The 67,881-nt window shown below is 42.3% G+C and overlaps 1 protein-coding gene across 2 annotated transcripts; it reads right to left on the bottom strand.

Moving 5' to 3' along the window:
* Positions 1-2,634: 2,634 nt before the first annotated feature.
* LOC145413701 (uncharacterized) lies at positions 2,635-44,565 on the bottom strand. Of its 2 annotated transcripts, XM_080283357.1 has the most exons (10): positions 44,441-44,565; positions 34,517-34,644; positions 24,391-24,447; positions 14,719-14,896; positions 13,087-13,174; positions 11,511-11,602; positions 10,404-10,544; positions 6,563-6,721; positions 4,216-4,471; positions 2,635-3,915 (listed from the first exon to the last, which is right to left on the bottom strand). In XM_080283357.1, exons 2-10 carry the CDS (start codon positions 34,641-34,643, stop codon positions 3,796-3,798), a joined length of 1,218 nt encoding a protein of 405 aa, XP_080139483.1. In that variant the 5' UTR covers position 34,644; positions 44,441-44,565; the 3' UTR covers positions 2,635-3,795. The 2 variants fall into 2 exon arrangements, with proteins under 2 accessions (XP_080139483.1, XP_080139482.1); XM_080283356.1 differs by lacking the exons at positions 10,404-10,544; positions 44,441-44,565 and adding an exon at positions 43,417-43,494.
* Positions 44,566-67,881: the final 23,316 nt, after the last annotated feature.

The following is a 67,881-nucleotide window of genomic DNA, read 5'->3' on the forward strand; positions in this document are numbered from 1 at the left end:
AAGTCATGGGCTGCACAGTTAAAAAGATAAAAATAAATAAATAAATAAATGCCCCCCCCCCTTTTTCAACTTTCTGGGTACAACACTGCTAGTCAGTCAGTTACTCATCTTCATAATAACTGGTCCAGGATTTACACACTACAAAACACCAAGACACACTCATCCTTTTATATTAACAAACAATACAGTTGTCACTGCTCAGCAAAAAAGGTATGAACATAAAGATAAAAAAACATAATATCTTTTGCATTATAAAATGTATTACGATAAGTATTATAAAAGAATGCAGCAACTGAGATTCAGTACACCTCTTATCAAGACTAGAGCAGGAAACAAGTCTCTGAGGAAAAATCACGAGCAGTGAAGAATGAGAGCAGTGGAAATGAGTTATTTGAGAGGAGCATGTGAGTTACATGGAGAGACAACCTGATAAATGAGGAAGTGCAGGAGCGTTGTGGTGTGGATGTGGATATGACAGTAAGAGTTAGGAAAAATAAACTGAGGTGATTTGGCCATGAGGGGAGGATGGAAAGCGAGAGACTAACGAGAACAATGTATGCGAGTGAGGTGGAGGGGGAGGCCGAGGATGAGAAAGCGGGATGGAGTGGAGAGGTATATGAGAGAAGGGTGTCTGAGCTGGGAACAAGGCTGTGAAGTGGCACTGGACATGGCGACATGGAGGCGATTTGTTTGTGGCCACCCCTTACGGGATTGTGGGATCTGGCAATAAATAGATAATAAATAGACAGAATTCTGATTTTTCACACGGTTTGTAAATGTTAGCTAAGCGATAACATGAGAGTAGAGCACAGACAACCATTCAGTTCCACTTTAAGGTGGTAACTTCCGGCTCATTACATGGTCAACTGAGGGATATTGAACAACAAATGACAACCTGGAACAATTCAACAGTTATCGGCTAATTGTATTTTATAATTTTTCCCTCACGCAAATGATGCAACATGATTAAGCTAATACTCTAGTGACAGACTGGAAACCCTTTTGTCAAGGTATTGTGCTCTACATATTTGCTTAAATGAGAATGGTTTATTATTTTACTTTTATTTATTTTTTTTTTCACAATCATGTTTCCTCTCTGATACAACATAAACCTGCAGACTGTAGAGGTACGAAAATTGTTCACTGTAAAATGTAATGTATTTAACAGTACCAGGTTGTGAAACAAGAAACAAACACTTGATTATGAGTAACAGACAAGTTGAACATATCGCAGCAAAGCGATTTTATGACGTCGACTGTGAGTACACATGAGTACTGTACCATAAATTGAGTACCGGTATGAGATTACGACAAATATATAGATCTGTGATAAGGAGGGCAGTAAAACGAGGGTGGTGAAGGAACAGTCTAGTGACCACGTGGTGGAGGTGTCTGGGAGTATGAGGATATATGAAAAGAAACTACTGATGTAATTTTTGTTGGAAAAAAAAAAAAAAAATTACAGCCTGCAACACTACCTTTAATGAACTGCTTGGCCGAGCTCAGCCAAAGGTCCCGATGACACCTAAAGCAATATATTTCTCTGATTTAAGAACATTCTGTGATACTAGTATAAATAATTTCTCTGATAAAGTAAAGTCTCATCTGGACTACTGAAGGAATGCTCAGTCAAGTAATGATATTTTACAGACTGAAGTTAAGTTTAGCATGGCAATCAGCAAGTTTTTCCAATTACTCCAATTACGCTCGATTAGTTCAAGGCACCTCATGTGGGGCCCTACGGAGAAGAAACACTACGTCCCGCACCCATGTTCTGAACGTGATTTCATTTTCACAGCTCACGTTACTATGCTGAACCTGGGCAACACAAAAAATAAGTATACCTCACACTGTATATCGCATGTTCTATTTCTTTAACGAAAACTGTGGTGTAAACACTCATGTGTATTATGTTGGATGATCGGATACACTTCCATGGATAAAAAGATTTTGTTCGTAATATGTGCAGTAGTTCATAGTATGTTCTTACTAACGCAATTACGGTAAGTGGAGTAGAGTATATTTACAAAAATTATATATACAGTATACTATATATATATATATATATATATATATATATATATATATATATATATATATATATATATATATATATATATATATATACTGTATATTATGGTATATACATTGTATATTCATACCGGGTATACGGGCATAGTTATATACATACTGTATATATATATATATTAATGTATATCATATATACTGTATATTACCGGTATATACATTATATATTAATACCGGGTATAGTATACATAATATATATCATAATTATATTAATATATTATACATAATATATATATATTTTATATCTATGGTGTATAATATGCACTAATATAGTATACATTTTAAATATATATATATATATATATATATATATATATATATATATATATATATATATATATATATATATATATATATATACTGTATATCATATATAATATTATATGTAATGTATATCATATATAATATTATATGTAATATATATTAATATATACTGTATATCATATATAACATTATATGTAATATATATTAATATATTAAACATATTTTTTATTATATATAATTATACATATATATATATAGTATATACAATACTGTACATTCCACTTCGTTGAAAAAAAATACACATGAGTATACTGTATTTAGTCTCTTATTCTGGGCTAAATGATGAAAACGTAAGTATGGGTGATATACAGCAGTCTTTTAGAAGGCACAGAAGACTTCAAAGCACCCACTCGTCAACTGTGTAATTGCATATTACACCCTTTTATCGTCTTGTACGCTAATAAAGCAAACTACTTCAATGCTAGAAATATAAAATTAATATAGAAGAAAAAAATCAATGTGTTGTTGTAGCTGCTGCTGTTGTGGCCCCGGGATCATCTGGATGTGAACCCAGTGGACTGCAGGAAATGTCACTTCAGCCGGCCGCTCCCAGTGTTCATCTGTTGAGGTAATGCTAAATGACTGTGACGGTAAGAAGCATGAGGTGAGTGTTGATGTGTGAAGTACGAATCACAGTGAGGGTGTAGTGGATGATGGGATGCAGAACAGGCACAATATGAATGCGTAATTTGCATAATAAATCGCTGGAGAAAAAAGATAGTTAAGTCTATCCTATGCCACTACAGGTCGTTGTCTCGTAAGCTGAGAAGTCTTTCTAATAGCTCTTCTTTGGCAGTTTACCTAGAATATTAAACCTCAGTATTACATTATATGCCGTTTAAATCTATGCAATATCGACACTGTTGCATAAATTCCATATATGAGAATAATGAAGTGTCATATGAAGTAAACTGGTAAGGAATAGGCGGTATGGAGTCTACCTAAACGTGAGAGTCCCTTGAGACACGGAGAAGTACTATCATCTTTTCTTTTGCGATATATCTGCCATACTACACATTCATTTTTTCCTGTATGCTATTTATGGCAATTTAGCATCGACTGTTGTACCTCCAGGCTCATTTGAACGTGAAACACGTGGACTATGGGCTGAAGCTGACCTTCGTTAAGTCCACCATCCTCCTTTCAGGGGAAAGGGAAAAAAGGGGACCTATGTATAAATGGGCGGCTCTGACGCCCGATTATACCAGTACTGCTATGGGAGGGGCATCCCTCTTCAGCACCAAACATCGATACAAGACAATACTATGATGCCATGTCTAGAAATAAGCCGGTAGACAGAGGTGCTAGAGAGCCTCCTTAACTGACGAGAATATGGCACCTAGAATACGGCCCAATATAAAGAGGGCGGTGGGGGCGGCGTGACTATCTGGGCGCCATGTAGTAGGGGTGGAGGCTCTGGGCACCGTAGTGGTAGAAGGGCTGGGCGGCCTGCTGGAGGTTCATGGTGCTCTGCCCGTGACCTGACCCTGCCAGCATGTGACCCTGAAACAAATACACATACAATGCCTTTACCATAAACAGTTATGTTCAGATATATAATACTATCAAATAAATGTACAACCAGGATGAAAATATGCCTATTATTACACCTTCCTTACTTCTTACCTCTCTCTCTACTGGTTAGTTTTCCTAAGCTAAGAAAGACTTGGCATATATCTCTGCCCACAGATGATTCTCTCTGATTATGATGCGTCTGTAGTACAATGATTATAAATAAGAAAGCAGAATTATCAAGTGAATAAATAGGCTTTACTAGCATATGTTCAGTATCCACTGCCATACCTGGAAAAAATCTTGACCAAGGGTTGGCCTCATAAGGCTGGTAGCCATGTTAGCTGAATCGTCTCTGAAGAATGAGGCGGACGAGGAATTTGAGGCTCCGGGGGAAGAGGTAGAGGGAGAGAATGAGGCAGCTGCTGTGGGAGGGAAGTTGCCTCTTGCCGCCTGCAGTGCCATGGCCGCCTCCATCCTGGCACCGGCACTCACAGACTCACTCATGAATTGGCTCGTGTTGCTGCCACTGCTGCTGCTCGCTTGACTGCAAATTTGAGCAAACTCTCAATTCCAGGACAATGGCAGGACGACGAACATGTTAACAAAAAGTGTGCTGTACTTTGTAGCGGCTAAATTCTCTCTCTCTCTCTGTATATGTAAAAGAGCCGCGTTGTTTGTTTGTCCTTCAATCACGCCCAAACCTAGGGCCTGAGACCCCCAGACCTATATATATTCTGAATCAGGGTGACCCAAGGATTGTTTTAAGGGGTCAAAAATCAGATCTGGGTCACTTGAGGTCACCGTTAATGTTCGCCTTTTTGGCCTGGGCAATGCTGCATGCCTCTGCAGTCCAATTTTTGGCATGGAGACTCACATGACCCCCAGTTTGGACAAAGGCCACGTGAGGTTAACCTCCGAGGTCATCTGAGGTCACTGGTCGGAGGTCATTTGAGGTCACCGGTAATACACGCTCGAACGACTGGACCCAGCAGGCCAATTTTGGACATGAAGACACACATGACCTCCAGCTCGGACATAGGCTATGCGAGGTTGACCGAGGTCATTTAAGCCCACCGGTTGGAGGTCATTTGGTCACCGGTAACACTCACTTGAACGACTGGACTCAGCAACCCAATTTTTGGCATGGAGACTAACATGACCTTCAGATCGAACATAGGCTATGTGAGGTTGGCCTCCGAGGTCATTTGAGGTCACCAGTCGGAGGTCATTTGAGGTCACTGGTAACAGTGAACAAGTGCGCACAAATACTGTGCGCTAGTCTGCGAAGGCTGAAATAGAATGTTCCTGGACCTCTTATAATCCCTCTTCAAAAGCATAAAAAGCACATGGTCCTTCTGAAGTAGAAAGAAAGATTGAACTAAAAAAAATATGATTAAAGTGTTTGCCTTTTTGGCCCGGGCAACGGCGGGTACCCCTCCTAATATATATATATATATATATATATATATATATATATATATATATATATATATATATATATATATATATGTATGTATGTATATATGTCTATATATACACTGTATAACTGCCAATCTTCTGCCTTATCAGGAGCAAAGGGACACGGAACTAGGCTACTCAATTCCAATAACTGAGGGAAAGGCGACTAGCCTCACTCATTTCTGAGTGACAATATGAGCAAAAAACTCCAGCCACACGTCGGATGTAGACTCGACCCAAAAACTATCATTACACAGGTCACCGAGGGTTTCACATTGAACGCAAATGCTTAGCACGTTTTTTCTTAAGGCCAATATTTTCTGAATGAAGTGTTTACTTAGTGTGTTGCATAAAGTTCATTCTTCATGTACTGATTCATTTATTGATTATTGGCGCATATTTTCAAACGTTTCATTTGCTGTTTCAAAATGTACGACAGAAAGCTGTAACGACAGTTTAATCGTGTGTTCAGTAAACCCCTGCGGGCCCCATCCAGCTGGAGTGCTTTGACCCATTTGACCAACAGGCGTCATTTGATTATATGGTTACCACCTATGATAGTAAATGATTTTCTGGGCTACAGTAATTCATTTGGCTCATTTGGTTTGCACTCCGTGTAGTCACCTGAAGGCAACACTACACTGTCAGTGGATGATGGGCTCTCCAACCTACCATCTATCTATCTATATATATCCATATCTATGTTTATCTACTCTCTATATCCATCTGTCTATATATCTCTCTCTACCTATCTACCTGTCTATCTATATAATGCAATCTCTTTACCGTTAATGAACAACCCTCTGCAACGAATCTAATATCAACCCCTGCAGATTTTATGGTCAATAAAACAGTCATTTTTAAACTCTTGAATTTCTACCAATCTGACGACTCTGCTTCCACCATTATAGATACACTCCTACTTCTTTAAGCAACTATCACAATACCTACGCTGTGTTCAGGATGTCACCAAAATGTGCTGAGTAATATTTTTTTCCATTTTCTGTTCTTTTTCTTTTTTGTTTTTACAGCAACTTTCACAACAAAGTCGCCACTTTATTTTTTTTTCTTTTTGTGCCCCATCCGGCAAGGGTAAACTCTAAGAATATGAATTTGGTTCTTGATAATGACGTAAATACATGTATGAAATTCTGCACTAGGAGAGGACTGGGATCACCTGAACAACTGAGCCTTGGTGGCCTCGAGGCCCGGAAAGTGAGCATGAGGGTCGCGAGGGTAGGTGGCAGGCGTGGCGGTGGTGGCTCCCTTGATGAAGCTACAGTCACTCCTACTGCTGCCTCCATCACTGCTACTGCTGCCGCTACACATCCCACTCCTGTAAATAAAATATCAACATTTCATTATACCCCAATTTTTCTACATAAACAATGAGTGAGGAGATCCAGATCATTTTCAGTTTAATTCTTGCCATAGGTTGGAACTTTTTTCTCATTCTCAGTCTGTCTGTGCACCAAGAAAGAACATCTTCAGCAGCCCTTGGGCCGTATTTTCGTGGGCTAAGGAGGCACTGCAGTAACTCTACTCTCCTTAAACAATCTATTCTTCAATCATATCTAAAGAGTTTGTTATGGGAACCTTATATTTTAATATCGAGACAGTATACATAAACTACATGCAAAAGAACATTATCATGCTGTATGCAGAAATAAAAAGGTAAGACGTGCTAAAGGGTCTCTTCAGATGATAATGCTACGGATCCTTGATTGCCACACAAACTCACAGCCTACGTTTGACAGTGATGTAAAATCTAATATCATCAGTGTAATGGACACACTTAGGTATATCATAAGCTTTAAAGGTCAGTTATAGAGATATATTCGTGCATGAAAATCTTAGAACAGCAGCAGGTATTCATCATTATAAATCATGTCCGGCAAGAGCAGGCTATACTTCAACATTACTAAAATGCACGGGGGTATGCAGCTGAAGCATGTGTCCGGTTCAGGGAAGATGGACGCCCCTGCCCTGCATAGGTCTGGGTCACTCTTGGGCAAGGTGCAACATTCGTTAGCCAGCCAAAAATGCAGTACGTGGGTGGTTACCATCATCCCGGTAGGTACTACCATGGGAGTGACATGAGATGAAGGCCCGACAGCTGACCTTGCACAACACTATCAGGTGGGGAACTCAACCATTTACCAAGTAGTCCAAGTTCACGCTAAGATTACTACTTATACATACATCATAATACTGTGTGTGTGTGTGTGTGTGTGTGTGTGTGTGAGAGAGAGAGAGAGAGAGAGAGAGAGAGAGGGGGGGGGGGAGGTTGTAATATCTACATTCCAACGTCTATTGCTTCACTGATGCTACGAAGACAATTTTATTCAGCAGAAAATGGTAGTAGCTGTGGTGGTGGTCGTCGTCGTGGTAGCTGTGATGGTGGTGATAGCAGTGATGGTGGTGGTGGTGGTGGTGGTAGCTGTGGTGGTGGTGGTAGCTGTGGTGGTGGTGGTAGCAGTGGTGGTGGTGGTAGCGGTGATGGTGGTGGTAGCGGTGATGGTGGAGGAAGCAGTGATGGTGGAGGTAGCAGCGATGGTGGTGGTGGTAGCAGCGATGGTGGTGGTGGTGGCGGTGGTGGCAGTGATGGTGGAGGTAGCAGTGATGGTGGAGGTAGCAGTGATGGTGGTGGTAGCAGCGATGGTGGTGGTAGCGGTGATGGTGGTGGTGGTGGCGGTGATGGTGGTGGTAGCGGTGATGGTGGTGGTGGTGGCGGTGATGGTGGTGGTAGCGGTGATGGTGGAGGAAGCGGTGATGGTGGTGGTAGCGGTGATGGTGGTGGTAGCGGTGATGGTGGTGGTGGTAGCTGTGGTGGTGGCAGTGATGGTGGAGGTAGCAGTGATGGTGGAGGTAGCAGTGATGGTGGTGGTAGCGGTGATGGTGGTGGTATCAGCGATGGTGGTGGTAGCGGTGATGGTGGTGGTGGTGGCGGTGATGGTGGTGGTAGCGGTGATGGTGGTGGTGGTGGCGGTGATGGTGGTGGTAGCGGTGATGGTGGTGGTGGTGGCGGTGATGGTGGTGGTAGCGGTGATGGTGGAGGAAGCGGTGATGGTGGTGGTAGCGGTGATGGTGGTGGTGGTAGCTGTGGTGGTGGTGGTAGCTGTGGTGGTGGCAGTGATGGTGGAGGTAGCAGCGATGGTGGAGGTAGCAGCGATGGTGGTGGTAGCGGTGATGGTGGTGGTGGTAGCTGTGGTGGTGGCAGTGATGGTGAAGGTAGCAGTGATGGTGGAGGTAGCAGCGATGGTGGTGGTAGCGGTGATGGTGGTGGTGGTGGTGGCGGTGATGGTGGTGGTGGCGGTGATGGTGGAGGTAGCAGTGGTGGTAGCGGTGATGGTGGTGGTGGTAGCGGTGATGGTGGCGGTGTTAGCGATGATGGTGGTGGTGGTGGCAGTGATGGTGGTGGTAGCAGTGATGGTGGTGGTGGCGGTGATGGTGGAGGTAGCAGTGGTGGTGGTGGTAGCGGTGATGATGGTGGTGGTACCAGTGATGGTGGTGGTAGGGGTGATGGTGGTGGTAGCGGTGATGGTGGTGGTGGTAGCGGTGATGGTGGTGGTGGCAGCTGTGGTGGTGGCAGCTGTGGTGGTGGTGGTGGTGGTAGCTGTGGTTGTGGTGGTAGCTGTGATGATGATGGTGGTGGTAGCAATAGTTGTGGTGGTAACTGTGGTGGTGATGGTGGTGGTGGTAGCTGTTGTGGTGGTGGTACCTGTGATGATGGTGGTGGTGGTGGTAGCTGTTCAGAAACGGCTCTCATTTGGGCAAGTGCTATGTGCCGTGATAGGGCTGGTTAGCACTAGCTCCAAGACAAAGTGTGATTGAGAAATGGTTCTAATTTGGACAAGTGCAGAGTGGCCCAACCGGGACGCGAGGCTCCTGTCTAATATACTAGATATTTCGGTCATGTGTCTGTCTGTATGCCGGTCTCTATGTGACTGCGAGGAAGCTTGACAGGATAGTTGCATTTGGGTCAAAGATGGGCCCATGTCACTTTCATGTTGATTAAAATTTTCTAGAGAGGCAGTTTGGACCCTAATAATAATTGTCCCCATCGGCTTTACATTACATGGAATGCGTCGAGTGGGGGTTGTCCAGCGTCAAAGCAGCTATTTGTTGGTTTTGAGCAGCAGGAGGCACGACTGAAGAATGGCCCTCAATGAACAATCAAACATCGTAAAAAATCATGTTTTCTTCAACAAAATGCATATCTATGATATGATGCTGATATATAATTCTGCTTGCAATGGTGCAAAAACCAATGCCAGCAAATGCACAGTTTTCGAATTAGCCCGAGAGCTCTCCATACGAGAAAGCAAGGCCAACAGAACTTAACCTCTTGGGGGCTATGTCCCCTCCATATTCCCTACATCTCGTCATGTGCAAGGATCCTGTTACGACCGAGGCGAGGTGCTGCCTGCCCCAGGAGGGCGGCTTCATGTTTGTGGTCGATGGGTCTGCTAGGTCAGACAGATCAGAGAAGAGCAACAACAACTAAAAAGTGTTAGAATAATGTGTCAAAGTTTTTCCAAAGTAGTTTCTAAAGCCTAAATCTTAAAAAATGAACTATGACGTCACAAGTCTTTGTTGTTTTCTTTTGTTCGGGTAGCTATATCGCATGGCATGTAATTTAAAGTAATAGATGTGTCCAGCGATGAAAAAGACTGTACTGTGTTGCAGAAATGGTTGATGTATCTCCTGGATAAGTCATCTCAATGTCTGTAATTGGCTTCTGTGACATCCCGCATGCGACGGTATTTCACTGCAAGTTGCTAAACAGCATATTTATTTGCAAGTATTGTGGATAGTTGAAGAAAAAAAAAAGAAATATAAATTTCCATTTGGCACGATAACAGATGGCTTGCAATATCTGATCCTATATGGAACTCTGATGATATTTTCATTTACGTATTTGATTTCTACCATCCGAAGACATCGATTAAAAAAAAAAAAAGACTGTGTTTTTGAGGGACAAAAACTATTGCAAACGAGAACATCATTGAACTGGCCTTGCAGGGAGCTGGTGCTGAGGCGTCTTGGGTGGTGTGGGCGGCGCGGTGTGGGCGTGGGGGTGGGTGTGGGCGTGGGCGTGGGGAAGGGTCATGCTCATCCCCATCCCACAGTAACCTCCGCCACCCGCCATCAAACCACTGCGGAGGGAGGCTGATTATCTCACAGTAACACACAAACACACACACACACACACACACACACACACACACCCACCATACCCCTGTTCCACACCATACCACCACACCACACGACACCCACACCCACCCACTCACCCTCTCTCTCTCTTTGTTTTATACACCATTATGTCCATACTGGGTGTGTCGCTATGTCTTTGTCTCCCGTTAACCATAATAGTAATTTCTCTACACTACCCTGCATGGCATATACTGTCAATGCTTTCTCCTCTTGGATTGCATTTTTTACTGTCTATTTTATGCTCCTTCTACTTGCCTCCTCCGCCTCTACCTTCTTTATTAACGCCACTTCAGTACGCAAACATCCTATTTTATTTACCACAGACCTGACAACCCAGACGCTATTCAATTCAGGGGAGACTTCTCAAACTGAAGGGGTTAAATATGGTATTCTTCATTAACCCTCTCACTACTAGAGGGCCCTCCTAAGTTGAAAAAATCGTCTGTAGATAGCAAGAAGGGAATTATAAGGCGTATAGAAAAAGACAAATTGATTGCGTGTTTGCTGTGCTTGCTCCTGTTTATTCCTAGTATGATCTCTTTAACTTGCCTTCCTTACTGTCCCTAATATAAGTTGTCTCTGCTTGTTTCGCCTGACTACTCTTAGCTGTACCTCAACTCGTCTCCCTATTCTATTCCTACTCACTCTTGCCTGCTTAAACTGCCTCTACTTGCTTTTTCTGTTTACCTCGTGCCTGTCTCATCTACTCGCTCCAAACTAGTCATCATAGCCTGTCCTACCTTCCTGCTTCAAACTATTACTACCCACATCTCCAGGTCACCTACCCATTCCTGCCTGCTTCAGCTGTCTGTATTTGCCTCCCCTACAAACATCTACCCATCCTTGCCTACCCAAGCTGCCTTATATGCCTCCCTTTGCCTGCCTCTTCCCATACCTGGCCATCTCACCTCTGGACGCGGTAAGGCAGTGTTGCCGTGCCTGCCTCCGCCTCCATCACCGTGGACAGAGTCTTGGGCGGCTTGCGGCGTCTCGGCTGGTACTGTGAACGATAAATAAATAAATAAATAAATAAAATAGAAATACATAAACAGGTACAAGATATAAAACTATAATCAACGACAAAAAGGGGTGGAGGGAAGTTAGCATATACGGTGGATAAGACATAACACTGCATAAGTCGTTTAGATTATGGTTTAACATCCTGCACATGACAAAAAGAGAAAAGAAAAAGAGACACAAGGGAGATAACGAGAGAGGGGAACAGATAAAAGAGAGGTGAGCGAAAGAAGAGAACACGAGAAGAGAGCAGAGGAACGGATAGAGGAAAGAAAGGAAAACGAGAAGGGAGAGAGAATATCGCTGTTAAACGAGGCACCGTTCTTTCGTGATCTGTGCTTCTGCGTCTCCTCCTTTAACGCGGGCACGCAACACCCATCTTTCTCCACACTTTTACCCTTTTTCTCTCCAACTCTCTAATCCATCCAAGAATTAACTAGTATTCCCAGTCCTTCATGTGCACAACCAGTCCACGCTTGAGTGTTCTTCCTCAGTCATTCTTTCTTTCTGGTTATGAAGAGGAATGTGTCCAAGCATTTCGTAATAACTGGATCTTGAATTGGGTCTCCCTTGTTTGAATTTCCTTGGAGACGGGGAATTACCTGGTTTCTTATCCCTCGTTCCTTCCTTCCTGCATAAGAAGAGGAAAGTAAAGAAAGAGTGGGTAAGGAAGAAGCAAGAAATATAAGAATGAGGAGTGCATGAAAATGGGAGGGGAAAGAAAGGAGGGGAAAAAAGAATGAGAAGGAGCAAGCAAATGAAAAGAGGGAGAGAATAACTCAGGAAAAGGTGGAAGAAGAGGGTAAGAAAACGAAAAAGGAGGAAGAAGAGAACAAGAAAATGAAAGAGAAGGGAAGGAAAGAGAACCAGCACAACACAACCCTCGACCACATCACCAGCACCGTTTACTACAGCACCCTCTACCATCCCCACTATCCTATACCACATCAGCACCACCCTCTATCACATCACCCTCTACCATCACCATCACCCACTATCACATCACCCTCTACCATCACCATCACTCTCTATCACATCACCCTCTACCATCACCATCACCCACTATCACATCACTCTCTACCATCACCATCACTCTCTATCACATCACTCTCTACCATCACCACCACCCTCTATCACATCACCACCACCCTCTATCACACCATTACCACCTATCATATCACCAGTATCATCACCACCTTCTATCACATTACCATACCACCAATATCAATTACCACAACCATCATCCCTTACCCTGCTACTATTATTTACATTACTGTAACTGTTATCCCCTACCACACAAAGACTACCACCACCACCCTCTACCCCACCACAACCACTAAATCCACCACCTTCCACTATACCACTGTCACTACCACCACCAACCTCTACCAACCACCACCACTACCTCCATCACCCCATACACATCATCACCACTTCCATCACCCTCTACCACACCATCACCACCACCTTATAATCTGGGTGGTCCCTCTTGTGTTGTGTCCTCAGCCGCTCAGCCTCTTCCACAAAGGGCAGCTTCTCTTCGTCACTCAGCACCCTGTAAGGAAGACGCTCTCTTAGTACCTCAGAGAAAAAAAAATTGCCACACAGAAAGGAAGAAAATAGCGCATAACATCCAAACACACAATCGAGTGTGTGTCCAGGTTTGATTAAGGAGAAAAAGTTACATATCAGTAAATTGGGTGAATGGTAAACGCCTGACAACCACGACAAATTAGGACTACAGACAATTTGGAAAAGCATTCAGAAGCAAAATAGATACGTCCTACGGTGTAACTATTGGCACTGTGACCTGGGTGTTTCCCGATTAAAAAAAAAAAAGCCGTATAGTGGTACCCAAAATAAAATGTTAGAGCTGTGCATGGTTCTCAATGAAGTTTATGTAGTCGGCTTTGAAACTAAGAATACATCAGAGTACAGGTTTTGTTACGGTCATATCTATATTACTGTCATCACTGTACCTTACTGAAAACATTTATAAGAAACCACGGTGAGGAGAAGCAAGACGCAGTAACTTAAGTGGATGTTAACTCTGATGCGGTTATTCATCAATCAGATAGGCATGCAATATACACGACATAAATTATACCATAATTAGAAAAAAAAAAAACATAAACTACTCATTTCCACATTTTCATCTACCTGCCATACCCACCCACTTCTAGTACTATCAACTTCCATAATTATAATCAGTCTCCTTGTCTATACCCTCCATCACTATCCACCACCACACTTACAACCATCATCATATCATACACCACTAACACCTCAAACTACTTCCAACCATTTACAGTGCACTCACTCTTGCATTCGGGTTCCTTCTCGAACTTCAAATCCGCCGATCTTCCCACCACCATTTCCCTCCTCAACATACACAACTTCCACAACAATTCTCTCAATTAGGTTTAGCCTAAATTTCTTCTTTTGCAGCTCATTTCACGTAGCTCATTGGCAGAAAAGAGCAATACTACGGCTTTATATCCTTTTTATAGCACTTTTTTTCATGACTAACACCGTATGTTAGTGTTCATCTGCTAGAACTTAACATTCAATACGAAAAGAAGGCAGTTTTAGGCCAAGTTTGTGTAAAAAGAAAATAACACTCACATCCACGCTTTCTACCACACCTACTATCCCACATTAAAACAGCCACCACTACCAGTCTACCACAGCCACCACCATCCTCTACCGCACCCATATCCTACTACCACTACACCATACCATACCACTACTCCTTGCCATACCATTACCATCCCCTTCTTCCGCACCAGAACCATCACCCTCTACCACACTACAGTAAACACCATCCTTTGTTACACCACATCTCTCTTTTTGTCCAGCCTCCCTCTATTCATACCATCATCATCATAGACTACTTTCTACCACACCAGCACCATTCCCTTCCACACTGCTGCCACCAATCACCCTCTACCACATCACCACAACCACTACAGTCATATTCCTCTGCCAAATCACTACAAGCACTACCCTACCACATCCCGACCATCTACCACCTACACCACTATGACCACCCTTCACTACCACACCACTACCACCACCACCAGAAGCGATACCACCCACCTCCAGACCTTGCCGAGTGTTTTTGAGAGTTCTGCGTTGTGTAGCTGCGGGTATTGGTCTGCCAGCTTACGTCTTGCCGCCTGAGCCCACACCATAAAGGCGTTCATGGGTCGCTTGATGTGGGCGCGGTGCTTCAGGGACGACTTCTGGGTCATGGGCAGCATCGTCCAGTCGTACCCTGACAACAACATGGAATTGGAATAAGTCTCCTTAAAAAGACATGATTTCAGAGTTGAGTCATCACCAAAATATATTATTACTGGTGCAATTCTGACACGAGTAAAATACGAATGTAGACGATGTAGGATTTAAAAAAAAAAAAAAAAAAAAAAAAAAAAAAAAAAAGTCCTAAGAAAACTAATCCGCATCTTATATGGTCTTTACTGTGCACTTTTTCACTCATCAGATGTGTTGATGCAGAACAAAATCAATCATCAAAGCACTGAATACATCAGTATATACTCACAGATTTATACTGATTATACAACCTTAACCGTGCATACTTAGTTTCATATTGTGTAATATAAATTACCACACAGCCCACTTGAATACTGATAAATGGGAAGCAATGTTTACTTAAAGTTATTTAGTGTGATGAAACTGGTGTGAAGATCTTTGGCTGTTGACAACGAAACCTGGAGAATATGTCCCGTAGGTTATGTTTCTGATTTACACACACACACACACACACACACACACACACACACACACACACACACACACACACACACACACACACACAAACGTATATAATCAAGGGAGGAGGTGGAAGGATTACGGAGGCCTCCGCAGCCAGGGCTGTGAGGAGCGTATATGGATGAAGAGATATATGAGAGATGACGCTGCCAGTGACGTATTACAAGCGAGAAGTGAAGTGACTGGGGCGAACCTTAGAATCCTTAGACCCGGCTGTGGAAGATGTCTCAAGACTGCTTTGGTATGGGAAAAGGACCAGTGTATGAAACAATTAAGATAGTGACTGGGTGAATGGGTTTGTTTTATTCTTTTGGGTGTCACCATGCTGAAGAGGATAGCAGCGAGCATGTGTTTCCTTTCTCCTCATTCACACTTCCATACCTCCCAGTTTTCCTCTTGCAGCCTCTCCACATCTCTTAAACACCTCAACCCCATACACAACATATCATCAGTGAATTCGATGTTTGCTGACCTCTTTGCTGCTAAATCATAACTGGCCTTTGCACCATCTGTCGTTCAGGGAAGCACTACACATCCATCTAGCCATCCTCATCTCCATATCCTCAAATTCTACATATCCAAAAGAAAAAATATCCACAAAGTCAATCCCATCACGTCTAGTTTTTTACCCACATTCAGCCATACACTTAGCAGATTCAAAGTCGACATCTTGCAACCAACTTCTAACATCTCTGTACCTCGTGCATTGCCATTTACCACATTCAAAGTCGACTACATCCTGCAATCAACTTCTAAAACCGCTGTACCTCTTCCAAACCCATTTACCACAAACAGTGCATACGATTAAAACTGAACTACACTCAACATCTAAATGGCACACAGTGTACGGCCCCACACCTTCCTCCGCCGCGGTGACCTCATTTATTGGAAGGAACATCACTTTCGCTTTATTCACATTTCACTCCCTTCCTTCCACTCCATTTCATCTCTTCGTCTCATTAATCGGTCCATGGCCTCCGTCTAATTACCTGGACTAAGTCATCAGCATACGGTACGACTCCCAAGACAGAGCTGCTCTCAAGCCATTCAACAATGCCTCGTGAACCGTAATAAACAACAGAGAGCTCAGAACAGAACCCTAGAGCACTCCAAAATTAACTGTTGATTTATTATTGAGGCCACCTTTCAATTACACTTGGGTATTTACACCTCATACACTAACATAACTACGCTGACAATACACGCCTTAGTTTATTCAACGTCTCTCTCTATAGGTACTCTATCGGAAGCTTTCTCCATACCAGTAAAAAATAACGTTATCTCTTCTCATCCTAACGACCTCAAGCTCAGACTGGGGCACCTAGACTTACCCCAACAGAAAGCATCGCCCTTCCCCTAGTGAATTTTAGTCGTCAACAAATGCTCTATGAATTTTCAACGAAGATTTAGAGTGCTATTAAGAGATGCTAGAAGGTACTGTGTGTGTGTGTGTGTGTGTGTGTGTGTGTGTGTGTGTGTGTGTGTGTGTGTGTGTGTGTGTGTGTGTGTGTGTGTGTGTGTGTGTGTGTGTGTGTGTGTGTGTGTGTGTGTGTGTGTGTGTGTGTGTGTGTGTGTGTGTGTGTGTGTGTGTGTGTGTGTGTGTGTGTGTGTGTGTGTGTGTGTGTGTGTGTGTGTGTGTGTGTGTGTGTGTGTGTGTGTGTGTGTGTGTGTGTGTGTGTGTGTGTGTGTGTGTGTGTGTGTGTGTGTGTGTGTGTGTGTGTGTGTGTGTGTGTGTGTGTGTGTGTGTGTGTGTGTGTGTGTGTGTGTGTGTGTGTGTGTGTGTGTGTGTGTGTGTGTGTGTGTGTGTGTGTGTGTGTGTGTGTGTGTGTGTGTGTGTGTGTGTGTGTGTGTGTGTGTGTGTGTGTGTGTGTGTGTGTGTGTGTGTGTGTGTGTGTGTGTGTGTGTGTGTGTGTGTGTGTGTGTGTAGGATATGTGTGTTGCGTGTTGCTGGGGTGTGTAAGAGTGTGGTGGGTTGGGTAGCAGCAGTACCTCAAACCCCACATCCCCCCACCCACCCCCAGCTAAGCCTCCCCTTAGGTGGTATGTGATGACCCGGGCCGTGTTTGGTGTTTGGTGGTGGTGTTTGTTTGTGCTGGGGCGCCGCCGCCTCCACCCAGCTTCCGTCCTCACGCCCACCCACCCTGCGCCCACACCAACCATCTCCATCAAATGCTTGCTTGTCTTATCCGCATCTCCAAAACATTCCTTACCCTAGGCCGTATTATCGTTGGTACTTAACAATTCTTTCTAAGCTATTTAATCTGGATACAGCCTTTTTATATTCTCTTGTCTATAATTCACACTCTCTTAATATCGACATAGTTTGTATCAGTAGGGTACAAGAGGGTATTAAGGTGTAAAGGGCAAAATAAATCGCTGAGAGAGAGGTGTTATGAAGTCTCCTATGCTAGCGGAGACCTTCATTTGTTGTGTGAAGGGTAGTTTTGTGTGTGACGACAAAATACTATACTAGACACATTATATTATTGCCACAACTGTGATCCTCACTTTAAAAATATATATATATATATATATATATATATATATATATATATATATATATATATATATATATATATGCAAACTAACCACAGAAGAAATGAAAGGAGCGACAGTGAGTACTTTCGTCTATTACATCTTCAGAGTGATGTCTGATGTAATATACGGAAGTACTCACTGTCGCTCCTTTCATTTCTCCTGTGGTTAGTTTGCATATATATCTTCACGGTGAAGTGAAGTCTCTGCATATATATATATATATATATATATATATATATATATATATATATATATATATATATACATGATAGATAGAGATATATATATATATATATATATATATATATATATATACATGATAGATAGATAGAGAGATATAGATAGATATATATATATAGATATATATATATATATATATATATATATATATATATATATATATATATATATAAGTAATGTGTGTTCTATATTTATCACGCATTATTTTATATTTAATCCATCGAATACAGTGGTTTCCAAACTGGGAGGCTGAGGTGGCTGCCAGTGGTAGTGAGAAGGACGGTGCAAGGCTGTGTGAAAAGCTATCGGTGCACTTTTAATGTTGAATATTTTAGTTTAACTAATGGAATATCAAGCGGAATATATCACATAACACCAGTTCCTCCGCCTTACAGTTTCACCATTTTGAGCCTGAGAAGTAACAGCAGTATCAACCACATCGCTATATTTATTAGAATGAAATGTATTATACTTGAAGTATGATAATTACTGAACGTTGTATGCCCTGTCACTGTGATATACTGAAGACACACCTGTTTGTGTCTGAGGAAGACCGTTGTATGTAAATATGTCCTGAGCTCCGGTTTCATTCATCATCAGCCGTTTGAGTATCCACTGCAGGACCTGCATATCCAGACCGAAGTAGAGACGATACAGCCAATGTATCTCTACCAAGTGACTTATGCTGTTTGGTAGAGACTATACGTAGGGTGAAAAGTGCTTGTAAGTGTGATTGTAGTGTTGTAGTGTCACTGGATGTGTGTGTAGTCTGTGAACCAAGTGTAATTGGCCCACGCAAGCCGACTGGGTGCAAACATACTTTACAGTAAGCGACACTGGTTCAACCACAGCACGCCTGGTGTCCGCCAAAGCAGTTAATGATAAGTTTTTGTTCCTTAAGATTTTTTTAGTAAAATAATAATTTTATGCCAATTTTCAGTTTTCATGCACCAGTACTATGGAATTAATTACTTAACAGTTGGCCAAAAGTTTGGAAAGCACTGATTTAATACATTAATGTAAAAGACTGTTCTGAAGAGTAGTAACAAATGCTGCAATTTATGGTACTGGCGACAGTACTTCTGGGTTAGAATGTAGCCAACGGGACTGCTAGCAGTGTCAAGTCGGATACGTCAATCGAGATTAAAATATATATATATATATATATATATATATACATATATATATATATATATATATATATATATATATATATATATATATATATATATATATATATATATATATATATATATATATGTGTGTGTGTGAGTGTGTGTGTGTGTGTGTGTGTGTGTGTGTGTGTGTGTGTCAAGTGGGGTTGGTGGAGGATTAGTGCCCCTCCCTGTAAAACAAAAAACTCTAAGCCCTTGGCCACCCCGTTTGGGATACATGGCGTCTGGCAATATATATATATATATATATATATATATATATATATATATATATATATATATATATATATATATATATATATATATATTCTAGAACTAACAGAGCACATTCAACACCAATCGGTAGCTGCTGCTGTCATATACTGTCAGTACCACAGCATCACCTCCGAGAAGATATTCAAGAATAGTACCTGCCGCTAATTTTATTATATGCAAAGGTATTCTACTAAATTTTACGTTGTGATCGCATTTTTTTTTAAATTACGTGTGTGTGTGTGTGTGTGTGTGTGTGTGTGTGTGTGTGTGTGTGTGTGATACATCACAGGCACCTACGATTGTTATGTAACTTTAGTTTTGCCTGGATATTACGTCACCCATCTCGTCACGGCTCAATCATTGGTACGTCATCCATTCATTCAATCCTTTATTTTCCCATCAGGAGCACAGAGGTCCTAGGTTGAGCTTCTCAGTTCAGATATTTAAGGCAAGTGCAATAAATCCAACCATTCCTCGGATATACCCTAACGGCTACATCGGATTAGAGCGCCCTAACCCACCAGATCACCGGGAGTCAATAATGATATAAACTAAAAGATACTTACACTGTCCAAACATTTACATCCTCAATAAGACAGCGGTTCGCAAACTATGGGTCATGGCCTCAAATGGGGCCACTACAAGATTGTAAGGGGGCCACGGAGATCTACTGTAAGCCGTATATACTTCAGAATACTAAGAATCTATCTGTCTATCTATCTCTAGCCAGACGCCATAATCCTGTAAGGGGTTGCCATTTGTTTTTGAGTTAGTTGTTTTTCGGGGAGGGACACTAACCCTCCGCCAACCCACTTGTTGACACGTAGGGTTGGTTGTATGGGCTGGTTATATGGTTATCACCCAGCGTTGTAAATAGTTTCCTGGCTTACAGAAAACTATAAGGCTTGTCACTCAATGTAATGTTATCTGAAATGGAAAGAAGAGCAATAAAAAGTGACCGGAAAGATGGGATAAATAGGAAGAGGGGAGGGGAGTCACATTAAAAGAATGATAAAGGTGAAGGAAGAGTAGGCAGCACTACATCAAGGGTTCAAAATAAGTATAAATTTTATTACTTATTCTGACTTGGCAGGACATTTTCTTGTCATTTTATTAATATTGTAATTCCAAAACAATATTTTTATTTACATACCACGCGCTTCGATAAAGAAACTAAAAAGAAGTGCAGATGGTTAGGACACTGAGGTAGACCCCGGATTCTAGGAGAATGAAAGATAAGTAAATGCGTGTCTGGTCCTGTCAATGGACATGCTGTTGATAGTTCTATCTTTATCGTGCTTTCTCTTTCTTGCTTTCCGGACCCTACCTCATCCTGTCCTTAGGTGGGAAAAATAGATCAGGGTGACGATGATGATTATGATGATGATGATGGCGACATGCTATGGTGACAGTATTCACGTTTAACCGATGAGCTCAAGTTTCATGAATCTGGTTCCTGTTTGTGTGACAAACGTTTAACTGAGCCGCTGAACTGATATGTCCCGGAACAGTTTATTTTTCATCATCAGTTATGGAAGTCTGGGGAAGAATGATGGAGGTCATGAGGATTTTGAGAGTGAAAAAGACTGAGACCCACTGCACTAGGTCACTGGACAGAAATGGCACACGCCAGCTCGTAATGGACAACCCGTAAATCAGTCATCAAATGTTTACACTCGTGGCATGAGGACAAGGAATGAGCTAACACAAAAACAAACAGGCAAACCAAGCAAAGCGACCAATAAAGCGCCCTAATTGCGTGTCTGCTTGCGAATGTGTGAGGGGCAGTGATGCGGTAAAAGCAGGAAGAGGACCTAATATAATAAACGCTGGCGAGAGAGAGTGGTGGTGGACGCCGTCACTCTGTCACTCACTCACCCGCCACACAACACCACACCAGTCACACCCAATTACCCCACACAGCACTCCACAGACCCGGGCCCGTGTGAAGGAGACATCAGGTCATGAATATAGATGTTAGGGTATAAAAGAAGGGTTCCCAAACTAAAGGACATAATTCCATGAGATTTATATATGCTTTACATCAGAAAAAAAAAAAAGTCTGAAACAAGTAATATATCTCACTGTTTAAAGGGAAAGTGGAATTGTTTACAGGTCTGTTTAAAAAGAGGAATGACCCAAGAAATGTTGAGAATCACTGGTTCAGTGTTTGTCTGGTAGGATATTGATCTAGACGATGATAAATTTCCTCATGTTTAGTACAAGCTGGCACGAAGAAGGAAGAAAATTAATCAGCAGAATTATTGCAAGTGTCTCGTGAGGTGACAAACTAAGACAAAGAGCACCATTGTATAATCGCTGTAGATGAATACAAATGAATACTGATAGGCAGGACAGGAGGAAAGCTTACGACACCGAAAAACAATAAAGCCACCTTTTATTAAAGGACTCTGGTTTACGGAAGACGAACACGATAATACTGAATACCCCACCCCCACAAAAAAAAAAAAGATGGACGGCAAGGATACCAAATAACGATAAATATGTTCACGAAGCGCACTGGACAACAGACGACAAAGACAATAATACTGAATATCGGCAGTGAAGACACCTCGTTGTAATAAAAGGCTGATGGTAATGAGGGATGGTGATGGTGATGCTGGCGGTGCGTGTGTAAGGTGAGAGGCCAGACGTCGTATTATTGGCGTGGAGAGTAAACAGAGCGGCGAGACTCAAAGCGTCTAGCGAGTGAGCCTTACGAGGGAGCCCGCCTTTTTCTCGTGTGCAAAGTGTGCGTGTGCATGTGAGTGTGAGCGTGCAAGGCGTTGGTGTACACGCGGGGGATAATATGCCACTGTGCCCGTTTGACTGATGACTTCTGATAAAAAGAATATTTATGGATGTGTTTAAACCGCAGTTAAACAGTGACTAACTCCGACTCCAAACAAACACTTCCTCTATGAAATGCCACGACTGCTGATGCTGCCACGCCCTGTGCCTACTCTCTCTCTCTCTCATACCATCTTTCCTTTTCTTTCTACCTCTGTTCTTCCTTGCCCAATCCCATTTTCTCTTCAAACTCCCATTCATCCAATCTCTCTCTCTCTCTGAAGCCAAGATAAATCCCCTCTACTTGATACTGCACGAGTTAGTGGACACCAGAACAGAGGACTAGTGTGAAGCAGAGACTGGAGAAAATATAGAGTAAAAAATATGCTTCTGTACTAATACAATGAAGCCTCAGCGCGGGAGAAAATTTACTTGGAGCGCTTGAATTGTACTTTATGGCCATTCCTCGTGTTGTGCCGGGATGTATTGGGCTGGCATGTATCAAAGGTGCGTTTAATATTATTTTTAAGGTAATATATCAAGGAACAGTTGATTATACATGACTGCAATTTATTAGGAACTGCCTGGATGTATCTGACACCAATTTATTAATGAGCACATGGATTGTAATTTATGTTTGTTCACGAAGGAGAGGTGCGATGTATTTGACAGCCATTAATAAAGCTGCGTTTGATTTTACTTTATTGTAGTTTATCACACAGTCCTTAGATGTATTTTAACGAAATTTATTGGGATACATTTGCGTGCATTCCACTGCACTTTACCATGGAACCTTTGATTTTAATTTATGGCAGCTTGTGACAAGCCTTGGATCTATTTTACAGAAATCTATTTGGCAACACTTGCATGTATTTGAGTGGCTTTTAACAAGACGCGTTTGCTTTTCCTGCAGTTTATCAGCGACCAGTTAGATGTATTTTATAACAATTTATTAGGGAGCGCTTTGATTAAATTTCACTGCAAACCATGAGGGAACAACTGCATATATCTGAATACAGTTCCTACCAGGGATTGGCTGGATGTATTTGCTGCTGTTTATCAAAAGGAGCTTGATTTGATTTAACTGCAGTTCATCAGGAAAAGGTCTGATACATCAGAATACAATTTACTGAGGAACACTTGGGCTGTATATTCTGACATTCATCAGGGGTCGCTTGGGTGTATTAAACTGCAGTGTATTAAGTAGAATTTGCTTTTATTTCAACACAATTTATATGGAACACCTAGATGTATCTGACTGCAGTTTACCCGGGAACGTTGTAGCCTACTTTACTGTAGGTCGGAGCTACAAAATGATGAAATAAATTCCGGATCATATCGCAGGATCAAAATACATTAACATATATAGAAGAGTTCCCTGGCTAACTGCACTAAGCCCACCTCTGATCATCCATAAGTAAAAGTCTTAAAAGAGAAAGAAAAAGTGCTCAGTTAATACATATCAATAAGTCTACACATCTGCTTGTGTATATAAAGCCCAAAACATTTATAAAGGGATCCTACCGGTGCTGTTCGGCAATAAACACCTGGTCTATTATCCTGCAACTTAGCCTCTTCACACCATCATTTCTTTTTTATTCTTGCTGTTAACTGGAGAACTCCTGGCCTCTCCCACCGGACCATCACCCTCTGACTACGATGAGAATTAACCCATTCACTACGAGAACGACTTTAACACATTAACTTTTTTCTTGTTATTTCCAGGCATGTGAATTCAGATTAGGCAAGTCCTCTGGTAGGGAATGACTTAATGAAGGCTGGATTCAGTGCCTCCAGTTTAAAAAGTCTAGCCTAAGCTGAACAAAATATGAGATACAAGTGATGAAATATGCCGTCCACACAAGCCTCGCACTGATATACCACCACCCAACAAACTTAACATAAATCATTCAGGTGACAAAACAGAGGTGCGAGAATTCTCAAAAATATTTACGATCGATTCCCTCGCGTGACTCACATTTATTTCTGCAGTAAAGACTAGGAGAGTGTTGAATTTTTCCATGCCTTGTCTTTTCTGCAAAGACAGTGTATTAGTTATAAAAGGGAAATTACCATGGGCTGTTTTATGTTTCTGAAGGAAGATGGGAGGAAGATGAAAGATGTGGGTGTGCACAACCTTTTCGTGTTTGTTGCTCTTCCTGCAGATCAGAATATGAGTCACAATAAACCCATTCCAGGCCTCTACCACTGGACCACCAACCACGACGAAGACATTAATTCCAGCAATATAATAACACCTTTTACTTCATCTCTGCCACCGCTCAGCTATTTTACTGAGCTCAGAAGACACTATTCAAACGGAGGGAGTTAGTTATGGCTTTCACTAATCCCCTCAGTAATAAAAGGTTCTCCTGGGTTAATAAAATCGTCTGGTGGCGGCATGAATAGAATGAATAAAATGAATAAGACGTTATGGCAATGAAGGCGATAAATTCTCTCCTGTCTCCCGGTGAACGACCAGCGTGAAGACCTGCTTTTCACCCTCTCATGCTCGGGGCAACTCTAGGCCTCTACTGCAGTTATCTTCAATCAATTTTACGTACGTGGGTGATAATAGGAGTCTGAGAGTATTAATAATTCCAACATCACTCCCCACATGGTCGGGGCAACTCAAGTACTCCATTCCAGGCAACGTCAAAGGGATGTCATAGAAGCCTGAGTGTGTTGATGCAGGTAACCACAGCAACATCCAGGTACGAGGTTCTCAAGGTGGTTCAATAAGGACAGGGCAGAACCATCCATTAATGAGCTTGGGTTCTATTCTTAGGCAATAAAGGCTATCTGAAAACGTTTCCACACATGATACTGCATGAGAGAGAGAGAGAGAGAGAGAGAGAGAGAGAGAGAGAGAGAGACAAACAAAATATGCACTCTACTCCCGTCGTCTTTCATTCTCCATCACTGATATTTATTTCTCCTCAGTTCAGCGTCGCCTGTATAATCACACAAGCATTTTGTCTTCGTCTCACGGCTGTCGTAAACCAAAACAACAAAGACAGTGGACATCTCAAAGGCGGTCCGATTTTTTCTTCTAGGGAGATTATTGCAGGTGCTCTTGGAATCTCACACCTGAAAAGGAGCTAAGGGGAAAAAAAGTGTGTGAAAGTAAAGATACTGTGAAAGGCAGGAAACGTATCTTATATTTCAAATTCATGATGTCCGATTGTTTCAAAGAACTAGCCAAATTTTTTCCTTTTTTCTTTTCATGCCCACTTAGCGAGATCATAGTGTAATCGCCGCGTCTGGGGTGTGTCAGTGCGCGTGTTTCTGGCTGTTCCCAAAATATCGAAAGGATAAGTGATTTCCTGTAAACCAGGACATCATTTAATTCACTGGGTGGTAACCTTGTAACCAACGAACACGTGTTCCCTACGTGTCAACAAGTGGGTTGGCGGAGGGTTAGTGCCCCGTCCCGGAAAACAACTAACAAAAATTATAAACGAAAAGCCTCGGCCCCGGACAGACAAACAGGTGACGACCAAGGACAGGACAAAGGACATGGTACGGATTGCAACATGGAATGTAAGGGGTGCGAATGATGAGGTGAAAGAGAGAGAGATTGCCCATGTGCTTAAGGATGCAAAAGTGGACATATGTGGACTAACTGAGCCTAAATGAGGCGGCAAAATGTGAGTGAGTGGGAGTATTGATGTGGTATATGTGAGGGAGAAGGTGAAAATGCGACGGCAAAGGAGGGTGCATGTACTGTTGTATGCAAGAGATGGAAGGAAAATATAAGAAAGTATGGATCAGTTGGTTCAAGGATTGTGTGGGTATGACTGAAATGTTGAATACAAACGTGGGCGATTGTGTTTGTGTATGTGCCAACGCAAGATCGTGCAAACAGAGAGAAAGAAGAATTCTGGGCAAATGTGGAAGCGGAGATGGAAAGGTCTGAGAGGAAGGAGAGTGTTCTCGATTGAAGATATGAATGGAAAAGTAGGGAATGTGAAGGTGGAGGGAGTAGTTGGTGAGTGGGGTGTGCCTGAAGTGGATAAGAATGGCAGTACTCTAGCGAACATTTGTGCGGGGAGGGGGTTGGTGACAGCCAATACCCTCTTTAGGCACAAAGTGATCCACAGGTATACGTGGCGAGTACTGACACGGGTGGGTGGTGAACTTTTTTTTTTTTTTTTTTACAGAACGGAGGGAGGAAAAACAAATGAAAAAAAAAAATAATAATCCATACACCAGATTACTGGTGTCCTCTGTTAAAAAAATATCTGTAACAGTTAGACTTGAACAGCTGTGGATTGAAATTTGGAGGAAAACAACTCTGGGGAAGCGAGTTCCAGAGAGATGCAGTTCGGGGAATGAAAGAATTCCGATAGGCAGAAGTTCTGCAATATGGCTGAGTGACATTCCATTCATGAGCGCTACCAGATGCCCGAGTAGCACGAGGGAAGGCATGGAGAGGTGGCACCATGGACGCAACTTCGTCTGAGCATTTGCCAAAAAAATATCTGTAAAATAATGCAAGGGAGGCAACATTCCTTCAAACTTGCAGGGGAGGTAGTTTATTTGTAATGGCAGGGTTGTTAATAATTCTAACAGCTTTGTTCTGAATTTTATCTAGTTGTTTTAATGCAACCTCTCCACATCCATTCCACAAGGGTGAGCAATATTCAAGCTGATAGCGCACATGACTCTTATAAACTATAGCTAACTGCTCATCAGCGAAGAAGTTACGGACTCTGTACAATAATCCAAGTTTCTTTGAGGCGGTTTTAGCATGTGATCTAACATGAAAGGTCCAGCTGAGGGCATTGTTAAGTGAGACGCCAAGAATTTCAATACTTTTGGAGATGGGTATATTAGTGGCACTGAAGGTAATGTACGAATCTGGCAATATCTGTCTATTCGTAAATTGTATATATTTTGTTTTACTAGCATTAAAAGAGACAAGGTTGTTTTGTCCCCATTCACTGATCGTAGATAGGTCTTGATTTATGGGAACGGCTGTACTGAGTTGAGAGGTAGCGATATTAGACTTTGTAAATGGGTGTCTGAATGTGAATGAACTATGTAGTGTTGAGTCATCTGGATGGACGGAAGGCAATGATCGATTATGTGTGTGTGGATGAGAGAATGAGAAGATAAGTAATGTATGCAAGAGCATACAGGAGTTGGCGGAGTGGTGGTGGTGAAAGTCAAGGCTCGAGTGCAATGGAGGAACAGAGGGAGGGAAGGACAGTAGGAGGTAGTCCATAGAAGGAGTGTAGAAAGGTTGCAAGAGGATGGAAAAAAGGCAGAATATAAGAGAGAAGTGGAGGAGCGATTGCATAAGTATGATTTGGAGCAGATGGGGGAGGTGGAAGGTGTGTGCAAGTTATGTGCAAGATATTCACAGAAGAAATCTGTGCAGAATGTGAGGTCGTGTGTGGGGTGAAGACGAAAGAGGGCGCAAGGAACAGCATGGTAGAATGAACATGTGAGACAAGCTGTGGCGCAAAAGAAGAAAGTGAAGAGTGAGCGGATGGGATGCAGAGGCATGGAGGAAGTCGAGAAATGGAAGAGAGAGTTATATGTAGAGGGGAAGAGTGAGGTTAAAAGATTAGTATGAGAGAGTATGAAGAGAGTGGATGAGGAATTTGGAAGAAATATGAGTGAAAAGTGGAGGGAATGTAAAAAAATGTTCTGAGAGAGTTAGACAGGGCATTCAAGAGCGTTTAAGAAGTTAGCAGGGGAGTGCAAGACAAAAATGTAAGACTGTTGGTGATGAAGGGAGAAAAAGTGAGCAGATGGAGAAAACACTTTATGGAACTGTTATATATAAAGAATGAAAGTAATGCGAGTATATGTGGCTGGCAGAAGAAGGGATGTGAGAAGGGAGGAAGAGATCAGCAGGATGGAAGTCGTGGAAGCAATGAAGAAAGTCAAAATTGGGAAAGCCCCAGAATTGAGTGAGTGTGTGGTGAAATGATGATGCATGGGAGAGAGACTGTAATAGAATGGATATGGAAGATGTGCAGACTGGCGTGGGAGGACGGTAGAGAGAGTCCCAAAGGATTGGAAGTCAGGTAAAAATCATTTCCCTGTACAAAGGAAAAGAGGAAAAAGAAGTGTGTGGTAATCATAGGGGAATTTGTCTTCTAAGAGTATTTGGAAAAGTATAATTGTGGTAATATACTTATTAACAGAGTTAGGGAAATAACAGGAATTAGAGAACAACAGGGAGGCTGTAGGAAGGGAAGAGGCTGTGCAGATCAGATATTCATCCTTAGGTCTTTAGTGGAAAAGTTCATAACGAAGGGGAGCCTTCATGGATTTGGAGAAAGCATATGACAGAGTGGCTAGACAAGGAATGTGGAAAATATTAAAAATATATGGAGTAAATGGATAATTGCTGAATGCCATGAAGAGTACGTACCGTATGAGGGTGCAAAGGCTGCAGTGCATGTGGATAATGAACACAATAAATTTTTCTCTGTGGATGTTGGATTGAAATAGGGATGTCATGTCTCCATAGATGTTCAATCTGTATATGGATGGGGTTGTAAAAGAAATACAAGGTAGGGTAGTGGATGTTGATGCAGCCCTAATGAGAGAGGGAAGCGTATGGAAATTTCTTGTATTGCTGTTTGCGGATGATACTGTATTGTTATGTGAAGACGAAGGTTGGTGAAAGAGTTTGGAGGAGTGTGTGTAAGAAATGGAATCTAAGGGTGAATGTAGGGAAGAATAAAGTTACGATCTTCGAGAGAAATGAAGTCACTGAATGTACAGCGAGGTTGGATGATGGGGAAATGGAAAATGTGAGTGCATTTAAGCACCTGGGTAAAGTGATGTGTACGGATGGAAGTTTGGAGGATGACGTGCTTGAAAGGGTACAACAGGGAAGAAAGGTTGCTGGTTCTTTGAATGCAGTAATAAGAAATAGGGAAGTAAGCACAGAGATAAAGAAGTCGCTGCATGACAGTATTGTGATACCAACTCTAATGTATAAAAGAGAAGCTTGGACCTTGTTGGAAAGACACAAGTCAAGAGTGAGAGCAGTGGAAATGAGTTATTTGAGAGGAGCATATGGAGTTGCATGGAGAGACGGACTGACAAATGAGGAAGTGAAGAGGCACTGTGGTGTGGATGTGGTAGAAAGTGGTAGGAGAAATACACTGAGGTGGTCTGGCCATGTGGAGAGGATGGAGAGCGATAGACTAACGAGGAGAGCGTATGTGAGTGAGGTGGAGGGGGGAAGAGGGAGGGCGAGGCCGAGGATGAGATGGAGGGACGAAGTGGAGAGGTATATGAGAGAGGGGGTGTGAGCTGGAGGGAGCGCAGTGAAATGGCGGGGGACAGGGCGACATGGAGGTGATTTGTTTGTGACCACCCCTTATGGGATTAAGGCATCTGGCAATAGACAGATAGATCAAGTGTGCAAATTGAACCATCTCTGTGGATGGTATCCTGGGATATATTGTGGTAGGTCTCCATATTATAATTGCAAATCATACTAGATAGATAGATAAATAGATAGATAGAGAGACAGATAGAAGCAGGAAGTCAAATGATGAGAAGGTGTTGTGTTTGCGAGAAGCGAGCAGCGCTAAACGCTTACACGGGGGAAAGCTGACGACAGCGGCCAGTAAGGAGATGATTCAGTTAGCTGTCAGCAGTCCTCTCGTGAGAAAGTTCTGTTGCCATGAGGAAGATACGTGACACACACACCCTACTACACGAGATGTGAGGAAAGAGAGTTTAGAAGGAGACAAGCGACCCTAGAGAGAGGTCGAGACGGAGATTAGCCTTAGAACAGGAAGAGAGAGAGAGATAGCGAGACAGGGAGGTAGCTACCCAGGACTTATACTATTATACCTGTTTAATATTTCCAAGACAAATAAAAATAGTCCCATACTATTCTTTACCTCTCCCGTCACTACATGACATCTGGTGGGGAAACTACTACAAGATATAAAAGCCGCTCGACCACAAGTCTAAAATATACGCCTCTACAAGCAAATACAAAGTCGCTGCTTTATGATACAAAGTCTTTATGACAATATGAATTGTTTGTTATTAATTTTGGTGATGCTGCAATGATATTTCTCTGATTGCCAGAGGATTTTGCAAGGAAATATACCATCTGACGTTTTCTTTTAGCTTGACATTATTCACTATTTTTTTTTTATATACCCTTAATGAAGAGAACGGCTATTTAAAGGGTACCTATTACAAATTCTTCAAAGTCCTGATATACTCAATGGCCTTCACCAGAATAATACCCGACTTCAACCTTCTAATGCTAGCTTGATATTTAACATGGAGTAAACAGCGAAATCCGAAGTTTTTTTGTTTTTCAATTTTGGCGAAGCTGCGATGATATGCCTCAGACTGCCAGAGGGTTATGATCCAATTTTTTTGTGATGGCGGACGATAAGCATTCGTGGGCGAATCCTTTGGCGCTCTCTCTCTCTCTTTTACCACCGCTCGCCGATGACGTCTTATTAAACTTACTCTTGCTGCTCTTAGACGATTTTATTCAGCTTAGGGAAAGAAATCAATTAGTGAAGAGGTTAATGGAGACTACTGCTACCCTGTCACTACAGATGGTTTTTGCTAAAGTTAACAAAATTGTCTGGAAATAGGGGGGGGGGGGAAGCCACCACATTCAAGGAGTATTGCTTTGGATGAATATTATCAACTGTATATTTTTTTATTCCGGCATATTTTATTCCGGCTAAAGTCAGACAATTCTGCATATGGCTCCTGATATCCAAATTATCGTAGTGAACGTTTGGCAAAGAGTATTTAAAAGAAATTGTATTTCACTCAGCTGAAGACCGACGATTATATTCACCTCAAAGAAACTTGCCGCAGCCAAAGGGTTAACCTGGGGAACTGGTATTTTTTGAAGGGTACCAGGATAGGCTCGTGGGGTGTTATCAGTCACAGACCCGTCGACTGCAAGTAAGCAACTGCGTCTTAGGGGTCGTCAAACAAGCACAATACTAGTACACTGTGTAAGGAACCGGTGTCCATTTATGGAAGACAGCGCCTCACCAGGGTTGGAGGAGGATCCTTCCCCACGGTGAGGTGTAGTTAATACAGTCTTTGACTCAGAACAGGGTAGTTATAGCGTATCCTATAACAAACTGTCTCAAAAGGGCCAACAGACATGTTGCTGTTTGCTTTCCTTCGTGTTCCTATGTATTCCACTGTAGACAGTAATGATAAATGGACTCACGCCTTTTGAATTAAGTCAGTGATTCTCAGTTCTCTTCTGTCACTTTCCTGCTCATATTCTATAATACTGGCATAATATACCTGCATCCTTTATTCATAATTTTTTATTCTGTCACTGCATGCAACTCACATTTTTTGCTGCTCCTTCTCACATTTTCCTGCTGGGTTTGGTGGATGGTGGGGGGGGGGGAGCTTCTTGTTTTATTATCCTTTTCCTAAGTTCACAGAATTAGATCAAATAGTCACAGTCTTCTCTATAACAAACAGCCTCGAGAGGGTCACTAGTCCTGTTGCTGTTTGCTTTCCTCTTTACTCCTTTGAATGCTCCTTCAGCTAAAGGGTTAAAATCTCAAGAGTAATAGGCATATACTGAATATCTTTTCATGATATGGCTTTTATTATGAAAGTTATATTTTGAGAGTGAGCAGGTGCCGATAAAACGTTTTACTCCTGCTATTCAGCAGACTTTACACAATTTAGTTTTGCTCCACAGCTTTCAAGATTTTTATCCTCGGTTTTCTTTTTATTAAATAAGGTTTTTCTTATAACGAAATATAAGGAAGCAAATACATTTTGAAGAAATGTAAGGATACTATAGAACCCGTCTAAGGAAATTTAATATATTATTGTGGAATACTACCACGAATTTGAAAAGTTTTCAGTGAGATCTGTGGAAGTGGGACAGTTGAGGAATGTATGAGTATATGGACTTTGCAGATCAAACAGGAGAAGAAATATTGAGATTCTTGTAAAACGTCAAAGCTGGGAAGTCTATTGATCAAAAGGGTAGAAGAGAGTATGCTTAGATGGCAAGATCAGAGAACGTGGACATGAAGAGGATGGTGAAGAGGATATACGTGAGAGAGATTGAGGGCGTGAGGGGGCGTGGGCTACCAAGAAGACTGTTGGACATGGTACCGGAAAATGTGGTGAGAGAGAGAGAGAGAGAGAGAGAGAGAGAGAGAGAGAGAGAGAGAGAGAGATTCAGTTATTTTTACAAATCTGAATTTACTTTTATATAATGAAAACTTCATTATCTACTTTATATTGTTACAACACACACACACACACACACAAACACAACTACTGCATGCTGTAAATTCGAGACATATTACAGCTCAGCCTTTCACAGTGACGAATCAAGCTCAGTGTCCCCGGAGGTTCGCAGACACAAAAATAAATCAAATGTCCCAGGCCAGTGTGTGTGGGCTGCCGTCTCGCTGGATTTGGGGATTTCAGAACACTAATGTCTTTGGGATTCATTATAGGCATTACACCATTTTACCCTCAGGTATGTTACTATGTCGTTACTGAGAAGGTATCATACATGAATATATTAAGGTGTAATATGCGCAATAAATCGCTAATAAAGAAATGCCGCAAGTCTGGTATACAAACGAGAATACGACACTGTGTCGCACGTTTCCGTAGCATAATCCTCATCCCTTGATTTGGTGCTTTTGAGGGACGCCTTCCCGTGGTGGCACTGACCTAGCCAGGCAGCATCGTTGCTTGCTTATACGAACGTCCACCTCTTTCCCTGTCCGCTGCAATAATGGTGGTGGACTGCAAGAGAAGAGCAATTTTAGCCTGCATGTCCGATGAGTCCATATTCAGAGGTACTTGGGGTTACGGCAACAACAATACCAAAAACCCTTTCAGTTCAATGATGTACTTTTTTTTTTTATAACACTCCTGCTATAGTCGAACAATTTTATCCAGTTTAGGGATGAGTTGTCGAACTGGATAGGTTAGATACGTATATCGCTCATGATAGCCTTCCTCAAGGTAAGTCTTTTCTACATCGAATAACAATGTTCTGGTGGCAGGAAGAATACACAGGAAACTAGAATGCACTCAAACAGAATGCCAATACTGTTTCATTATTTATTCTTGCATCCGGATGGATCAACCTCATTATATAACCAGACGAATACTTTTTACGATCTCACATAGCTAGTCAATCAATCCAACTGTTTTAGTCGGCTCTGTTACACAATCTCTGACAATGCATACCTCCGCCCACGCCAATGAAATAGGTAATTTATTTCAGCATTCGGATCCGGATCCACCTGAAAAAACAAATCGATTCTTCCTTGACCCACTGCACACTTATCCACCAGATTTCACTGAAATCTGATGACAACTTTTTGAAATATATTTCACAAACAGAGAAACTAATACAAGCAGGCACAGGTGAACAGATAATCTCCTCCAACTTCGCAGGCCAGCGAAGATAAAGGTGTTTTTAAGAATGGTCGATGCCACACATGCCTTCTGAGATACCGTCTTAATCCTACGACTCTGGAGAGTTTCTGTGTGCTGAATAAAACTGTTTGTCAGAAGCTGCAGGGAGTTGAGTACGAAGTTCTTTTTTTCTCGGCGAAAACGTTAATTATACTCATGCATTTTTGGTATCCTAACTTTTTTTCTTGCCAGGACAGTAAAATCGCTTGCTGTTAGCAGAAAAAAAAATAGGAAGCTGGTGTTCCGCAGCCACAGGACGAGAGACCACTCACTCCTAAGCCGAATAAAATAATATGACGATGGCAAGAATAACACAGCTGAAGATTTATATGTTGTCGTCAAAGGGTTACTGCTGACTATGTTTACCCTTCTGACAACGAAAAGCCACTTACAGTTTGAAATGAATTTGGCGAAAACAAAAAGTAAAAAGTTGTTCAATCCAATGACGTGTTTTTAAAAAAAAGCTTATTCTTGCTACATCCAGCTGATTTCATTCACTAAAGGAGAGACTTGTTTTAGAGTTAATGAAGATATATCTGACCCAGTTCGAAAGGTTTCTCTTAAGCTGAATGATTCTCAAACTAGCAAGAATGTGAACCTCCGTCATGGGACTGAAGGGCTAAGTATCTCTGTCAAGGTTACAGCGTTTAACCTACCCTCCAGCAGCTTCGACACAGCGTCCTCTATGCCCACCCTGCTGTTGTTCCTGCTGCTGCTGCCGCTGTTGGATGGGACGGCGCTGGAGGAGGAGGCCGTGGTAGGTACTGGGGGGTCGCTGGCCATCCTGCAGGAAAAACACCACCATTATCACCACAGTCATGAACATACTGAAATAAGCCAATGAGTCTTCGCTTATGTCGTTGGCTGTCGCGTGGATAAACATAACTATACTCCACTCCCTTCAGGTAAGCGTGATACTGCCTCTCTCCATGTTGAGCTGTAACAAAAGATCAGTACTAAAATATGGTGCTATTCACGAAAAAGCTCTATGGAAATTATGCTGAGCTTTAGTATTACCTTATTCTGCCATACGCTCCAAAAGGACGAAAAATTCCTTCTAGTTAAAGCGAATGAACAAAACTATATTACCACCACAACAATAAACCATTCCATTGCTAGAATTTTCTTCGAATCATCATCTCAACCTCTTTCTCCACCGTTAAGGTGGGGTTAGGTAAGGTCCAGAACGCAAGGAAGGAGAAAACGTGATAAAAGGGACACTGTCAACAACATATCCAGTGAATTGTTTGAGCCGGAACACTCATGCACTCACCATTCAAGTACCCCTGAATCCTAACCAGTTCAAAGGCCTAACCATCTGCATATATCTTTGCAGTTTTCTTTATATATGCTTTTCACCGTATCTGTCGGACTGTCTGATAGGGTTTTCTCGACTGAACAAAACTTGTAGGAAGGGAGATGGTAGGGGTTGATGAAATGGGGGGGGGGAGGAATCGTTGGCCATTCAGAGGAAACCACACAGGACCACCGAAATCATAAATATGATAAAGGAAATCAATGGTGATGGGCTAATGTTGACCATCTGGGTAACACAGTCATTGCCATGCTGCAGCAATATATACAAACCTACAGCCTCAACATGCACCAGCAACACAAACCACCCATAGCCCGTTACACAAGGCACGGTCGTCTCTTACCAAGTCCTTTACCGCTAGACCACGAAGCCTCTCGCTACACTGATATCATATAAGATTAGCCCTAAAAATAATATTACTCTAACCTGACCATCAGCCACATCTTGAACAGACACAATACTATAAGTGAACCGTCATCGTACTTCTCTGACTGGCAGCAGAAACACACAACAATACGCGACATTCACAATCATTTCAGACACCAGATGGAAGCCTGTGTATACTCTTGGTCAAACTGTCTTGCCCTGAACAAAATGAATGAATGTCCCTTGTCCCGTGTGAGCTGTTGCTGCGTCCTTCTATGCTCTTGAGAGGGTGAACATAAACTTCTTCACCGAGCACATGCTGTAGTTTCACAGGTGTGGACAATCATATTCTGCTTAGGATCGCATATGCAGTCATTAAAACCATTTTATTATCAATGGTCATCAACAGTTTTAACTTTAATATCAGCTACACCATTCACAGTGCAAAACAAGTAACTAACTAAAGTACGGAGGCAATATCATTGCTTCCATTCTAATTGAATAACTGAGAAGCGGTAACTCATTTTTATGTCGAGATCTACACAGCTGACTCCTTTCTCTCATGACAGTCTCTGTGTAAGTATGTATGTGCAATCGTACATGCGTACGTACGTATGTGTGTATGTATGTATGTATGTATAATGCTGATACAGGTCTGTCCGCATGTAGTACCCTGGTATCTGACAGCCATAAAGTTTCTGGTATAAGCGGATATGTTACATTGTGCACTACTACATTACAGTAACTACTCAGTATACTAGTGGGTATCACTTGCCTTACGTGCTCTTTATATTATTGACACACGAGTACAATTTCTGCAGATTTTAAAAGAGAATCAGTCAGCCCAATTTTGGAATACTTTGCGTTACATAAAAAATGAAATTTTTGCTTGAAATGAATGCATATAAACTCTAGTAAGGGAACATAGGGAATTGTATGAATTATTCATAAAGCTCCAACTTTTACAGTCATTTTATGACATGGATATGTTATATGGGAGTGCTGTTGTTAAATTCTTATTGCACACACATCCCCCTTCCCCAAAAAAACATCAGTAAGGGTAGTCACACGCCTCCATCTGGCCACTCAGACTACATAAACAGGGGAAAGTAACTACAGATAAATGATTCAGTTGTGTTTTTACTCATCTGATAGTTTACCGTCATATTACCGTATTTATTTTTTTTATTAACATCAACTCTTTTAATCGCTAAAACAGCGTATCTTAACCTGCGGTGCTAACACTCCCAATGGGTGCTGAAATCAACTTTAGGGGGTACTGGAAAGAGCTACAATATTGTTTATTTCTTACTGGTTTTGCTTCGTACCGGCATCCTCGATACTTTATTTCTGGAGAATGTACAATATAAAATAAACTTTTAAGCATTACTTCACTTTACTTCATCCTTGTAGTAGTGTAGCAACTGTAGTCCCAGTAACCATATGTAAGGGGGTGCTGGACTGTGAGACGTTACTACAGGGGATGCTGAAGTCGGGAAAGGTTAAAGACGCAGCGCTAAAACGAGTGACATAAGTAATATAGGCTTACAACAGACGAAGATAACTTGACTGTTAGTTTCCTTTTAATTATACGAACATCCTTTTAACGGAAGTACAGAAACAGTAGAAAGGGATCCAAAGTAGAAAATATGGGCGTGTGATGCCTGCCAGGTGTGTGAGTACAGTATACACCTGTAGTACAGTTTGTGAGTGGAATACCCAACCAGGCAGTGGCGTATTTGTCTCTCATCAAGCCACCTCATTGCCAAGACATCCTCACTTTTTAACAGTTTGCACGCATATCTGTCTGCCTGTCCGCCCGCGGTGAATGATCCTGCTTTGCAGATTACTAACAGAAAGAGTATCGAGGGAAGCACAAACGGAAATATCTTAGTCTGTAATAGTGGCAATATGGTGGCAACAAGGGAAGCGAGGAAAATACTAACACGATCAGAGGTTAGCCGGCACGTCCGTTTATGTGACTGGAATGTGAAAAATGGTAAGCGAGACACAAAGCTGGCAGGGGGTTTGTTGGTGAATTTCTGTTGGTGATAGTGTTTACAGAAGATAAGGGACATCGGCGTCACGGGATTCACTGCTGGGGTGACGCTTGGCTCAGGCTGCGTGGCCACTAGAGACGGAAACAGAAATATTCGCCTAATATTTCACACTTTTTACCTCTCACGTTCCTCTGATGGCAAATATTCCTGAGCCGAAAGAAGCTTCGCACATTAAGTCTGCAGAATAATTCACCTCTTCTACTCCTAATTTTCCTCTGGTGGCTAATATTTCTACGCTGTGAGAGTGCGTTTCTCCGGCCATATAGGATTTCGCTTTGATTCAAGGCGTCGGGGAGGAAAGTGACGGACATGCCCCGCGTGTGAATCATTAAATACAGACGCAGTGGAATAGTAGGCGAATATGCAACCCTGGCTGTGTCCTCCATATTTTATTCCTCCCTCAAAAATGGCAAATACGGCAAAATCGTCCGAATCTAGCCCCTTGAATCCAGTGATGTCTCTCATCTTGCTACTTCCAGACGATTTTATTCAGCGTGGGCGAGGCTATTAGAAGGGAGGGAGGGATACAGCCTTCATTAACGCCTCGACTATAAGGCAGCTCTCTTGGTGTGAATGAAATCCTCTGGCGGCAGCAAGAACAAATATACCATAGGAGTGAAGTGGTTAATGAGCACTAATATTGAAATTTAAGTCACCAAGGTTTGCGAGTTAACGAAAACTGTGCCTAATTAGTTTTAAAGAGATGTCTGGTATTTACTGTGCTGATATGGCAATAAATGAAGCTTAAATGCAAAACAGAATCTTCAGTCTTTAACCTCCTGTCAGCCAGAATTTTCCTTAACTGCACAAATCATCTGGTGTAAGCCTGAATAAATTATAAGGGAGTATCAACGAAAGGGAAAATCGAGATTATTAGTAACCCTCTGACTGCTACGATTTCCCTCATCTGGGCATTTCGTCCAATACTAACTTGAATACAAAATATAGGTACGTTCATACTGGGCATCCAGCCTTTGTTTTTTCCTTTTTGCACCCAAAACATAATAGTGAAACGTCATTTATTATTTGTAATATGGACCATTACATCAGTTTCTCTCAGCATTAAATTATCTCACTGGGCCTCTCACACACTGTTAGGGTATTAGTACATAAACTACAATAACTACAGCAACAACAACAGCTACTACTACTACTACTGCTGCTACTATTATTATTATTACTACTACTACAACGCCTGCAGTTAATTTCCAGGCTCAAATGGAATGTAGCCTACAGCTCTGAATTGAAAACCTGCGTACAATACCAGTACTTCAGAAGCAAATGTTCGCTGAGTACAGAGTTGAAGGTACACAGCGTCAAATATGCTGTAAACTGTGCAGACGGAAGACTTATGGCTACATACGGAAGCAGTGTTTAATGAAAAGACGCATTTACGCCTGAAGAGGGTTTAAGATGGGAGGAAACTTATAGCATTTCAAGACAATCTTCATATCAGGATATCAAATGTAAACCTATATTTTATCTACAAGACAAACACGCCCTCTTTACCCCTTCACCCTCGAGACGTCCTTTTAAAATCTATACCTGCACTACCAGACTTTTTTTTTTTATATTTTTTTATTTATTTTTTTTTTTTTGGGGGGAGAGACCTGCGCATCTGGCCCCTCAATCCTCCCGAGATACCTTCCGTCGCTACTTCCATCTTATCACAGAACCACGAAAAGATAATAATCAAATCGTCATCGTGTTAAAGGGATTTACTGCTATATAATCACCTCCTTTAATATGGAGACGTCTTTCAGCTTTTATTATTGTTCCCTCCAGATGATTTTACTTAGCTTAGGAGAGGCATTCAAACTGCAGTGGTTATATGCAGCCTTCCTTAACCCCTTCCCTACCAGGAGGTTCTTCTAAGATGAAGTATAAAATCGTCTGGCGACAGCAAGAATAAAATGCAAGAGACATCATCGGCCTGAAGGAGATCCAATATTCTTAACGTCACAGCATCTACCACATAACATCCATTAGTGCGAGGGAGATTTCCAAGTCTGCACACTCTGGCGGACACCTACTGTATTGGCTCAGTTTCTTTCTTCTTAATACTTCCAAACGCTTTCCAGTTTGGTTCCATTTCTTCACTTTCCCCTCCCATCAATTCACTTCATATTTACTTAGGCCTTATTATGGCAATCTGCACAGAAGTATGTTAGCGTCCTGTAGCTGTGTGAAGACCATCCTGCATCCCTTTGACAATGTTGACAGTGTTTAATTCTTCGTTTTATTCTTGCACCTCTGTTAATGAACGGTTTAGAAAATCAATTAACCTTCGTAATACGACGAAGTTCCTCTTTAGTAATTTCCTGCAGATTCCAGACAATTTTATGCAACGCAGGAAATCTCTCATATTAATGAAAGGTCGGGAGTAATTTTCCCATACTCTACTCGCACACGACATCCTTCGTTATTTTCGGCTCGGGAACAACCACTTAAACAGTGGTGTGTAAATTTTAAAACAGAAAAAATGGGACAACAATAGTAAGTAGTAAGGCCCCATTAGAATATCTTTATACTCATGACACGGCTTCCATAAGTGATATACAAGAGAATATTAGGATGCATAATGCAAACTGAATGCAGAAAACGAGTGTTCCGAAAGTTTCATATTAAATCTCCAGTCAGAGATAAGATTGTTCACTGTGGTTAAGTTTGTGCATGAAGAATTTAATTTTTGCTACCCAGGAAACCATTTGGTATGTTGGGTGGTAACCATATAGTCAAATGGACGCCTGGTGGGTCCAATGGGTTACGGCGCTCCAACCGAATGTGGCCTGTAAGAGCATGAGTCCGAGTGAAACGAAACTGGTACTCGCACCTTAAATGCCTAAACTAAGCAGCCTAGTCCCGGGCCTCTACGCTTCTGATGGGCCAATATAGGACTAGCTGATATATGACAGATTTGGTAGCACAAAATTACAAATAGATTTCTATAACTGCTGTCTACACTAACTTAAAAATCATAAGCGTGTAGTGCTGTAACCTCGGCAAAACTGTGCAAAGATAAATCAATGTTGGTCAGTGATCAGCCTCATACTGATGGATACAAAAATTAAGCGTCACTTAAAATGAAATTTGTAATCAGGTGACAAACATCAGGCTGTACAAACTTGCTGTCATGATTTTGTACTAAAAACATGGATGTTTGGAAGTATAACGCTGAAAGATGAAGCTACTATGATATTTCCCGGTCAGTGCTTTTTGTTCTCTGTCACATTATTGTTATTTCATTAGACAATTATCGTGTTTACCTTCCTCAGATAAATATAAGGTACACTGCATAGGATAATAATGTTTAAGTAATACTTTTCATAACAAGTTTTTAAACATCAGACATTAACTGCCTCGAAAACATGGTATTCTTTATCGTGTTTAGGTGTGATAATAAAAAGACTAGTTAAGCAGAGATTATGACCTGTATTAACATTGCATAAAAGTGCATGTTCTCGATAACTAGGACCACCATATGACCGTATTTTCCAGGGCATGTCTTTTTTTTTCCGTCCTTATTTTCTCTGTCCTGGAGGAATTTCTAAAGTTTTGAAAGTGTCCGGGATTCTGTCCTTTTTATATAATCCCACGTTTTCCATGCAAAACTAATAACAGTACAGTATGAAATTAAGATTATTAATTTATTTTTTAAAGACAGAGTTGCATCCTAGTTCGGTCCTGGACTATTATAACTCCCTGTGCAGTCCACTCTTCGTCGTGGATCGGTAGCCATCACCCCTGTCACCAACAGAACAAAATTTGAATAATTAGACAAATGACAGGCCAGAACATTTTTCAGATACTCAGCATAGACGACGTGCAAACGCCCAGCATATAATTTTTAGAGCAATCCAAATAATATAATGTTGCTTCAACTCTCTCTTCCTAACTCCTTTGTGGACCATCCTCTATTTTATATGTTCTGATGTGGTAGCCCTAGTCACAACTAACATCTGATTCACAGCTGCTGCCAAGTCTGTTTACATCCTGGTCTTATGTAAGAAACGACAGATACAGCCAGTGTAGGGCAACTAAGTTGGTTACAAAGTGCAAAAATGTGGCTTATGCGTTTACCATACCGGTACGAGCCAGATGGTATACCATTCCTTTATAACAGCGGTTCACATACTTTTTAGTATGACCCTATTTGGAATATTTCAGGACTTCGCGACCCACAGGAGAGAGAGAGAGAGAGAGAGAGAGAGAGAGAGTAACCGGTATATAGTCTATCGTAGTTATTATGAATATGCTAATAGTGTAATAAGGATAATTACAATTTCAGTTAAGTAAATAAAATACACTGAATGCATTAGGCCTGTTCTACGTCTCTGCGACCCACAGTTTGCGAGTCAGTGCTCCATAACCTACAATACAGGTATGTGTACGAATTGGCACGATTAAGTTTATAGGCATGGCGATAAAATGTGATTATTTTTAACAGACAAATCTAATGCTAATTGTCTGGTTGCGTGTACTAGCTTTTGCCGATGATATTCACTAAATGAAGATGTGTGAAACTTGCAGGGTTTGGTGAGTGAGCTGAAAATGTACTAAAGAAACGAATTTTGACACTAAATGTAGCAAAGTCATGGGGTTTGAGAGGAATGAAGTAACTCAGCAGGACACTCAGGAAATGGAGCCTTCAAATAAGTAGGTACTGATGAGTAAGGATGGAAGTTTTGAGGATGGTGTGCAAGAGGGTACAGCAAGGAAAGGAAGTGAGTAAGGAAATGAAGAAGCACGACACAACTGTGAGTAAAGTATGGGGGGAGAGGGAAGAGGGGAATACAGAGGACGAGATGGAGAGATGAGGTGGAGAGGTATGTGAGGGAGAGAGGGGGAGGGTGTCTGAGGAAGGGCAGCCTGATGGTTGAGAAGTAAGACATGGAGGAAATTTGTTTGTGGTCAACCCTTCTAGAACTAAGGTATCTGGCCATACTCTGTATATAGACAGAAAATACCTAAAATACAAACTGCAGAAAGATAGTGTCGTCATAAATCATACAGACTATGTAGAGCAAAATCTACAAGTAAAATGTCGACATATTGTGATACACGCTGGCTTAAAGTTATCTATAAGGAATTAATACTGACAAAAATACTCCTCGCCATAATCAATGAACCCCTACAGGTATTCATTATACTATGATTACAGGCAAGGATGAGATAAATGATACAGAGTAATTTGGTGGAAGTCGCACCTAACAAGTGCATTATGTCCACTGACGTTACACTGATTCTTCAAGTGGAGGTAATTACTACTTACCATACACTTGTCATTAACATACAGCAAGTAAACGCACTGAATAGAATATACAACGACAACAGTGAACAGGCAACTATACGAGAGGCACAGACGCACCCATCGAGACTGCTTTAACCATGCAAGATACCATGCTACGGAGGGAGATATTGTCCCATGAAATACAAAACACAGGGCATATATTACAAATAACGGCAATACATCAACAGTCGAGACAGGCAATAAGCTACACATTGCTGTAGCTTATGATATTCCCGGCAGTCTGCACTCTAATCCTATCTCCTTATGGTTTACAGACGCATAACTTTCACTTCGATGAGGGTAAGCTACTGAAAAATTCGAGGGAGAGATGACAGCGAATTTACCTACAAACCCTCAATCCTCGTTTTTTTTAGGCTCAATTATTAGTTACAATTACCACACAACCAACAGATTAAATAACACGTCTATTAACCCCTACGGCCCAGGGAGTCTATGTGTCTCTCCTAAGATTAACAAAATGTCTGGTGTTCGGTATTAAAAAAGAAAGTTGAAGGACTTAATTACCTTGACGCCGCTCCATGAACAACTTATAATTACTTTCGCTCATCACTTGACTGCTAGCATAATTACGAACACAATAACAACCCACGAGCCACATAATCAATCGCTTATCGCTATTCTTTACACCTCATCATCGAATCAACAGCATAATCACTGAAACATCTATTAATCACCAATCCCACAACTCCCTCACCCCTTGCCTCATCATCTGCAGGTGATGATGGGATGAGGATAACTGTGTGGACACCTAAAAACGCCCGTCACACAAGCACACAAAGGCGGGCCTAGGGAGACAGTGGGGGCATTGAGTGGCTGAGACAATGTGTACCTCTGCGGATCTGTCGTCGCGATGTGATATGGCCAATTTCATTCTCACTATCACCTTCGCATCTTAATCGTGTTCACACCTTCACTTCGCTGAACGAATTGCTCGTTTTCCGTCCTCATAATTTATCGTTTGTATCCTTCGTCTTCGTAGCACCACAACGGTTTTCCTTCCGTCACAGTTGTATCTACACGACATCTATTTTTCAGTCATGTTCACTTTCACAATAAAAATAAATACAATACATATTTGGCACAGCAAACATTAAATATCAGGCACAATAGATCACCAGCAAACACACGAAGGGCTTAATAATTTTCCATGACTGGTAATAATTTCTTCCTCCACAATACCGTCTGTTGTTATCCACTCGCTCTCGCCATCATTTCCATCTCTAACCAGCGTCACTATCTCCACATCCCGGCCCCCGCTATCTTTTCCCAGGCCATCAACACTATCCTCTTCTCCGCCACTCACACTCACAGTCACAAACACACATACACACACATCCCGACGATCTCCAGCACTGATACCCGACGCACCCAATCACAACACTACAATCGCACCTCACACTCACCACACAAACGCACCCTATCACCTAAATCACTCCCTCTCTCTCGTAACGGGGGAGGGGGAGGGGGAAAAAAAATATCAGGGGAGGTGGAAAATCTGTGTCGCTAAAGATGAGGATTATAAGCCCACCTGTGTAGTTCTTCGCGTTGGCTGGTTTGCACAAAAGGGAGGCTTGGTTTGTAGCGGGTTATAGGAGACTTAGCGGCCGCCCCCTCAGACCGTCTCAATACCCGCGGTTGTTGTGGGAAATACGGGAAGGCTGTGTGTGGTGATTACGACAGAGAATACCTTACTGTGTGCAAGGAACACGGCCACCGCTCTTCATGTGCCGTGTAGAAGGAGGAGGGGCTAATGGCAGGGGGAGGAGGGGCCAAGGGGAAGGGTTAAGGGGGGAGGTAGGGAGGAGCAGCTGGGAAGAGTGAGGGAGGAGAAGGAGGAGGAGAGGAAGGGGGAGGGAAAAGGGGGAAGCTGTTTGGAGGAGAAGGGTACGGTGTAAGGGGAGGGGAGAGGGAGGTTCAGGGGAAGATAGGAGAGAGGGAAGGTGTAGGGGTTACTGGGAAGAGAGATGGGGAAGAACTGGGGAAGAGGTGACAGGGAGGGGAAGAAAGTTAGGGAAGTAGTGGGAAGGTAAGGCTACTGGGAAGGGTGGGGGAGAAGGGAGAGGTGTAGGGGAGATTGAGGAGGGACAGAGAGGGAGACTGATGGGTAACAGGGAGGGAAGAATAGTCGGGGGGAAAGCAAGAAACGGAAGGGCAAGAGAAGTGGGAAGGAAAACAGGGAGGAGGTACAGAGGGGTGAAGGGAGGGAAGAAGGAGTCACAGTGGGGTGATGGGGGGGAGGGGGGTCGCGCGCGCCCACTGGAACAACCATCCCTCCTCCCCTGCCATCTCTCCATCTCTGCGGGCCAGGTGTGTGAGGCAGGGAGAACTAGGCGTCATTGTTCCCCTCAGTGATCTACAGCCTCGTCCATCCCACCCAGGAGTCTACCCTCGCGATCGCTCTCACAGATAAACACAAAGTAAAAGAGGGGGAAATTAAGCATAAATATTTAAAGACGAGATGGGAACGACGGCGGAATGTGGGGAAGCACAGGAGAGGAGACGGGAGGAAGGGGAGAGGGTGAGAGAGGGGTATGGGGAGGGTAAGGGAGGTAGGGAGGAGGGTGGGAGGAGCCGTGGGTGGAGCCAAGGTGGGAGAGGGAGGAGCTACGGTTGTCTGCCACGCCCAAGTCCCCCTCCCTTTTCTATAATACTTTGGCAGCAACTACACTTCCCACAAACATAAACACAATTCCTCCACCCAAACATTTTGCACTAAGGTGGATGGTGGGTCTTACTTGTGTTGTGGGCTGCGTGTTGGTGTTGGCGATTGCCATCGCTTAGAAAAGAACAACACTAATCCAAAGTTTGACAGTTAAAAGGGAAACTCGATACGTAAGTGTCTGAATTAACATCAGAAGCCTCATCGTCCAAGCTATGATTTTCCAACGTGACGCTGTGACGGGCGGGTGGTGCTAGCTGACTCAGTACTGGAAAACTGACTGATTATCAATGAAAGGCAATTGTGGTGACATGTCAAAACACCTGCAGACCTCAATCGAATAAGTAAACACTTCCCGATGTGATTTGCAGTAGTTAAAAAAGTGCTTAATGCTGACGACCTCAATATCCAAACACAAAAACCATGGACATCAAAGAAACCGAAGTGAGACACAGATAACATTACACATTTGAGAGTCTCGAATAAAGCAGATCTTGAAGACCCAGCAACAAGCATACGTTATGTACAGTTAGTTCATACACTAAGGCAATCATTACCGTCATTATCAGTCAATTAACCACATTTAGATCTAATACCACCTAAAACAATTTTCGTGTGCTGTACACAGCACACGCACCTACGATGTTATCCTAGTGACGGGCAGCTGATATTTCTCGGCAGAGGGAAAGCCATGGCAGGTAAAAGTTTCAACCTATCACAATTTACTACTTCCCAGATAATGAAGCTTTTAAAATGATTCTGCCGTCTCCTACACCATACACAAAACTCGTTCTCACTCGATCCAAACTCGTGGCAAGCAGTCTGATATGTGCATAGGAATTTCACTGTTGAATATAAAAAAAACTTTTCAGCTGACATGGGGGTCTACTGAAGGCAAAATCTGGTATAAAACACAAGTAGTTTATTTCGAAACGTAATGTTCGATATTCTGAATCTGAATTTATTGTTAATTTTATCATTTCTAACGATGACTGGGAAAAAATATATATATATTTATATATATATATATATATATATATATATATATATATATATATATATATATATATATATATATATATTTATAAATGACGTTGGCAAATCACCAGAAAAGTCCGCTTACCATCATCAGCCTGCAATAATTTTGCATGCCAGGATGAGGAGACTCAGAGCAAAAGCAACCAATCGCTCGGGACATACGAAGCAAATCCCCAGGTACTGTCCCCCTTCGCCATTGCCACATGTGCCCTGGGAGGTACGAGACTGCTTGCAACACAACAATTTGGAGGTGGGGTCGCCATATTCCGGCCAGACACTCCCGTCCCCTTTAGTTACCTTTCATCTCGGGGAAGGGGAGGGGGGATGTTTTCCAAAGGGGATGTACAGAAAACAGCATCTTAAATTTACTGCTTCAGTATGTAGCCTAAACCTAGAGTTACCTTAACCCTGTATACTGCTAATGGGAAGCTAAAATACATTTTATGTCAATCTTTCCCAACACAGTGTAAAAAAAAAAAAAAAGTCTGCATACCGTCTGGATCGAAGACAGGATGTCTTAAGGACATTACAATTTTTTTTTTTTTCCATAAAACTCATTTTATGATCCGTGAGAGCTGCAGATAATCAGTCGAGATCGGTCATTGTTACTAAAATAGTGTTAACACTATTCTGTTCCTGAAAATATAATGAAATGCATGTACACCGTAGGCGCAACCAGATGGACAGGTGATTCTTCCCCCCCCCCCAACAAAGGACCGGCGTTCCACTCTATAAATATATAAAGCCATGTGGTATCATAATCTTTCAACTCTGTCACGGATCAGCGAACGACAGTCGAATGTGTCCACGAAAATAAAACAGATGATGGACAACTACTGTAGTTGAATTTATATCAATTTTGAACTAGCTTATAAGCTAACATAGTGCAAGTGGCTTTGATATAATACGCGATAACACACTATTATAGGGATGTAATTAATACCTATTACTCAGTAAAATTCAGCATCCTATGCACCATTTTTTTTCTGTAATGGATTATTGCCAGTTACTATCATCTCACGTCCGCGCTGGAGTGGCAGGTTTCATTATAAAACTGCAGGAATTATGCTGTGTAAAGATCACCTTACCCAATAACAGAGCTGAATGTCACTTTCCTCTGTCACTAATACAAGGTGGCAGGTTGGGGCGCCCACCTTTCATACACTCGATTTAGTGCAACTTTCAAGTTGCTCTACAGTGAGTCGCAAGCCAACTGGTTTTCTGAAATACAAAAAACTATTTACTACGTTGGCTGGTAACCAAATAAGTAACAGACGATACCAATATAAGTACTAGACGCCTGATGGCCTATTGGGTAAAGGCGCTCTAGCTGGATATGGCCTGTGAGGGTTTCCAACTGAGTGATGGCTTGGGTTTACTGCTCACAAAATACCAGTCACCCTTGCCTTAGATGCCAGGACTATGTAGCTTACTCCCGGGTCCCTACGCTCATGACGGGAAAGAAAGAAAGAAAAAAAAAAGACCGAATGCAACAATACATACCTGATTTATCAACCTGGTAGACCGCCACCACTTCACCTAAAATTACGAAGTGTAGTAATAGCGCACTGCAATAAAATTAATTTCCTCCCCATTAACATTTTTCTCTTTTATCTACGTCTAGTTTTACGACAATGAATTCTAGGTAGCAGCTGTAGATGCGTGAAGAATACCCGGCATTGTAAAGTTACTCCTTCATGAAGCAAACCAATTTATCTTGACCCCTGACAATTCCTTACTATGTAGTGTTTGCAGGGTTTTGATGTGTGTGGCATGCAGGATTATCGTAGCTTATTAATGTTCTTATTTGTATATGTATTTTTTTAATCTGTATACCAGAGACGTTATTTCTTAGACATGCTGAAATCAATGCTTGTGAGCCTGTGACTGTTCTAGGTATACTACTGTGTGCCTTGGAATGCATTTATTTTTATCAAGTCGGTTTTGAAAGTGGATCACCATACATATCTGTTCAGTATCGTTATCATGTTTAGATTTTACCCAGTCTATGTGCGATGCATATTCCAGTGAGTAGCAATTATCCAAAAATCATTTCGCACTTTTGTCGTTTTCTTGTAGTTTTTTATGATAATGTTCAAGTACTTTAATGTTTTTTTCGCCATATACCTGCTCACGATAATTTCCTACGTAAGACAATATACCAATACGTGCATAGTTCAGACTATGAATTGGCTCGCACCGCCATTCAAGAATCTGCAAAATTTTGCTTGATGCTGGCTCTGCCCGCATGGGAATGGGATTATACAGTATATGCAAAAACTCTCAGCTATTTTATCTGTCTACGTCCTGTTTATGCGTTATAATGTCATCAAACTGCTAATGGACTTTTTTTTTTTTTTTTTTTTAATCGTGAGCTCTTCTTTCCTACCACTTATCAGAGGCCACCATGTAACACAGTCCATGCTAAATAAACGTCTCAGAAAAGTAGTGGTATCTAAGCCTGACTGGAGACACATTCATGAGACGCGTTTTAAGTACAGGAAGGCTGTGAGGCCGCCGTGTGCCCGCTTACTGTCCGCCTGAATTTTCTTGCCGCTACCACCCCGCCCAGACCTCTCCCACGGCGCTCTGCCCTCTTCTCTTCCGGTTATGACCATAACCACTGTTTTAAGCAGACGCCTAAGCATTAAGTATTTCAAGGAACAACTGTGGCGATAAATTATTTGCAAAACTTCAGAAACTCTCCTCTTTCTACATACAATTATACAAGTAAATAGAGGAATTAATAACATGTCATAAAATAATTACAAGTATGGACTATTTTCATGTAAATACATATAGACTTGGATTCACTCAGTCGACTGAATATACATAGCCTGTTTACATAAACGTAAATGATATAATAACATATTTAAGTAAAAAATTTTTTTAATGTACCAATTGTAATGGTTTTCCCCATAACTGAGAACGCTTTAACAAAACCCTTATGAAAGTCTTGTACACTTTTTGTGTTCAGGATTAACTTAAAATCTATTCTAGTGTTGTCTATTCTGTTCAGTATGTGATTCCCTCGCTAAGCTGATCACTTGCATCATCATCATCATTCCAATCTCTGTTTCCCAGCCAAAAAATAGGCTGGGAGTCGAGAATGTTAGAAAACTGAAAATCACGACAGAGAGGAGAACTAGGTAACGGCATTCCTAATGAAATGGGTCATACACTCATTCACTCACCATTGAAACGCCTGGAATCCTGACTCTACCTCAGGCATAACCTTCAACACATATGCTGTTCATATTACTTACCGGGCAGAAGCAATCCGACGATGAAAAAAAAAAAAACTTTGACAGCAGCACCCAGCTCTGCAATACTGCAAGGGGAAAGGAAGTTATTTACGGGGAAGGCGGAGGAGCGAACCCCTGTGGTCCCACCCGCTACAAACTCTGGACGGGGTGAAGATCTATTATTGACACTGCAAAATTTCGTACGCCTAAGGAAGAACTATGGCGTTGTCCGCCCTTGGAACAGTGCCCCTCCATGGGGGATGGCCATTGAGGGTACGACCTCGCCTAAAACGTAGCCGGTGCGAAGGTCTACCGGTATGCAATTTCCGTGTTTCTAGGTAAAAACCATGATCATGCATATAGGGTTTGGTCAGAACCCTGTGGGGATGGCCTTTGGGGGTATCACCCTGTCTTAAATCGTGGCCCCAGTAAAGATCTACCATTATGCTCCTAGGCAAAAAATTATAGCAGTGTCCCGCCTGGGGGCCGCCCCTACCCCGCGGCGGGGTTGGTAATTGGGGGTCGTACCCTGCCTAAAACGTAGCCGGCGTAAACGTCAACCAATATGCAAATTTCGTGTACTATGGCTGTGCACAATGGGTTTGCCGGGATCCCCTGGTCCGTCCCCTCCCTCGTCGTCGGCGACCCTAAGTGACTTCACCCTTCTCAATACGTGGCCGAGGTGAACATCTATCAGTATGATAAATTTCATGCCTTTTAAAGACTGACTGCATAACGACTTTGTTCGAGACTATTGGGGGCTGCTCCCCTTGTGGAGGCGATCCTCAGAGGTCCCACCATGCTTCTAATATGGCAAGAGTGAAACTGCGCCATTACAAAAATTCGCGTTCCTATTAAAAAAAAAAAAAAAAAAAAAAAAAAAAAAAAAAAAAAACTGGCCGTGCCTGAAAGTTTTGAATGGGGCACCCGGAGGCTGTCACCTCCGTGGGGGATGACCCTCCATGGTTACACCCTGTTTGAAACCTGGCTCGGGGGAGAGGTCCACCACTGTGTAAAATTCGTTTTCCTAAATTTCCTCCCATAAGGACTGGACTCCGTTCTTCAAGAATGTACAGTAAGGGAGAGAGTGAGGGAGGAAGGAATGTGAGGGAGTGGCACAGTTAGAGACAAACACTATATTTGGCCGTCCCTGTGGTCGAGGGGAAAAAAAAAAAAAAAAAAAAAAAAAAAAGAGGGGGAGGGGTTGCCAAACCCGTCATGAACTCCTCCGTACAAATTTCACTCAACCAGCTCTATCCCTTGTCAGTTCCCCAGCCTCATCAGTCTCCATACTCGCTTTATCACACTGTCGTATCTATCCACATTCTCCTTGGCTTACCGCACCTCCTCCTACCTTCAAACTCTTTCACACTTACCCTTTTCATCATCCTGTTTACATTTTATTCTCTCCATATGATCATGCCATCTACTGTAAGCATTATCGATTCAGTTCAACTGTCAACAGAGTGGAGAGGGATGCCTTCACGCGGTGGCACCGATATAACTGGGTGGTTCCATTATTCTAGTATATAAACGTCCCTGACTCCCTCCCAATTCTTAAACGGATGATGGTGGACTGTAGGACAAAGGCAATGATAACCTTAATCCACCGAGCTCACGTTCAGATGGAGCCACAATAACAGACTTTCTTACTTCACATCTTTCACGAATCATATTTCTTATCCTTATCCTCCTTCTTTCTCATATTTTCCCAATAACCCCATCTCCCCCGCCGTAAGTCTTGGCTTTTCGGCTTCATATCACGCCAAATTCTCACACCCGTATGTTATTGTGGGAGCCAGAACTTCATGCAATCCTCCTGCAGCCGCCACACCTACACCGTTGTTTCCTATCAAGTCCTTCATATCACCAACTCTTTACCATTCTTGTTGTTACTCTACTTTCCACTTCTTTTATATATATTTACCACTCTTTTCAATTACATCACCTAGGTCAATAAGTGTATTAAAACTGTGCTGCCCTATTCCACAGCAGGACACTATGAACCTTTCAGGCTCACGGTACACGCAAATAATATCACAGGCAACACAAAACGATTTCTGTAACAATATCCCCGTTAGCCCTGAAACTGTTTTCTGTAAATCCCCCGGTTGCTAGACAACGCTGTCACTTCCTCTGCATCATCATCATCATCCTGCAATAAGACCGTGCCTTGCTCACTCTGCAGAGTGGAAAAAAAAGAGAGAAAGAAAGAAAAGGGGCACCTATGATAACCGTATACACCCCAGCAGTATTCACCACTTCATTATATCCTTGGGATGCCTTCTGTTTTCTGGACATACTCCCTCAGATGCACATCATACGCACCTAAGACCCACCTCAAACACCAACTAGACACACCAGTAAAACCTACCCCTCAGCCCTCCCTCCCAGTAAGTGAGAAGCTCAAAGAACTCTACGGTTGCAGCTGCCAGATTTCACAATTCAAACAAGTACAGTGACGCTCGGAGTGAATGTGTGACAAAGACACACAAACGGGATTTCGCCACCTCTGTATATGCAGCAAGAAAGAAGAAAGAAAAAAATCACATGCTCAGCGTGTAAAATCATCATCACTCCAACAAGGGCAAGTCCGTAAAAAAAGAAAAAAAGACTAAAAAAACTGCTACACGGTTTATGATTCTGGAGAAATGTCCTTGCCACCACCACCACACGGCGCAGAGTGGTGAGACAATGATCAAGACACAGGAAAAAACAGCGCCAATAAAAAGAGTACGAGTGAGGCCTTTGTAGTTTAGTGTTTCAGTATCTTCGCTTATGATTTACTTTTTCGTCCTAATCACGCTACCAACAAACGGTTTTATTCAATTTGGTAAGAGGCTTTGGCAGTGAAGGGGTTAATGACAATTCAATCCCTCGAAAAGTCTATACCGAATTAAATAAAATCGTCCGAAGGCGCCAAGAATAAAAAGAAAAATACGTTAGCGGACTGATGGGGAGAAAAAGGGGGTATGGGAGTTAGAGTGAATGAGGCAGGGTGATAACGGTACAGTAAATCAATTAGCCAGACTCTCCTAGTAACCTGGCGTAACCTGGTTTTGTGCATCTTTCCGTGTTCCTCCTCCTCATCGTCATCATCATCATCATCATCATTATCATCATCATCATCAGCAGCAGCAGCAGCATCACCCTACGTCCCACTAAAGAACGGGGTGGCAGTACTCCAGAAAAGGGAAGGAAAAGTACAAAGGCATGAGATTTAATTGTCGACTGAGTGACCAATGAAAAGGGCCACGTACTCATTCACGCATCATTCAAGCCTTCGGAACCTTGGATCAACCCCACACTCAATAACCATCTGTATATTTTCTTTCTTTTTTTCTTCTTCTTTCTTTTTTTATTTATTTATTTTTTTGCGTTTGTCTTCCGTCCTAACTTTTCTTTACTTGATCTGTATCGTCCTGTTGAGACTATGTGCATGACTGTCCAGTGAACGAGATGAGAATGAGTTAAGACAAGGATGAACAAGAATTACAATGAACAGCGTTATATATCAGTGGATGAAAAAGAAAGTGACGAATATAGACAGACTGTCTATTTGAAAAGCCCGGTCAGCCGTGACATTTCGTGAAATGGTGGTGGGTGCTGGCTATGAGTGATGACTTCTTTCTGTTAGCCGACCAGACCGCGGAGAACAGCGGGCAGCGGGAAGGGTCGTGGTGCAAGCTGGGATCGTGCAGGGCTGCTTGATGTTTTTGAGTATGCAACCCTATCATACGCATGGAGGCTGACAGCCCATCAATTCATTGTAGTGTGGAGATGGCAAAGCTGGTTGCGGAAAACAGCCGTAGATCCTTGTATCGTATCTCAACGGTATCCCTGACCCTTGTTAGCCTAGAATAGGCACGTGAGGCTGCGAGGATAGTAGTGTCAACACTATTCCCTGGCAAGGCTGTTTCCACTAAATTACACATCGTCCTCCTCCCACTGACCACCACTCACTATGAGCCTCTGGCACTGATTATATATAAAGTATATGAGTACCCCGGTGCTGAAGAAAGCCACGAACGACAGAAGTATTGAGTAGGGTACTTCCTTCGGGGCTAGTACTCCCTCAGGAATGCTACTTTCTCTCCAAGAGGCAAGATGTAGCTGCCCTGGGAAGTGAGCACCTCTTGGCTTAGGTGTGGTGGTGGAAGTAGTGCCGTTACCTTGCCTCACTTCGCCCACCCCACTGGCCAGGCAGTGTCGGTGAAATATTCCCCCCCCCCCCCGTGTCTACCTATATCCATGTGTGACATCATAAGCAGTTAACTGCATCACTACGAGAGGTCTTTCCTAAGCTAGGTTAAATTGTCTTATGGTTGCGCAGATTAAAAAAATGATCGGACTGAGAGATTTATCCAAAATGCCATAATAACACTCTCTGCTGTTCCTAATACACCGTACCGTAGGTGATTCCCAGTGTCAACAAGCGTGGTTTATATGCAGCGCAGTACTGACATAACAGCATGAAGTGACAGCCAGTACCTCAGTGTGTTGGCTTGCCATGAAAACAAGTAATGTTGGGCTTCTGGAAACAGATTAGTACCAGTCCTCTCGGCTATAAGTCAAAAAACATTTCCAACACATGCCACTTGGTACTCGTATGCATAACTTCTAAAAAAAAAAAAAAAAAAAAAAAAAAAAAAAAAGGAATTATCTTTCATCATTACTATGAAAAATTAACACTTAAATCTCATTATACAAGCTTTCTAACAAATTAATACGGACAGCAAAATACCTGACCGATGTGTGTTCTGAGGCAATGAACAATTATAACTTTCACATCAACTGACCAGACAAAAACACTGAGCATCTGGAGGATGCGCAGGAATAGTCAGCAGTATGAACTTATACTCCTAATTCCTCCACATTAACCTGGCGAAACCTATAATGCTTTATATCTTCTTCAAAAGTGCCCAGTGAAAAGGACCGAGATATCTGCACTCTCACAACAGCATTCGTTCATCAGCATTTGCCTAACATACCCATATTTCTCCACCTTAATCATCTGGTTGTTTGTGTGTTCCATCTACAGGTCAAAACACAGAGTGTTAGAAGAGGCCTTTGTTCTGCTGCTGCTGCTGATGATGATGATGATGATGATGATGATCGTGATCGCAAACAATTCTTGGTAAATAATTACACGATGTGTGTGTGAACTGAATATGAGACAAAATTCATTTCCCCATGGCCCAATAATTATCCTGTGTACCAAAAGCTTTCACATTTTCACAACGAGAGGTGTCTGTTTTACGACTGGTGTGATGATATTAGTTTTTTTTTTTTCTAATGACGCCGTTGGAGCCTGAGAAATATCAGTTCTCTCTGTTTTAATAAAATTTCATCGATTAAACTGTTCCCTTCCCCAGACTGGGATCGAACGCGTACCTTTGTGACAGCAGCCAACTCATCTAACCACTCGACCATCACAAGTGCTTAGCACCTAATAATAAACACTGTTTAAGGATTAACTTTGTTTATGAATGTAAAGTACTAGGCAATGAGAGAAGTAGGGATACATAAATCATATCATACTGTGTTTCGTCTGCTAAGCTAATTCTTCATGTACAGTAATTACTCTCACTGGTCTGTGTTCCACTCCGATTATCAAATGATGCGTTCTGAACTGTCTGCTTGTATCCTTTCCCAATTACGGCGGGCAGGCAGTACCAGCCCAGCAACACAATTTCATTCCTTATCTGTCCAACTTTCTAAAGTAAGAGTTAATCTGCTGGTCACCTCGTTTTTTCCCCCCCCTCAATCTGTACTTGACTCTCCCTATGACAACCACTCTTTTAATCGTGATGTGTCTCGGCATCTTGAAATGAATGGATCTTGATTTTCTCTCTCGTTTAAAATTCTCTGTTTGCATAAAGCATATGGTACAGACTACAAGACTCCACCAGTTTATAGGGCAAATTAAAAGCCTACCACTTAAATACACCTAGACAACTGAAGAACACCTGTAATCACCTGCAATATATCGACAACCTTAAAACATGCACACACCTGAAAATAAACTCGTAAAATGGAGACAAATAGTGTGATTAAAATTGCAAATGCCATAATACAATAAAAATATTCTAAGAGAAAGAAAGAGAGAGAGAGAGAGAGAGAGAGAGAGTCATACATCACCACTCTCCGCTCATAACTCACTCTCTAGCGTCCTGGGTAAACAGCTTACACTTGTACCTGCTGAGGGAGGCAGAGAGGCGGGCAGGGAGGAAATAGAGAGCAAGGGAGAGGGAGAGAGGAAATGAGAGAAAGGAAAAGAAAGAGAAGGAAGGAAAGGACGGAGGGTGGGAAAGAATGAGGGAGGAAATGACAAAGGGAAATGGAGGGAGAGTAAAAGGGAGGAACAGACGGAGGGAGGGAGACGAGAAGGGAGGAAAGGGTGGAGGGAAGGAGAGAGGGAGAAAAAGACGAAAGGACGGAGAAAGGGAGACAGGGAAGACAGATCGAGGGAGCACCACTGAGAGACATACGAAAGAGGAGGCGACCGAATAAAAACCCTTCCCTCCCTAAGACCCAAAATTACCTCCCCTGCACCTCACAGTTTCACCCTTACCGCCCTAACCCGGTGCAAATAACATCGTCACGGGCTATATCCGCACCCAGACGCCACCACCACAACCCCTACCCGCCTCATACAGACCACATTCCCAGTCTACACCGATGCAATGTCAACCTTAGGGCCACCACACGCCCCACTCTCTCCCTATGGTCTAAAATCCAAGTCCACAGCACGGGAGCGTCGACATTAGGGGTAGATGTGGTGTATCAGACTGCTGGATCTCGGTAGTGTTGGGGAGGGAGTGAGGGACGAGGCATGAAGCGACACTGGGAGATGGGTTATCATAGCGACACGTCAACACGGGTTACGCTGCCGAGTTAAGTGGCGGCCGATTGCTGCATGTAACTTGTCTCAGCCCCTCCACCTTCGATAGGCTGTCCTCCCTCTGACCATTTGAAGCGCTGCACGATGAACAATAAATCCACGGGTAACGCTGCCAAATCAGTGGCGTCCGACTTTCCTTTTATGCAGGAAGTAGGAATTAAAAAACGCAAGACTGTTCCCCTTCATCATTAGGAAAAGCTGCCCAGTAAAGTATAAATCTACGTGTTATATTGACGAATTTAGCTTCGGAAAGAGGGGGCATCGAAAAAAAACTACCGAAAACGACAAAATAAGTGGGGACGGATCTGTTGGACAAGTGACGCCCCTCTGATCATTAAAAGAAAAAGAAAATCTACAGGAAAACGACTGAGAAATTAGAAGCGAATCATGTCTATAAAAGTTCCAATGTTGAGCGAAATGGCGGTCAACTGTTGTATATGTAATTTGTCTGGGCTCCTCTCCACACCGCTGTCAGAAAATTGGCTATCCTCTAATCAATAATCCTCTGTTGACTAAGAAACTAAACTCTACGGATAAACAGCGACTGAGAGACTGAAAGAGAATCAAAGAAGTAATGGCCGATCCCTGTAAATATTCTCACCGCTGCTAGACAAGTGGCCTCCCTCTGGTCTTTTGAATCTCTGCCCGATAAAGTGTAAAGTTAAGGGAAACGACTAGGATATTACTTCTTTCAATCCGATTACGAATTTTTCACTTTGCTCAGGCCGCCGACAGATGATTATATTCGTTACGACAGTGGTTACCCTCTGATTATTAGTAGCTCTGCCCGAGAGAGAGAGAGAGAGAGAGAGAGAGAGAAAAAATGATACTGAAAAGCGCAGTCATTTACTCTCTCAGTCCGATAACTTATTTTTCATTTTAATCATTAACTCAAGAACAACCTCTAATGGTGTGGGGTTAGTGAAGGCTGTTATATAACCCATCCCATTAAAAATGTCTCCCGGAATTGAATAAAATCGTCTGGAGACAGCAAGAGTAAATACAAGATGTCACTGTAGGTTATTTCTAAGAATTTAATTTTGCCCATATTCCATGCCTAGTATGTTTTGCACACCTCAGTTCGGTTACAAGGGCCCAGGACAGTAATTATTAGCATTACGTGGGGAGTGAGGCCAATTTGTCTGCTTAAATACTAGTTGTCACCAGGTTTGGCAAATCATGCTTCTTTCTCTTAAACAATATATTACCTTAGAATAACTATGTATAAATAAATTACATGTTCTTACATAATTTCAATAAAAGTAAACTGATCATTGTGTATTATTATACCTAAATATGTACGTGCGCTATATGTTATAATTCTATGTAAGTATAAAAAAATTAATTACATTAAAACTTTGTATTGATAAGCAATTAAAAATATAAAAGATACATTTTTTTTTTTCAATATCCACTATACTCTAGATGACAAAAAAACAGATATTGCACTCATGATCATTGAGAATATCGTTGCTGAACAAAAACAGCATTGAATTAAAAGTGAAATTCGTAGACGACAAGAGTGGGATTGCTATGATGGTAGTGTACTTGGAAATTTCAGGTTCCTGTATCCCCGCTCCGATTCTAAAGCCCCGTCCCCCACCCCACCCAACCCCATCCTCTCAACTAAATTTGACCTGTGCCACTTCTGAACACACGAATATTCTCAACCCCGTGATTCCTGCGCACACATCCTCTAACATCCGGTAATGTTTTCTACAGATGTGCACTAGTCAACCAGCTTGCAATAACTGATTCGTTAGTACAGGTATTTGTCTGAGGGATTTTTGTAATAGCATGCTCTATAATGACAATGACAGCTCACAATATCACATAAACACCTACTGGTTCTTTGACTTAGGCTCTCTTTTCATTTCCTGAACAGGTCAGCTTTTTTGCAGGCTTCCAGACACAGGCTCTTTCTTTTCTACATTAAAAGTCTCTTCCATCCCAGCACCGAAAATATACTGCCTTCATTATTCCACTTGGTTCTCTGCACGTAATCCACTTCACCCAGATGACGTCTATGATTTTTTTTAGATGATTTTACATCTCTCATAAGTTAAATTCGTCTGGAAGTAGCACGAAAAAACAATGAAATACGTCATATGATTCAAGGTGATAAAAAGAAGAATACCGCCACCCCATCCCAGACGAGGTGTAATATTTACGGGTCTACCGGGTAATTGGTGACATGGTGGTATATATATCGGTTTCAACAGGGTTAGATTACGGTTTGTACAGGACAGATACATCGCTTCATGGTTAGGTTAGGTTAGGTTAGTAATCACTTGATAGAAGGGTCATCTTCGTCCTCGGAGAGTTGGTGATGTTGCAATAGTTCATCTTCTCACACCATCTGTGGCACAGCGAGTGGTTATCAGATTATGCTATGAATGCCTCATCTGATCTCCTAATCTCGCGAAGATCAATGATATCTAATTTCATAATTCTCACTCCATGGAAAACAACCACATGTCAATCTTGTACGTTTCAAGGTTCAGATTTCATGGTCAGCTTGATTAGCCCTTTTTGCTCCTGACCAGGTCTGACCGCAGTCACGGCCGGCTGCTTCATCACTCCTGGAGACTAAGGGCCGTGAATTTGTAGGACATGTCAAAGTGGAACAATGACCCAATACAAAATGGAGAGAACACATTCCGTCTAAACCCCAACGGTTGCATGTGACCTATATATGTCCAGTCATCACTGGCATACATTAATTTCCAGTTTCATTACCAAGACGAAGTTAGTGATCCGTCAATGAGCAATATCCACTATTTTTTTGAGTAACTCTATAAACACTCCATTCTCTGAGGCCCAGCAGTCCTCCAAACAAGTGAAACATTATGACAGCTCTTTCACTGTTACATGTTAGTGGTTGGCTAGCCTGACTTCCTCAAGTTTCGTATCTGCTGCTGATGAGATGATATAAGTGAACCCAGGAAATTCCGAAGAGAATACAAACATTCCGTGTTAGCAAAACCGAGGAAAGGTAGATTTTGTGGTGTCGGGAGCAAGGCACAAAGGAGATCAGTCATTGTTCAGGTCGCCCTCGTGTTACCACACCACTACAGGACGAGGAAATAATCACAGTGATGGAAGGCGCACCTGCATGCCCCTACGTCGTAAGAGCAGGATTACACCTGAATGAAGCACACGAACAGTTGTGCGTTGGCTTCTGTCTTCTGGGTTATGTGTTCGAACTCCAGCCAGTGGGATTCATTTAGCCACTTATAACAAAACATCCAGTTATCATTATACAGTAACTCTATCCTCATATGTAAAAATTGTTTAGACATTTTCTTTGAACTGACAGATAATGGCAATCTATCTACCTATTGCCAGACGCCTCAATCCCGTAAGGGGTGGCAACAAACAAATCGCCTCCATATCGCCCTGTCCCCAGCTCATATGCCTCTCCACTCCATCCCTCCATCTCATCCTTGGCCTCCCCCCTTCCACTTCACTCACACACTCTCCTCGTTAGTCTCTCGCTCTCCATCCTCTCCTCATGGCCAAATCACCTGAGTGTATTTCCCCTAATCCACACACCAACGCCACAGCGCATCTTCACTTCCTCACATGTCAGTCTGTCTCTGCTCTCCATGTAACTGTAAATGCTCCTCTAAAGCAACTCATTTCCACTGCTCTCACTCTTGACTTGTGTCCTAAAAAGGTCCATGTTTCACTTCCATGCGTTAGAGTTGGTCTCACAATACTGTCTTCAAGCGACTTTTTTTTTTTTACTTCCATGCTTAGTTCCATATTTCTTATCACTGCTTTCAAAGAACCAACAACATTTCTTCCTTGTTGCACCCTTTCAAGCACTTCATCATCCAAACTTCCGTCCTTGCTCATCATACTACCCACGTACTGTACTTATGTGTTCTCATTTTCCACCTCCTCATCATCCAACCTCACTGTACTGTACATTCAGTTACTTCATTTCTCTCGAAGACCACAACTTTACTATTCCCTACATTCACCTTTAGATTCCGTTTCTTACACTCTCTCAAACTCATCCACCAAGCCTTGCAATTCCCCTTCATCTTCACTTAACAACAGTATCATCTGCAAACAACAGCACAGGAAGTTTCCAAACGCTGCCCTCTCTCATTAGGGCCGCTCCAACATCCACTGCCCTAACTTGTACCCCTTGTATAACCCCATCCATATACAGACTGAACAGCCATGGCGACATGACACATTCTTGTTTCAATCCAACATTCAGACAGAAAAATTCACTCAGTTCACCGTTCATATCATAATTATCAACTTTAGCTAAGTAGAAATTAAATGAATACAGGAGAAGAGTGACTTAAGGATAGTTCTTTAGCCTACTGATTTGCAGTGTTGCTGACATGCAAATAAAAAAGAAAACACGTGAGATGCGGTTTACATATATCAAGTAGCAGTCGGAAAAACGCAATATACAATTATATTTCGCTTAGTTACCAAAAATACGCTGGCATACACAGGTTCGTCACCTGGAGCAAATGGCATCTCATATCAGTGCTACCAACCGTCTATATGACAAAGCAGAGAGAGCCAAAACTTTAGCCTTTCAGCAGATGTTTTCACAGATTTCACGCCACGACAGCTGTCTCCGACTGTACAATAGAATGCACCATACGCACACTTCCACGTCAAGTCACGTAGGCTATGCGTAACGTTGTCATGTTTTAAAAGTCTTGGACAAACATGCAAATATATATATATATATATATATATATATATATATATATATATATATATATATATATATATATATATAATACCGGCGTATATATTACACATTATTACACATACATATGTGCAGCTGGGCGTTCAAAACTGACATTTTCCACAGATGAATGACCTAAATTATGAGAAAAACATCCTTAAACTTGACATCGATGCTACATCTCGGCAACTTTTGTGCTACCAATTAAAGGTGTTCCATGACTTTGTCAGTACCTTATAAGTATGTTTATAACGGGTAATGTATGGACACTTATTTGACTTAACTATTACACTATGTGAAGCTTAAAAGTGATTTTAACCTAGGTGAGATATTTTCTGATCAGATGTGTATTTACAGTTCAGTCAATTCAAAACTCATTATGACCACCTTCTGATTAAATTCATATTCTAACTTGCCTTAACGCTGAAAGAATAACCCTGCAAAGGACGTGAATGGTGGTTGTGTAAGTGCTCTATTCCGTCTACATCATCGATCTATTTCCACCATCCTTGATCCCGCAACTGTTAAGAATGGAACCGATATTTTATGAAAAGCCTGACTGGGAGGGATCTCATGACACAAAGTACTGAAGAAAACTGAATGACATACGGTCCTGGAATGCTCATGTTTAGTACAGTTCAAACACTGGCTGATGTAAATTAGGCTTTTAAGTAATACATGCTATTAAATTTTTAAGTTTGGGAAATATTTGTCAGTGTATTCAGTTTTTCAGTGTGGTGGAAGGGGACGCCCATCATCCACTCACTCAGTGTAGGGCTACTCCAGGATGACTCTACATCGAGTGACAAGCCAAATGATTTCCTGTAACCATATAACTAACCCATACGTGTTCCCTACGTGCCAACAAGCGGGTGGGCGATGGGTCAGTGCCCCTCCCCGGAAAACAAGTACCTAAAAAGACAAACATAATGCCTCGGACCCGGACGGACCTACAGGCGACGACCAAGGACCAGACAAGGGACACGATGAGGATGGCAACATGGAGTGTGTGGGAGCAGATGAAAGAAAGAAAAAAAAAGTGGACATACGTGGATTGACTGTGACCAAATGGAGAGGTGAGAGAGTGGGAGTATGGACTGGGTATAATGTGAAGGAGTAGGTGAGAGAGGGCAAAGGAGGGTGTATGTATTGTTGTGTGCAAGAAATGGAAGAAGATATAAGAGAGTATGGATCAGTTGGTTCACGAACTGTGTGGGTAAGATGGAATGTAGGATACAAGCGTGGGCGATTGTAGGTGTGTCTATGCGCCGACAGAAGAACACGCAAGCAAAGTGAAAAAAGTGTTCTGAGCAAATGTGGTTATATGCATGGAAAAGTCTGAGTGGAGTGCGAGTGTTTTTGATTGGAGATGTCAATGGAAATGTAGGCAATGTGAAGGCGGACAGAGTACCTGGTGAGTGGGGTGTGCCTCCAGAAGTGGATGGAAATGGTAGTGTTCTGGTGAACATCTGTGTGGGGAGAGGATTGGTGACAACCAATACCCTCTTTATCCACAAAATGATCCACAGGCATACATCGCGAGTGTTGAGAAGGGTGGGTGGTGAGCTGGATGAAAGAACTGCAATGACATTATTTGTGTGTATATGTGAGAATGAAAAGATATGTGCAGGATGAGAGAGCACACAGTGGTTGGGGATGTGGACACTCTGACCATCACTTAACAGTAATAGTGGTGAGAGTCAAGGTACAAAGGCACTGGATGAATAGAAGGAAAAGGGCATGCAGTCCATACAAAGAGAGCACAAAGGTTGCAGGGGGATGAAAAAAAAAAAAAAAAGCCAGAATATAAGAGGGAAGCGGAGGAGCGACTGGGTGGATATAATTTGGAGCAGGCAGGAGAGGTGGAAGGTGCGTGCAAGGTTTCACAGGACAGTTCTGCGCAGCATGCGAAGTGGTGTGTGGGGTGAAGAGAAGATGAAAGAGGGTGCAAGGAACAGCATGGTGGAATGAAGAGGTGGGACAAGCTGTGGCGGAAAAGAATGTATATAGTGCGTGGATGGGAAGCAGAGGCATGAAGGAAGTTGAGAGACGTAATAGAGAGTTATATGCAGAGACGAGAAAAGAGGTGAAGAGATTAGTAAGAGAAAGAAGAGAGTGGACGACGAGTTTGGAAGGAATCTGAGTGAAAAGTGGAGGGAATGTAAGAAAAAGTTCTGGAAGGATGTTATGAGAATAAGACACGGTTATAAAGAAGGAATAATAGTAGGAGAGTGAAATATAAAAATGGCTGATTGCTGGTGGGGAGGGAGAAAATGTTAGCAGACGGAAAGAACACTTTAAGGAATTCTTAAACCTAGGGAATGAAAGTAACACTTTTATAAGTGGCTGGGGAATGGCTGGGAAAAGGAAAGGGACAAGGGAGGAAGAGATCAGTAGGATGAAAGCAGTGGAAACAATAAAGACAGTCAAAATGGGGAAAGCCTCAGGAATTGATGGAGTGTGTGGTGAAATGCTGAAGCATGGGGTAGAAACTGTAGTAGAATGGATATGGAAGATGTGCAGATTGGCCTGGGAGGAAGGCAGAGTCCCGTAGGATTGGAATTCAGGTATAATTATTCCCTCATTGAAGTGTGTGGTAATGATAGGGGCATTTGTCTTCTCAGTGCAACTGGAAATGTACGAGTATATGATAAGACATCTACTGACAGAATCAAGAAACCAACAGAGGAATCAATTTGAGAAGAACAGGAGGTTTCAGGAAAGGAGAAGGTTGTGTAGATGAAAGATTCATCCTGAGCCGTCTAAACGGGAGGTTTGAGGAAGGGAAGAGGTTGCGTAGATGAGAGATTCATCCTGAGGTGTTTGAACAGGAGGTTTTAGGAGGGGAAGAGGTAGTGTAGATGAAAGATTCGTCCTAAGGTGTTTAATGGAAAGTTTCTAGAGAAGGGAAAGACGTTGTTTGCTGACTTCGTGGATCTGAAGAATGCATATGGCAGAATGGATAGACAAGGAATGTGGAAAATATTAAAACTGTATGGAGTGCAAGGGCGCATAGGGCTGCAGTGCGTGTGGAAGGTGAACGGATCGATTTTTTTCTATCTGAATGTTGGACTGAAACTGGGATGTGTCAAGTCTTCATGGCTGTTCAATTTGTATATGGATATAGTTATAAAAGAAATAAAAGGCAGGACAGTGGATGTTGGAGTGGCCCTCATATGAAAGGGCACCGTTTGGAAACTTCCTGTTCTGTTGTTTGCAGAGGATACTGCATTAAGTGACGACGAATGGGAAATGCAAGGTTTGGTGAATGAATCTGGGAGAGTATGTAAGAATCGGAATCTAATGATGAATGTACAGAAGTGTAAACTTGTGGTCTTCGAAAGATATGAAGTTCCTGAATGCACAGTGAGGCTGGGTAGTGAGGGTATGGAAAAATATGTGAGAGCCATCTAAGTACTTGGGTAGTGTTATGAGTAAGGATGGAAGTTTGGAGGATGAAGCGTAGGGAAGAAAGGTCGATGGTTCACTGAAAGCAGTGATACGAAATGAGGAAGTAATCATGCAAGTTTAAAAAAGGCGCTGCATGACAGTACTGTGATACCTACTCTAAAGTATGGAAGTGAAGCAAGTTGGACCTTGTTGGAAGGACACAAGTCAAGAATGAGGAAGTGAAAATGAAGTTTTATGAGGAGCACATGGAGTTGCATGGAGAGGCAGACTGGCACATACGGAAGTGAGGGAGCATTGTGATGTGGATGCGGATGTGATAGAAAGCGTCAGGAGAAATATACTGAGTGGTTTGGCGATGTAGAGAGGATGGAGAGTGAGAGACTAAGTAGGAGAGTATATGTGGGTGAAGTGGATGGGGGAGAGGGAAGGGGAGACCGAGGATGTGATGGAGGGATGGAGTGGAGAGGTATATGAGAATGGGGGGTATAAGCTGGGAGGAGCGCAGCGAAATGGCAGGGGACGGCAATATGGAGGCAATCTACTTGTCGTTGGGCGTCTGGCTATAGACAGATAGTACTAATTTTTTTCTGCTATATTCACCTAATGTTTCCTATCAGAGTCCCAATGCATGCAAGCGAGACTGCTTAACCCGTTCAATCTGGGGACGGCCAATATTTTTAATTTATAGCCTCCACCAGACGTTTTCATTCATTTTTACAAAGGCACTTGGCAGTGAAAGGGTTAATAAAGACTTATCTAATGCTCCTGTTCTAAAAGTCTATCCTAATCTTACTAATATCATCAATATAACGATATCAAAGAATAATATACGCCATCAACATGAAAGGCTTAAAATGATGACAGGAATTGCGTCATTATTCATACAAGCCGATTTACTCTACCCTGCCCAAGACTTTTAACCCCTTTTAGGTCAACTGGTGGCCAAGGGTAGTCAGATTGGAGGCTACATCTGATTAGTAACCAAACTGACTTATTCGAATTTCCTGCAACCACGACTAAGCATTCAAGTTGTGTGAGTCTCCCAGTTCCGTCACGAGAAAATAAACTTACTATAGGCTTGTGGTAAATTCGATAAGCAGTAATGAGTTCTCCATGACACCATTCGTTAACTTCTGCCTGGCATGAGTGTTTCTGTTAATTTTTACCTACCGCCTGCGCAACGGGGAGGTAGTGTTTTGGGCTGAGCCTCATTGTCTGTTTGTCTGCCGTGTTCTTTCTTCAGTGAGTATCGTGACCACCCACCTCACCTCGCTTGCACAGTGATAGTTATTATATCTATTGATGATTCTCTCTCTCTCTCTCTCTCTCTCTCTCTCTCTCTCTCTCATACAGGGTAACATGAATACGTATGAATTTATGAAAACTCTCTCTCTCTCTCTCTCTCACACACACACACACACACACACACACACACACACACACACACACACACACACACACACACACACACACACACACGTGAATACTGGCCAACGAGTACACATGAACGCAGACATATGGAGGCACATGTTTGCAAATACATAAATGCTACCAGACGTGCGTGCAAACACACACACACACACACACACACACACACACACACACACACACACACACACACACACACACACAACCTCAAGACCTACAGTTAGCAATTACACGGTGAGAGAGAGAGAGAGAGAGAGAGAGAGAGAGAGAGAGTCTATCTATAGCCCGACGACCTAATCCAGCAAAGGGTGGCCGCAGACAAAACGCCTCCAAGTCGCTGTCACCCATCATTTGACTACCCTCTCCCCAACTCACTCCCCCCCTCCCTCATATACCTCTCAATTCCAACCCTCCACCTCATCCTCGGTCTACCCCTCCCTCTCCCTCCACCTCACCTACATACACCCTCTTAGTCAGTCTTTCATTCTCCATTCTCTCCACATGTCCAAACCACCTCAGTGTATTTCTCCTAATCTTCTCAACCACATCCACATCCACCCCACAATGTTCCTTCACTTCTTCATTCGTCAACCTGTCCCTCCATGTCACACCACATGCTCCTCTCAAGTACCTCATTTCCACTGCTCTCACTCTTGACTTGTTCCCCTCTTGCAAGGTCCACGCCTCGCTTCCATACGTCAGGGTAGGGATCACAATACTATCATGCAGTGACTTCTTAACTTCCATACTCACCTCCCTATTTCTCATCACTACTTTCAGTGAACGTACAACCTTCCTTCCTTGTTGTACCCTTTCACGCACTTCATCCCCCAACGTTCCATCCTTAATCATCACACTACCCAAGCACTTGAATGCACTCACATTCTCCATATCCTCACCATCCAACCTCACTGTACATTCTGTGACTTCATTCCTCTCAAACATCATAACTTTACTCTTGTTTACATTAACTTTCAGATTCCTCTTCCTACACACTGTCTCAAATTCATTCACCAAACCTTGCAACTCCGATTCATCTTCACTCAACAATACTGTATCATCAGCAAACAGCAACACCGGAATGCCATCCCCACATCCACTGCCCTACCTTGCACCTCCTTTACAACCCCATCCATGTATATATTAAACAGCCATGGAGATATCACACAACCGTGTTTCGGTCCCACATTGAGATCAAAGAACTCACTCAGCTCACCATCCACTCGCACCGTAGCCCTAGCTCCTTCGTACATACTCTTCACAGCATTCAACAATTTCCCCTCCACTCCATATATTCTTAATACCGTACCTTCCACATACCTTGCCTATCTATTCTGTCATAAGTTTTCTCCAAGTCCATGAAGGCAGCATACACTTTCTTTCCCTTCTCTAGATACTTCTCCACTAAACATCTCAGAACAAATATCTGATCTACACACCCTTTTCCCTTCCTAAACCCCCCTTGTTCTTCTCCAACTAGCTCCTCTGTCATATGCCTAACTCTATCAGTGAGTATTCTACCATATATTTTTCCAGTCACACTAAGAAGGCAAATACC

Source organism: Coenobita brevimanus, chromosome 97 (assembly GCF_032717465.1).
Source record: "Coenobita brevimanus isolate Jiangsu-jjx chromosome 97, ASM3271746v2, whole genome shotgun sequence".
In the NCBI taxonomy this organism is placed as follows: Eukaryota; Metazoa; Arthropoda; class Malacostraca; order Decapoda; family Coenobitidae; genus Coenobita; species Coenobita brevimanus.

Excerpts from the sequence above, each read along its gene's own strand:
- LOC145413701 (XM_080283357.1), bottom strand. The coding sequence starts at position 34,643 with ATGGCCAGCGACCCCCCAGTACCTACCACGGCCTCCTCCTCCAGCGCC. Across the intron at positions 14,897-24,390 it reads TCTTTACTGCAGAAATAAAT|GGTACGACTGGACGATGCTG; the intron begins GTGAGTCACGCG and ends TGTTGTTGTCAG. Across the intron at positions 10,545-11,510 it reads CTGCCTTACCGCGTCCAGAG|TGGTTTGATGGCGGGTGGCG; the intron begins GTGAGATGGCCA and ends CTCCCTCCGCAG.